At 40.5% G+C, this 53,165-nt stretch overlaps 1 protein-coding gene across 3 annotated transcripts; it reads right to left on the reverse strand.

Annotated features, from left to right (window-relative positions):
• Positions 1–288: 288 nt before the first annotated feature.
• On the reverse strand, positions 289–48,744 carry ST8SIA6 (ST8 alpha-N-acetyl-neuraminide alpha-2,8-sialyltransferase 6). Of its 3 annotated transcripts, none has more exons than XM_052803522.1 (9): positions 48,394–48,744; positions 48,025–48,120; positions 38,423–38,521; positions 32,771–32,857; positions 20,656–20,800; positions 18,254–18,366; positions 16,942–17,034; positions 13,509–13,981; positions 289–10,375 (listed from the first exon to the last, which is right to left on the reverse strand). In XM_052803522.1, the coding sequence occupies exons 1-8, from the start codon at positions 48,486–48,488 to the stop codon at positions 13,513–13,515; spliced, it is 1,197 nt and encodes a 398-aa protein (XP_052659482.1). In that variant the 5' UTR covers positions 48,489–48,744; the 3' UTR covers positions 289–10,375; positions 13,509–13,512. The 3 variants fall into 3 exon arrangements, with proteins under 3 accessions (XP_052659482.1, XP_052659471.1, XP_052659492.1); XM_052803511.1 differs by having other exon boundaries at positions 289–8,067; positions 48,394–48,742; XM_052803532.1 differs by lacking the exon at positions 38,423–38,521 and having other exon boundaries at positions 289–8,067.
• Between the last annotated feature and the right edge of the window lie 4,421 nt (positions 48,745–53,165).

Below are 53,165 nucleotides of genomic sequence, written 5' to 3' on the forward strand. Positions count from 1 at the left end.
TAACTGTGTTGCCATACAAGAAGAGGAAAGACTGAAATTATGTGAAGGTCTTATTTAAGCAATATGTATTTATACATGCACCAATGCCCCAACCCCCCCCATACCTGTTTTTAAGCACAGCTTGCTTTTTTCCTTGTACAGTTTTAAGGAACTGTCCATATTTCTACCGGCAGTTGCTAAAGCTACTGTAGAGAAATCAGACTAATGCATTTTGTATGCTGCTGTGCCTCAGAAGACATATTTTTGAGTGTTAAGTCTCAGGAATTCAAAAAAGAAAAAAAATCACAATTATGCCTAATAAGTCTTTATTTCCAAACAGAAACTGCAAAAATATTCTATTACAGAACAGGTAACAAGTGCAGAATTCTAAGTATGCGTTATAACAGTGAAACTGTTGCCTCCTTGACAAAAAAAATCATTAGGCACTTAAAACATGAAAACAAAGTACAAATTAAATCAGCCATAACAGATGACTCAACAATACAAATTCATCTTGGTTTTCTGTAATAAAAGCACACACACGGCTGAGGGGCTTTCTGTGCCTCCTCCTAAATCCTGCACAGGGACACTTCTAAGTTACGCTGCACACATTCTACTCAGACAATATCAAGTTCACATCTGAAAACATACGTTCAGCACTGAGAGAATTTGAGAGAACCTTTTTGGAAACAGCAGTAGCAGAGCCTACACTAGCAGCTTCACACAGAGCTTGGCGCATGTGGAGGAGCACAATTATACCAGCTCCAAGGGGGGATAAGCTCTGCTTTGACAATTGCATTGAAAAGAATGGAACCAAAATGAATGAAAACAATACACATTTTAAGAGACAATGAAACCTCTGGGTAAAAGCTATCATGGAAACTTTATGGAATCACATTATGACACATGGAACAGTCTCTGAAAAGAAAAAACATGCATTTGCCATCCCTTAGGAGCAGCCTTGTGTAGAACCTCTCCACCTATCTCCTCACTTGCAGATCTTGAAATAAATCAGAAGCAGAGGTGGCCTCTTAGACCCACCTTAAAAAGGTAAATCTAAGCAGCAAGTGTCTAAATGACTAATGAAAATACCTTCTAGAAATCAGTCAGATACCCTTAAAAATGATTTTGCATTGTATCACTGGTTTTTTAGGTGACATTATGTAACTTGCACCGCAGTTTACTCTCATAGCATAAAATATAATTAATATTTTAAATAATTTTTATTAGATACTTAAAGAAAAGAATATTAAGAATATTAACATAAAGAATACATATGAAGCTACTATATAAAATGTGCATATAAAACATGCAGAAATGTCAGCTGATACACTTCAATTTCACAAGAATTTAAGAATGGGTTTGTACCATAAGCACTAACAATAAATACACCAAGAAGGAGGTGTTTTTAGGGAATCATCTCACAACTGCGCCAAGAGCTCAGAAGCCTAACAGGTTGTTGAACTACAGACTTGCTGTGAAGAATCTCGTCTTGTCAGGGACTAAAGTGAATAGTGAGGAATTTAAAACCAGCAATATTGTCCTAGACTAGACTCTCCTGTCACAACCATTAGCATGATTCACTCTGATGGCCTTGCTATGATACCACGAATTCATGGTAGGATCATTAAATATTTCCATCATGCAATTGTCTGAGTTTTCTCCCTCACTGGAGAAAAGAGGGATGAAAAAAAGACAAGATACAACAGTACTAGGTGCAGCAACAAATGCCAATGTATTGCTGAAGCTACTCCAGGATTTAGCAAAAGACAGATTTGACTGTTTATTTGATGGCAACATGAGGATGCCACTGCTTCTTGTATTTAACAGCCAGACTGTTTTCATGCTTAAACCAGTATTTGCCAACACCTGCCACCAAAGGGCAGCTATTGCTCACACACAGAGGGACGTGAGCTCAGTTATCACACATCACAGTACTAAGTTTACTCCTTGGTCTACGGCAAACCCAAACTGATGTACTCCCATTGTGTTAAGCTCTTGTCATATTGCTTGAATTTGCTTGACACTGAGAGCGCACTGACAGGCTGCTACCCCAGCTGGACTAGTGCACCGTAACCCAGTAACCCGGGGTCGTTCCCCTGGTGAGCCAGCGTTCCCAGAACAGGAAGGTATTCTGAAATGCAACTTTATGAAAGGAGACCACTAAATAACAGCAACAGTTCCTTTGTTTAGTGGCATGCTCCAGATCGTTTCATGCTCTACTTGACCATTATGATAATTTAGAGCCAATTAAGAAATACTTTATGAAAATCTGAACAAAGCTTAATAAAAATAAATCTGCCCACTCATTGTGCACTGTAGCTGAAAGGCCCAAATGATTTCTACAGAATACCCCGAGAGATCAGCAGCCTTTGAAATTTGGCTGTCCAGAAACTCAGAGAAGGATGATGTTCCTGCCTAAAATGACAGAATTCAAAATCAAGAGAGCCAGGCTTTATATGGTAAAAACATCCCTTTGTCACTGTTCTCGGCTAGCAGACCTACAGATGAGATACATCAGCTGAAGTACCACAAGATGAAGGATTACCTGGCTGTGAATATTTCAAACTAAGATATATTTAACAAACAAGCTCATGTGTAAGAAGTCTACTGCTTCAGAGCATGCAACGAGTGGCTATCAGCTGTTTGAATTAAAGCTGTTTCAGAATAAAGCACTCCATAGAATATTCCTTGGGCTTGATCTCACACAGACTCCTGCACACAAGTGGACGTGTGCTTTGTAGACCCAAAAGTTCGTGGAGGAGCTACTGCACGGAAGTTCAGGATCTCACTCTGCAGATTTGTCACATGACAGCGAGCGACAGGACAGAGAAAGATCTCCAGCTCAAATGTTTTTTAAATCTAGGTTGCCATGTCAGGCTGTAGCTCCACCACAGAGTCTGTGCAGGCTCAAGATCTAAGTGATCAATTAACCCAGACCAATTAACTGATCCAGATATCTGCACTGGATAAAATCAAATAATACATAACAACAGGAATATTTTGCTAGGAATTTGGGAGCCCACAGAAGGTGCTAGGTCACCTAGATCATTTAGTTTCTTTTCCTGAATCACACAGGACAGAGAATTTCGTCTTGACTCAAGCACGGCAATACATCAGACATCTCACTACTGTACAAAGGAAAGAGAACCAAAGTGAGACTAACTGGTCTCAAAACCGCCAGACCTTGCACAGCTCTGTTCTCTGCAGATGCTGTTTGAAGTGCTGGGATTAGCAGAGACTGAAAGCATAGGTGTGCTGAATAATGAGCAAGTTTATGCAAGCTTACTGTCAGTGAACTGAGAAAATAGTATTTACAGTCAAAGCTTTTTTTTAGTTATCATTTCTGAACCTGCTGGTGGTGAACAGCTTGTTAAAATGACTGTAATGGGGAAGAGAGAAGGGGGAGCAATAATCAACCAGTGTAGGTACCTAGAGTCCTTAGTGTAGATACCTAGAGTCCTTAAGCACCTTCTGTCACCACAGGGAGAGACGGGCTCCTGCCCACCAGAGCAGCTGCTGTGCTGCAATCCCCCCTTGCAGGAGCCCGTCTCTCCCCTCTGGCCACGGAGGCCCCCAGAGATGTGACCTTCCTGAGGTGACCGAGGTTTCAGGGGACCACTGGGCCTGTCCAACAGCCAACATGTAACAGATGGCCCCCATTGTGTCCTTACAGTCCCACCTGCATGGTCTCACCCCCTCCTTTGCTTTGACTCTGAAATTCCTCTGGCTCTGTTGGCATGAACCAGTTTTCTCTTTTTGTTGCCATGCTAGGTTTTTGCGGGCTTAGTGTGTCAAAACAGCTCAGTGTAGGATCAGACAGGAGACAGAGATGGCATGAAGGAAGGGGTGCAGCACAAGAACGAGGACTGGACTGCATAGCCAGCCATTACAGCTTAAGTCACTGTGGAGCTACAGCCCAAATTTAGCACCTCCATTTAGGCAATGTAAATATCCCACCATGCTGACTTCCTTGCGATGTAAACCAAGCCATTTAAAATATGTTTTACTATGCTGCAAGCATAGCAGTGTTTGATTCATAGCCATACAAACTCCCTAACAGACACTAAACAGGACTACATAAGGCCCCGCAGGGGGAAGAGAAATAACCAACTCAAGGCAGCACTGGATCCTAAAGGAAGATGTAACATTAAAGATTCAGAGGAGAAAAAGGAATAAAAGCAGCCAAGCAGGCTTTAATCTAATGATGATGTGAAGCAGTCATGTGCAAGGACGCTGTCAGCCTCTGCAAAGGTACAGTGCAACTATTAGCACGTTGTCAGTGTTTCTATCTTTAGAAAACTATTTAATCTCAATATTCATTCCACAGCATGTGACAGCATTGGAGGCCCACAAACCCTAAAAATGATTATTTCTCATGTGAAGTAGAGGGAATGAAAGGCCCTTCCTAACCTTTGGTCAAGAATCCGTCATAAAAACTGCACTTGGCTTAGTCTTGCCAAAGTGTCATAAACATCTCCAGCCAGGTACAAAATCCATTTATTCATCATAAACCTGGCACAGATGTAAAATAAACAAGAAATCACAGGTGTAAAATAAATAAGAAATCACAGATGTAAAATAAATGAGAAATAATTTATTCAGCTACCTGAGAAAACATCCACTCCCACAGTGAGTGTACTTCAGCAAGTCTTGATCAATCTGACTGTATCCTAGAAATGCTGCTATTAACTTGCCCAGCCTGTAAACAAATTAACACTACCTAGCCACCAAGCACACAGCAGCAGTAGCTATAATAAAGCCGAGTACAAGGTCTGTGCTTCTGTGGAGTGAAGTGGATGCAACTAACATCTCATAGTAACTTCATGTCTGGAGCAAGGCCTGAGAAAGCTACGTTAAAAACAGGTTCTTAATCTAAAGTCTAATAGGGTATATTTTTATTCTATGAGGAGTTAAGAGTATTTGTAGATAGGAAAGGTTAACAATTCCTCCATGTATTTCTTGTCAGTCCTGTGCTCCACACAAATCACTGTCAGCTTTGAGACCATAGAGGATCAGGTATCCAGGCCAATGGCAAGTGTAAACTTCACTGAAACAGCGCTAAAAAGTCAAAGTGTGTGTCCATGCTACAGAGCTTTCTGTTTGCTCTCATTTGTGTGTGCTACCTCACTGTCCTTCAGTTAAGACCTCTTTTCATTAAGGAAACTAGAATAGGTTTCTTCTTTTCGGCTAAACTGCTCTTAAAATGCATTCCAATAACCTTTCCAGTTATTAACACGTGTGTTATAAATAACATGGCTGCACAGAAATAGTCCAGACACACAGTAACTTCAGCTCTTTATGGTGTGTCATGGTACACTGTATATACATTTATTCACTGAGATAATACAATACTGTGCTAACAAACACTTTTGAAAAACGTTGCTTCTCCACTGCAAGTAAATTTCATTTTCTCCTCTCCACATCTTCTACGTACACACAACCAGGTTTTGCCACTTCACTCATGCTGAGTAGTTCATTTAATTTAATCTGAGCAATGAATGATACCCTTTGCATCATCTTTACATACACACAAAACACTTGCAATTGATCTGGATACAATGCAAGATCCTCTCAATCTCCAAAAGACGTATGAATTTTTCCAAGTCAAACCATGTAGCTGCTACACAGCCAAGATCATCTCATTGCACTAAACTAGACTGGAATAAGTTACAGTCCTTGCTTGAACACAGGTGTGTCTTTGTCTCTCTGGATGAAATATGATGTGGTTCTCCTCAACCTAGGCTGTTTGCATCACCCAAAGGACAACTACATCACTTTGCACAGCTTCCAGCTACAAACACTCAGGGACAGTCTACGTGAGTGATTTATGGCATAGGAGGAGCTCTTTTGGGAGCAAATTTGTCTTTGATCTATAACTAGGGTCTTGCAGTAGGCAACCATCCATAACACTTGTAACACGGATGCAGGGTCTTGCAGCAGCCAGCTCTCTGCACATGAGCAGCAGATGCCTGTGGCCAGAAACTGGCACAATTTCACTGCTGGTGAAGACAAAATGTGGACGTGTGGTGCTGGAACCACAGCAGATCACAGTAAATCAAACCCGTGTGCTCGCCTCTTTCAGTCACCAGCTGGGAACACAGATGTACCCATCGACTCAATTCTGATGACTTTGTTTCTGTTAAAAGTCCTACTGATATTCAGAGGTCCACTTGTGTATTAGTGGTGTCATTCAATGCCCCAAAGCACTATCTATTTTTTAAAAACTTTATTTTCAAAAATTGACTTTATTGCTGATATGTGCAGCCAGGATTTATGGACGCTTCTGCTTGGGTAGGAGTAGTATTGGATTCTGATACCATTATCTTGGAAATGGATCAAGTTGCTGAATGTGTCTCAACTAACAGACCTGGAACCATAACGATTGATTCTAATACTTTCAGGATTATTTATGTGATTATAAAACTGCTGCAAGGTAAGCCTTCAAATATTACAACAATATAGAAATGCTCTTATGAAGTATCAGTTTAAAAGTTTTTTTGAACCTTATTTTATAAGGTTCAATTCATTTAAGTAGGATTTTTTTTGCACATATAATCCTCAATGAGTGGAATATTGAATGCTCTTTAAATCAGTTGTTTGGGCATTTAATGCTACAGTGGCAAAAGGAGTTTTAGTAAACAAAATACTCGATACTATCTGACTGTGAGAAGGACACTCTATCTTTGAACCGATCATTCAATAGACTCTCAAAAAAGCCACTGAAACTCTTCTTTTAACAGAAACTGGTTATTACAAAATTTGTTTTGTTTGGTTTTGTTTGGTTTGGTTTTTTCCTTTCAGTAAAACATAAAAGCAATAACTTACAAGCAGCCATAGCTAGGGCAACAACTGCTTGTCATAGCTCCTGTAAATGTTAATGTGATTCTTTTCATTGGGCTGATATTTCACTTTCTCTTGTTGCAGGATGTTGCTCCACAGGTATTCCTGGACCATACGGAAACTGAAAGCACAAGAACTGCATGGGTTTTAAATTAAGTGACTGTAGGTTCTTTTCTCATATATCCTGATATAGGAGAAGAGCTTGAGGTTGATGTAAGAAGAACATTCTTCTTAATAATGCTTAGTGTAGTTTCCTTATCTGTAGTCACATATTGATATGAGAGATGTTAGGTGAAAAAGAAATAGAAGAAATGATAGGTTTGGTACCTATCATTTTTCTAATGAATGGCCCATCTCGTACGTCAGCCGAGATACAGAGCTGGGATTGCAGGAATGTCTGCAAAGTCATGCCCTACCAGAACTCTAGGGATTGCAGCATGGAACCTAGTTTATTGTCCTCATTTGGAGCTGAAAAGGGCCTTAGACAGGGACACAAGCAAGAAGAGGGGTTTAAAAACAATTATACAGCTCTGGTCCTTCAAACGCTTGTTCACAAAATTAACATCATTCACATGAGTGATCCCATTAAATCCACAACATTATCTATTGCCCACAAAATAAAAGCCCATTAAATCCACAGCATTATCTATTGCCCACAAAATGAAAGCCCATAAACCACTTGACTATCTCTAACCTGAGGGATTTTTTCATCTGTGCACCCTGGGACAAACTAAGAATGACATAGCTCTGAATTAATTACTCCTCTGCAACTCTTCTCATCACCTTTCTCATGTAGACAAATGCTAGTGTTTACAGGATCAAGTTCTCAATTGAAAATGTTCACTGCCAACTCATGCAGCTACCATACAGAGACTATTGCCTGTATCACGTGATATTAACAAAACGAGAGAACTTATGTAAAAATAGTTTAACAATACTTTAAGAAGCAAAACATGATGAATGTGCATATTGCCACCATCCTGAGATTGTGCTTTGCTACAATTAAACCAGTAGTCAGGAGTTTCATAATTTCCCAAATAAATGTTATTTTGTATTTAAAAAAATGATTGCTCAAAATTCAGAAATGTAGCAGTCACTGTGTGAAAAAATCACTTTCTTTTCTCCCCAAGTGTAAAATACTTCTCTATTGTAATAATGCAGTTTAATGGTCACAAAATCACATCAGATCAAATCCAACACCGAACTGCTGAGATACACACAAATTGTCTCCTTAGGATCATTGCCCTGGAATTAAAACAATAAAATATGTTATTGGTATTTCTTGTATGGTAGGAAAACTGCTTGTTCTATTCAAAATAAGCCAATAGCTTAGTCTTCTGTGTATGCATTTCACCTTCTGCATCTGTTTTTTCATCCTTATTTCAGACTGGGAGTCTGTGACATTTATTATACAGCATCACAGGCTCACAAAATTCTCCTGGGTAAGCTAAACTGCTTGTGCCTGATCTAGCTCGAGCATCTGCTCTTTCTAAAGGAGGACTCCTTCATTTGAATACCCCCAGAAGTTCTCACACTTACCCCACCTGCACCACCCTCTTCAGGCTTCCTAAGCTTACCAAGGCTGGGTGTAACCAGTATCTTCTGCTAATCTGAATATGGATATGTTCTAAATTATATTATCTTACTCATATTTTGAAATAGCTAGAGATTGAAACTATTCTGTTTCTTCAACAGGCTAGTTCTGCTGTGGAAAAACAAAACAAAACCAAACAAAACCCTTCGAGATCTGTAAATACTTTTTCATTTGATTTGAAATCTAACATAAATTCTAATTTGATTTAGTCTATATTTTTCTATTCTGGTGGGTTTTAACTAAACCAGAAGCAACTTATCTCCACTTGTTTCATTACTGACATTATTCTTAACACTAAAACTTAGTTAGTGGCTGAACACATGAGCAAAGTGTGTGCTTAAAGCTATATGGCATGGGTACTAAAGCAGAAGACCTTTCTTTCAATTGTTGTATACATCTAATAATTTCACACTGCGTAATATTTGCCCAAGTCAAGGATAGGCTGAAATTTGGCTGCCTGACAGGAATCCAGAGGTGTCCTTATTTTCAAAATGTGGTATCATTTTTCTCAAGGTAATTAAAAGTGAAATGTGGGGCAGTTCATATTTCTCCAGCTACATCGAGACGCCAAAAGCATAAAAGAATTTCAGCAGAATTTAAGCTCATGTTGGTATCCTACTGTTATAAATAGGTTATTTATAACAATTGTATTTATAAATAGGTTATTTTTAACAGTATTTATCACTTATTTGGATTGCAGCAACTTTCAAGGTTAAAAAAAAGATCACACACTGACAGAGTTTGGAACAAAATGGTTCTCTGATGTTAATTCCTGAGCAAGTAAGCAGGCAGCCCCCTGCTTTACAGGATGCTGCCCTACTAGCTCCACCTTGAGTGGAGGGCTACACTGCTGCTGTCTCTGTCAGAAATAGATGGCTTTTAATCATCTGGTTGGAATTAAAAAGCCCAGACCCAATATTTACTTTCCAGGTAAGATACACTCACCCAGTCGAAGTTTCAGCAGTTCTTACTCCCTAACCACCAGCACACCTCTGCTCAACCTGTCCTCCTTCAGTCCTTCTGCTCGGACAATTAAACACTACTCTCTTCCCCAGGCTCAGGGAGTCTCAGTTTCATTCTTTCTTTCTATGTTATTTTCTGTTGACTAACTCCTCTGAGCAGCTGCTTGACATTACTGTGCTGTATATCAAAGCAACACATACTCACCTTCCCTGCTGTTTCTTTCTAGCAAATGTAAAACCTGAGGGATTCTTGGTCAGACAAAATTTGCATTTTAACCGGGCTTCTGGGCAATGAAAGTTTTGCCAGCCTGATTAATTTATCATCTGACAATTTTTCTAATCAGATTTTTCTGTCTATTTTTAAATATGGATCAGGCCATTTCCCCTCCTTGAACCTATGTTTACTTGAAGCTAATGACATGCCCTTCAGGCTTATCAGGTTAAACCAATGAACAAACAAGACTTCCTTCAGCTGCAGGGCCATAGCAAAAATGATTTGGTAATTTAATACAAAATAATAAAGATCATTATTTTAATTGCATTTCAAGATTTTGCTGATGTCTCATTTTCCATTTTACCATCTGTGATAGGTATGCATCTACTTTAGCAAAGACATGTACATGTCTGTTGAGCATAATCATAAAGGTGCAGGAGCGGATATTAAGGCAGATGGAGTTTCCCACATCGTTCAGCACAAGCTCTACAGGGCTCTCATATCTGACAATTCTCTCTACCCAATAAGAAAAGTTCACCTTTACAATGGCAAGGATAGTGTTTAGGAGCAATACTGCCAAAATGATTCATTGGGATGCAGTTATGCTCTCCCCATACTGTTCCAGAACCTGCTACCTGCTTGCAATATAGGTGCTTGCAGAAGAGCAGCTTCCTTCACTTCTTATTTACAGCAGCAACATTTTGTGTCCCAGTAATCTGTGAGGGAAGTTCTGCCCGAGACTTCTGTGGGCACCCAGTGGTGTAAGGAACCTTCAGCTACACACTAACAGGAAAGACCGCGGAGCAGGGAGAAGAACATAAAAGGGAAATTAAAAAGAGAAAGGAGATTGTTCAATTTTTAGAAAAGGTCATTTTCAGTGAAATATACTTATTATAGAATTTCAATTATCTCTAATAGTTGATAATAGTAGTAGAATGGTAGCTCATAGTGAAAGCATTCAATTTCTTTAGTTTTAAAGGGCTAACTTTTCTCTTTGTAAATGTAAGTGTAAATTAGGGCAGCACAACTTATCTTTCTCGTTGTTTTTTTCTTTACAGCTTACTTTGCTAATTTGGCCACAGAAGTGCTTTTCAGTCTGTCAAGCATGGACAGCATTAATTAGAATCATAGAATCATAGAATCATTTCGGTTGGAAAAGACCTTCAAGATCATTGAGTCCAACCATTAACTATGCCCCCTAAACCATGCCCTGGAGTACCCTGTCCACTCGCTTTTTGAGTATCTCCAGGGATGGTGACTTAACCACTTCCCTGGGCAGCCCATTCCAATGTTTGACAACCCTCTCAGTAAAAAAATTTTTCCTACTATCTAACCTAAATCTCCCTTGCCTCAACTTGAGGCCATTTCCTCTTGTCCTATCTCCAGCCACCTGACAGAAGAGACCAACACCCACCTCACTACAACCCCCTTTCAGGTAGTTGTAGAGAGTGATAAGGTCTCCCCTCAGCCTCCTCTTTTCTAGACTGAACAACCCCAGATCCCTCAGCCACTCCTCATAAGACTTGTGCTCAAGGCCCCTCACCAACTTGGTTGCTCTCCTCTGGACATGCTCTGGCAGCTCAATGTCTTAATTAACCCATACAGATGCTTAAACATTTTTTGTGGCTTCTATCTGGTTCTTTCTAGATTAAATATTCATAAAGAGCTGCCTTTCATTTTCTTAGCTGGTGTAGTTACTACAATTAAAATTACATGGTGTGTCTCTGGCGATTTATATTATAGGAAGAATAAATACAATTGAAACCGCAGGGTATAAACAGCTTAGCCACTAAGAAAAATACATTATGTATTTCTTAACCTTTCCAATATGCTGCAACTTTTTTCAAGCAAAAAAGCATATCTCAGCCACATGAAACTGCATACACATACACCTCCTCCTAGATCATCTCCTTCCATGGACTAGGAGAATGGATTAACTAGATGACTTCTAGGTCCCATCCTTGTCACATGTTTTATATTATTCTAATTTTATATGAAACCAGTTTATTTTTCTATTTCTTCAAATAAACTGATACTGAATAAAATTGTGCCTTCTTGGTACTAGCAATCTGCTAGTTTAAAACTTAGCAGTCTCTGACAATGAACCAACTGTGAATGTATCTTTGATAGCATGTTTTCTAAATACCATCAAAGGATATTTTCAAATACATTTCAGAACCTAGCCAGAAGAAAAGCCCTTAGCTTTTGAACTTAAAATTTCTGGCTTGAACAAGATGATGCTATTTTAATTTATTTAACTTGAATAATACAGTCGTAAGATTACACCAGTCCAATTAAAGCATATTGTATACAATGGTAGTTCTACTGTACATTTCACTTACTGTCATATTAACTTGAACCCCCTGGAAAAATAGAGTTCTGTGAAAGGCAAATCCAACAACAGTATTGTGACCTGGGGAATTTCTGAATTAGCTTAAAAGATGAAGAAGTATTTATACAAATTGGTCTTACTTTGTCAACAGGGCAAATCAAGATTGAAAACATGCAGACAAATCTTTTCAAAGTCATCTGTAATCTGTATGTGGTAAATTGGCTCAAGGTCAGAGGCCAGACTCTGTGCTGCATTTCTCTGAGGCAATACACAGAAGGTAGAGGTCCAAGGGGGATGGGACAGTTCGAAAGGACAGAGCAAAGGGAATGACACTTCATCCTATATTTGTAACTCCCAGATTCTGAGCTGCCTCAAGGTAAAATCCTCAGCAAGATCTGCTATAGTGTATGGCAGCTTCCTCACTGCTGTCCACAAGCTGTTCCGCAGCCCAGGGCTGCGAAAGCATGCTGCTCTAAACTTCTTTACCTAACAAGAGGGAACAAGGGCGCATACGCATGCTACTCCTTCATGGGGCAATCTTAATCCTTACTTTGGCCTCTGTATATATCTTGAAAGGCTGTGCCAGGATTAGGTGGCTTCTCTTTGTCCTGGTTTCAGCTGGGATAGAGTTGATTTTTTTTCCAGTAGCTGGTATAGTGTTATGTTCTGGATTCAGTATGAGAATAACATTGATAACACACTGATGTTTTCAGTTGTTGCTAAGTAGTGTTTAGACTGAGTCAAGGATTTTTCAGCTTCTCATGCCCAGCCAGCAAGAAGGCTGGAGGGGCACAATAAGTTGGGAGGGGACACAGCCAGGGCAGCTGACCCAAACTGGCCAAGGCGATATTCCATACCATGTGATGTCATGCCCAGTATATAAACTGGTGGGAGTGGGGGTGGGGGGGGATTGCTGCTCGGGAGCTAACTGGGCATCGGTCAGTGAGTAGTGAGCAATTGCACTGTGCATCACTTGTTTTGTATATTCCAATCCTTTTATTATTATTATTGTCATTTTATTATTGTTATTATCATTATTATTTTCTTCCTTTCTGTTCTATTAAACTGTTCTTATCTCAACCCACGAGTTTTACTTTTTTTTCTCTCGATTCTCTCCCCCATCCCATTGGGTGCGGGGGAAGTGAGTGAGCAGCTGCGTGGTGCTTAGCTGCTGGCTGAGGTTAAACCATGACACTCTTGTAGATCATAGTATGTGACTGCCCTTAATAAAGCAATTCACAAAGGAGGCTGGTTCGTGGGAATTTATACCAAACCAAACATAGGTTGGTGGAGACACATATCTGAGATAAGGAGGCACTACTGATTGACTGTGAATTATGATGATAATATGTATTTAGCTATGCTTCCCATCTAAAGTTCACAATTAGAAAACATTTCTCAACCCTGTGGTACATATTTATTCAGGAAACTCCAACCTTTCACTTATTTATGAACACAACTTCATTGAGTGTAAGATAGAAATGTCTCTCTAAGGAAGAACAGACCCACACTGTTCACAAAACAAGTCTTCCCTTGACACATTACTTGAATAAAGACATTTTATGTGGTAAGAATGTGACCTACCTTTTTAGTCTGATTCACATTTACCAAACTGCAACTTCAAAATGCCTTTGCCATGAAGCTGAAGGATCTGGTTGTATTCTTTGGGCATTGCATGGAAACCTGGTTTAGGCAGCTGGTTGTCGTAATAGTGGTGGCTAATTGGCATCTTCTCTGTGGATTTTGAGAAAGGCCAGAAGCCATAGAGCTTCACATTCTCACACAGCTCAAGAGCAGCACTAGTGATCATAAAACCAGATGATAACCGGTAGGCTTTCACACCCTTAGTTCTCCAGAACTGGGCAAGACTTTTCAGATAAGTGGGGTGAAAAAATATTGCCCTTTGGGTTGCTTTGAACTCTTGCAGAGTGTGATATACTTTAAAAGAAGTGGCTGTGTTGCTTCTAAAGGAAAATGCTGGCAATAAAAGAAAAGCATCTCCATAGACTGCAATGTTCTCCAGAAATTCTGTTTTCTTTTCATTTAGTTTGTTGTATCTGCAAAGTACATTTTAGGAAAAGAGTGAATGGAATGTACTATTGATATAAATATTACAGACCAAACCAGCACAACTGCACTTGCATATATGAATTATGAACTCTGCTGTATCAGTTCAGCCTGTCTACATTGCAAATTTATACCAACCTGTTATATGTTGTCACATGTGCAGTTATGAAAATCTGGCTTTATTGTATAATAAGAACACACTTCATAGGATTGAACTGGCAACACGGGAGCTACTGAATTCACTGCTAATGAGACCAGGACCTGTTTACAGAATTGATCGATTCAAGAAATTTCAAAGGAGAATGCAAAAAAAAAATTCCTATTTATACTTTCTCTGCTTAAAAATACATGCACTATGGTATGTACTGCATGTGTTTGTGAAATGTGTTTCTTACGTCAATAGGTATACAATAACCTCTCTTCAAAATCTGGGTGTCTGCTCTGTGTGGAAATACAGGTATGCATGCGAGCAGTCTTGGAGTGTTAAAGATTAGTGTGTGCTCAAGTTTTGCAGGGTCTTAGTGGCTTTTGATATGCTTTTAAAATAGATGAAAATATAGGCATGTCTATCTATCTCCTTCGACTACAAAGGGAACACATGGAGATCTGTAAAGACTTAGAGATCTAACTTCACAAATGAAGAGGATTTATCCTCATATGCTTTGGTTCTCCAACAGCCAGCAAAGACACTTAGCTCTCACCATTGGATAATTCCATGCTCCCAAATATTGAAAAGTGAACTTCCAGAGTTATCCAAGAAGTGATACAAGACACAAGAGGGTCACTCAACTTGTTTCCTCTATAGAACTGAGTTGTCTGAATCACCTGAACATATGGTGCTCACACCCCCTTTGGGATTCAAAGCACTGAATCCTCTTTTGTAGGTAGTTGTCTACCTGAGCAGTGTATTTTCACCTTTTAAAGGCTACCAGAGCCCACTTTTCACAAATGGCTCCAGCAGAAACTGGAAAACTTGGTTTCATTTCTCTTCACAACTTGAGTAGGTTCAAACCCTCTTCTCATGCAGCACTTCAAGACAGAGGACAGCAGCCACCGCCATTTCCATTCAAAACCCTCATGGAGAAGTTATCAGTTACTTCTTGCACAACTGAACTCATGCAAGGAGTGATACACCCCTTCTCAGCCTGAAGGGGTTTAAGCTTACAGCTTCTGCTACCCAGAAAAGTACTATTACCACCAGACTCTGAAACAAAATGAATGAGAGAGACTCAGCCCCTCCTATTGACCTTGGGCCCCTGTGCATGCAAGAGTCACACAGCCAAAAAAAGCAAGAAATGCCTGAGTCTATGTCTAGGAAGCGTGGCTGAAGGGTGAACTTCTGGCCTCTACTCCAAGAATCTTCTCTTTTTCTACTCAGTGTAAAGTACATAAAAAGCCTTCAGGACAGAATTCAGATCTTCTTCTTCCTTAGCTGGAAACCTGAACAACTCAACTTCATCTTGTTTTCCTTTCCAGCTCTGCCACTGTAAGGTGCAGTGTAGCCCAGCTCCATTAGGAAACATAAGAACTGTGCTTCTTTCTTCCAAGAGAGTTCACCTACATTATACACCCTGACTGACACAGTTCAAAAGCTGATTAACCTTAACAATAATAACATTGGACTAACCCAGTACCCAAACACAGAATTAGAAATTAAAGTGAATAAAGTCAGAATAAAGTCTTCTGAGAGAAGAAACAAACTTAGTTCTGCTAAATGGTGCCGAATTGCTTCCTGCTACTCCTTCAAAAGCATTTACAGTGTTCTCTGAATATTTAAATAATTAATTTTTTAAATTCCTAAAGTCTTCTCATAATCTCATTTTGTCCTCACACAGGTTTAGCTCCTATTTCCTTCAGTGTAACTCCTATTAACCCTAGTGTGGTTTAATTTGGCTAAAAAATGAGTGCAGCTGTGGCAGAACACTTTGATCAAGCCCAGACAAATTGTGCATCAGGTCAGGAGTCACCAATAATGCTGAGTCACCAGAGAGTTTTCCTTCCTCATATTCTTGTGCAACCCCACTAACATCAATGAGCTAAATCTATTTTTGGGAAAGCAATAATTCATCTTCATTTAAGTCAAAAAGGGCTGGGTAAGCATAGAGGTAGTTAGTACTCACTGCAAAAAATCAAGTTCTATCCTTGAATCAATGACAAATGCCTGTTAGTCATTTCTATGCTCACTGTACTTTTTCCTTCTTCCTTTAAAGGAAAAACAAACAAAAAAAAGCTTTGCCTGGTGTTGTCTATTTGACAAATACAGATATGACAGACAATAAGATACAGTAAGATCAGTAAGCAGTAAATAACATATCACAGCAGTCCTTTTCATAGATAAGCTGCAGCTTCAGCCTGCTGAAGATGTCAGATTAGTCAGCCTGGCCTTATTTGATTTTCTTTTTATCAAGCAGATGAAAAAAAAAACTTTGCTGAGAAAAAAGTGTGTGAGCAGCTTTCGTATGGTTTGAGAAAACGGATTACAGAAATTGGGCCTCCATTCAGGAAATAGCCTTCATCAGAACAGCCTCTAAGCACATTACTTAAGAACATGTGCTTACAGTCCTACTGATAGAGTCGGACACACATTTCCAAGCTTTCCTGATTTATGATTACAATTCCTTTCCTATGCTGGGGTCATGAGGGTCATGGGGGGAAAAGAAGAGGCTTGGGCTTGCAATCATCAATTTTACTCTGTCATAAATTGTGGCCTGGTGCCAACCAAGGCACTTGCTAATCTGGGTATTGCTGACTCCTTTCTGCTACAAAAAAGGCCAGGTTTAACAGATTTCTGTTTAGGCTGGTACGTATTTTACATGGGAACTAAGGCTTAATGAAGTAATCTGCATGCACTGCTCTCTGTGCTGGTATCCCAATGGATTTCCAACAAAATCTAAATCATGTCAAACAATTATACAATATAGCACAAAAACAGATTTGCAGTAGTACTTACTTCTGAGCTATGATACTCGGATTAACAGTCACAAGGTTTGTTTTATTGCCAACATCTTTGCTAATGCTTCCCGTGGTTGGAGGGAGGTTACACCTGTAATTGAGAAACATTTACTTAAACAGATGCGCACCAGAAATGCTTTACGGTTATTATTTGCGAATTCCTCTCCTGTGTAATAACACTTTCACGTAAGCTCCCAGGGATATCTAAGCACTTTACAAAAATTAAATAAGGCTTACAGCACTTCTAGTAAAAATATTTAATCTACTGTACAGATGGTTAAAATAGGGCACAGAGAGCTCATTTTCATAAACCATCTCACAAATCAGGAGCAAAGTTAAAATCCCCGAAGGAGGTATGAATACCCTATGTTAGCCACTAGGAAATATTGCTCCTCCTGCCTAAACAATGCATTTCTTCTGAAAGCCTTCTATTATGTCTTCTAACAACAATGGCATAAAGAAAGGTAAAGAAAGCATTTTTTAAAACTCGGTCACTTAGTAAATTTGGCATCTCAGTATGTCGATTTCCCATTTTTATTAAGATATCTAACTGGAAAGACTTTGGTTTGGTTTGGTTTTTTTTTTTTAATTTGAAAAGCCCAAATATTAGTCAAAAGTAGGAAAGCAAGCAAAATCCAGCAGATTGTGTGATTGGACATCACTGAGAGAAGAACCTTCACTCTGTTACTCTGCTCCCTTGCAGGAACTACAAAGTGTGAGACATGTACTCAGAGAGTGGGCCAAATTACACTCTGAGTATGCCTGGTTTTCTCCACAATCTGTAGAGGGAGCTGAAAAAAACTACTTAAATTAGATGCCTAATTTTTTAGATGGCTAACAGAAAACAGAAGGTGAGACAAATATCAGGGCAGTTAAATAACTGCATTAGTGAGCCAACCTAAGGCTAAGTAAATCCTTTGTTAAACCAGAGGTAAAGGTAAACATGTGACATTTAATACCAGTCTTTCTTATTTCAATTTCAGGGTTTTCTTTATTCTCTTCTGATTAAAAAAAAAAGAAAAGAAAAAAAAAGTTCCCTCTCCTAAAGGATCTTAAATGAACAGAAATTTCAGGTTCTCAGATAATCATGTTTCACATCACTGGCAAGGTATCTTTGCAATCATAGATCATACATGTATCCATATAGTCCTCTGTACTTAGGAAGTAGTGTTCTGAAATCTACAAAGCAGAAAGAGTATCCTTAGAGAGGCAGAAATAAAGAATTGTCAAGATCCTTCCTCATTGCTACAAACTGGCATTGGCATGCTTCCAAGCCTGCCAAGTTTTCGGTAAGGCGAAGCAGCTCTTACCTAAACACAAAGTCAGAATGATCGATTTCAGCTCCACAACTGGAATTTTTCAGAATGCCTCCATTTCCAACCACAGCACAGGTCTTGAAGGGATAGACTGAAAGAGGAGAGGACTGCAAACAAATAAAAAGATGCAGCCAATGCCTTATAAATCTTTTGATTGTTTCTTCACATCTTTAGTCATTTGACCTTGCAGGTTTAATCCGGTAAATCCCAGTGAAAGCATTCACCATTTAGCAGACAGGGTTGCCAGGCCTGGACAGCCAAAAGCCAAAAATAGGCACCAACAGACTGAGAGCTGCTACTTCTGTCATCAGTACTTTGAGGGAATAACACTGGATTGTTAAAACTGGATGAATATCTTTTAAATACACTTAACACAAAAATTACCTAGTAGTGGACTGAATCCTTGACAAGCTAAGGAACTAACTTGTACTGAAGATAATTTAAATTTACCCAGTTTCCTTTGCACTGTAACAGACTCGGGGTTGTCACATAGTCATTGACTTTGTCAGCTAATAGAAGGTAACTTTGGAAATGCTCATTACTTTGTCATCGCACAATTACATTTGATGTAAAATAATGAATTTAGGTGAAGATATTGTAAAGGATAATCAAGTGCCCTGGCTTAACTCACGGTGAATGTGACGACTCACTGAAGAGGTTACTGTTTCTGGCTGTTCACCCTCTGTGCTCCTCTTCTTGTTAGAGGTTGCTGTCTTGCAGTGGCAAAGCTGAATGGGAGCTAAGTGCATCCACTTGTGAACCAGCACAGATCACAGCCTAGCAAATTAATGTAAATTGTTGGCTATTTCAGTTGACATTAATATAGTTGGCTGTAATCCCAGGGTCTCAGAAACATCTCATACATCTCATTCACCCTCTCCTGCTGTGGGAGCACTGACATTCAACAGAGAGGCCAACAGCTGGGCTACTTTGACTGCAGAAACTGAACCCACTAGTAAAACTGAGTCGAAACTTGCTTACACAAAGCGTTATCCTTCCTCCTTCTCTCATCAGCTTGCCCAAAGAGAAGCAGGAAGGGACCCTGTTATGAACAAGGCAAAAAGTGTGGGGAAAGTGGCAGACATCACGTTGCCTGGCAATACATTACAAAACAACATGTTCAAATATTTTGTTCAATTCTGAAAAGACAGTAGGAGAACACAAAAGCCAGACAACTCTGGCTAACTTAGCAAGTATATGTGCACATAAAATATACTACTTTTTGCTTTCATTCGGTTTAAATTTGGAACCACTGTAACCTCTATTGCAATGAAGTTTTTAGTGATTCACAGCAGCATTAGAAAGGACAAGACTCATGGTGGCTGGGATCTCACAAATCAAGAATGCCAGAGATGGGTAAGAGGGCTCCCATGTGCTCTTATTTTCGAGAAATTAAGTACACTTCTGTGCCCCTCTTTGTCTGGTCTCCAGAGCTTCTATGTCTATTTTAAGTCCTGAGCTACAAAATCTGATTCCTTTGCTCAACCTGTGTTTCTGGCTGCAAAGGCCCCAACCCAGTGGGCAACAAAACTGGTGAAACGGCTGGAAAGAATGCCCTGTGAGGAGTGCATACGGACTTCAGGCTTGTCTAGTTTGGAGAAAAGGAGGCTGAGGAGCAGCCTCATTACTCTCTACAGCTTCCTGAGGAGGGGAAGTGGAGAGGGAGGTGCTGATCCCTTCTTGCTGGTATCCAGTGATAGGATGCATGGGAATGGTTCAAAGCTGCACCAGGGGAGGTTTAGACTGGACATTAGGAAGCATTTCTTTACTGGCAGGGTGGTCAAACACTGGAACAGGCTTCCTAGAGAGGTGGTCAATGCCCCAAGCCTGTCAGTGTTTAAGAGGCATTTGGACAATCCCTTTAATAACATGCTTTAACTTGGTCAGCTCTGAATTGGTCAGTCAGTTGGACTAGATGATAATTGTAGGTCCCTTCCAACTGAAATATTCTATTCCATTCTATTCCTACTCCACTCTATATCAGGTTTACCACCAAAATAGCTTTCATAAGTTATATGCCCAAGCCTGCACCAGAAATGGCATGGGAATACGAAGGAACATGAAATGCTGTTCAGACTGAAATGCCTCTGAAAATGGGAATGGGAAAAGCAAGGCAAACGTTCTCAGAGTATTCACTCCTGAATTCAGCTGGCTGCAAAGCCAGGCTGCAACTTGTGTTCTGTAGCAACTCTACCTACAAACTGATCTATGATACCCTGTCCATGCCTCCACCACTGCAGAGGAAGGCTAAAAAAAAGGTCTTACAAGGTGGATGAAGAAGTGCATACAGAGGGTGAAGGGTTTCTTCCAGAGGAATCAAACAAAGCAGCTCTATGACTAACCCAAAATATATATGATACTGCAATTATAATAACAGGTAACGATATGGTTCTTACCACAGGCAGCATCTTAAAAATGTCCTCTGTAATGAGGATGGTCTTTTTACTGTCCACTTCGTAACTCATGTTACTTCCCAGTGGGCTGTTGTTTTGAGAAGCAATAAAATTGTGAACTGCATCACAGCAGGAAGCTAATTCTGACCTGCAAAAAACCCAAACAAAACCTGCTCAAAGACAGGCAAATAAGTAGAAAAGCAGTGGTAGAGAACTAGATGAATGAAAACCAGTTCTAATTAACTAAGCAACAAAAGGCTATATGAACCCTCTATAATATCATTTCTCTTGACTTGCTTTGCAGAGCAAGTCCATTTTCACAGCAAATGTTCAGAAACTAATCAGACCGAGAACTCCTTTTCTTACCCTGTTTTCTTCTCTTGGTCTCCCTTTTCCATCCAGAAAAAGTTGTAATCAGTCTTCTCCTTATTATTAGTTGCTAAGATTATTATAGAAACACTGAGAGACTTCAGTCCCCAAAGAATTAACAATGTGATTTCAATCAACGTAGCACGAGTGATTGTAAGAAACTAAAAGGCTGAAGAAAGAAAGAACCAAGGAGGTGAACGGAATGGTGATGGGAAGTACTGGCTATAGTACTTAGTGAACAGCTAGATGATTACAAGCCAATTAATTAATAACTCATTTCTGCAACTGTTCAGCACAGTCTTCCTGTGCACAGTATCACAGATGTTAAATAAATTACATCACAACTTACAAATAAAGACGGGTATCTTTGTGGTAGAGACAGATAGCCTAGCTGCTCCCTGAAATACCTAGCAGAAGACCTTAAATAGATAAGAGTGCAAGGGATTCACTCAAACTTTATGTAGGAGTGAAGGCTGTTGCCCATCTTACAATTGCTGTTACCTCCAAACTTCTAAAAATATTATGTGTGCAAACACCCTATATTATTAACAGTGAAATGCAATGAAGAGCCTCATCAGACCATTTAAAATCAGACCCGAAACACTGTAATTCATTTTGCTTTAGGGAACAATGTTCTCTCTGCTGCCACTGGATCCCATTTTCAGACTGTAAGGCTGAAATATTCATGGCCAGACATTATCTATCAATCGTTAGGACATAGCTATCTGATTAGGTGAGATACTAAGAGAACTACTAACCATTTAGAGAAGAAAATTCATTGATAACAGAATTGCCTGGAATTTTGAAGAAGATAACACAGCAGGGAAAAGATAGTAATTCCTGTCCTAACACTGCAGGGAAATTGTGAAGAAAAAAAGTATTTACAGTTAAAGCCAGAGGAACAGAAAAGGTTTTTTTCATACTTTTTCAGTGAGAGAGGTAAACCAAACCATTGGAACTAGTTAAAACAATACAGGCCAAATTCTGGCTGAAAGTAAGCTGACTTTAATAGGGTAAGACACATGTAAGAGAAGTTGCTTCATTCGACTTTATCAACAATGTACACAGAGCAAATATTCTAATAATAATATAATTTTATTTCTGATGGAGATGAGGCAGTCTAGTACATGGAAGAACCCAAGGATTATGTTTCCTGGAAGACAGGGAAGAGAATGAACACTTCTCACTTCTCTTGAAATAATGGTCAAAAAGGCAGGGGGGGGGGAGGTTGGGAAAGTTTGTTTGATTCATACATAAAATACCAAAGGAAAGAGTACCATTTCAATTGTCAGATGGCTTACTGGTATATATTAACCTCTTTTGAATACTGAGCTCTGAAACTCCTCAAAGACAAAGCTTCCAGATGTGTGAGGAACACTGGGAATGACTGAGTGCTGGGATGGCACAGATCTGAAATAATCTTATTAGGAGAGTTACCAGGAAATATTAATGGGAAATATTACTCCTGAGGGAGGAAACAGTCAGGTTCAGATTTCCACAAGCCATATTCAGCTCTACTCCCTGAACACAGTGATTCCCACTGCCTTGCTTGAAGCCTTAAGGGGCGGGGGGGGGGGGGGGGGGCGCGGTCTGTGATCAATGAAAACCACTAGGTACAAGGGTGGGGATGGAACTGAGACTATGCTCTTGTGGGTCAGGAGGTGCACACGTGGTAAAAACAATTGCTCTGGGCATATAGTGTCCTATTTTAAACATATGGAAAAATACTAATGGAACAATGAGGCAGGAGACTCAGACGATTTAAGTCTGGGAACACTGGATGTTACTGAACCACTCTTTACTAGAGTCCACTTGCTTTTCTTTCTTGTACGCTTTTTCCTATAACCAGCTCTTTCTAACCTTAATATGGACTGCAGTAATAAGAGGATTCAGATACAACGTCAGGCCCTGAGGGCACCACCAAGCCTCAGTACCCCTGCCCAGCCCCCCGGGGCCACCTCCGTCCTGCCCATAGCCCAGGACCCCATTTCAGCCCCACAGAGCTGTCAGTCCCTGCCCCAGCAACACTGCAGCAGGGCTGGTCTCCAGCTGTGCCTATCCCATCCCCAGGGAGGTGCCCAATGCCCGGGACTAGGGCTGCCCCACTCCTGGCTGGGGCCTGCTCTGCTGGCCAGGTTATTGTGCTTGGACCCCACTCCCTGTCCCTTAGGGAGCAGCAGTCCCTCACTGCTCCCTGCCAATCACATGGAGATAAGGAATCACAAAACCCGTAATTTTGATTTCCTTGAATTTTTTCTTAAAGTGCAGTGAAGCAGGCCTAAACTTTATCTCTGTCAACGACAGGACGTTCAGAGGAGAAGGAACAATGTCAGAATATTCTTGCCCAGCTTTAGTAAAACAGCTGTTTTGTGTGTGATGGCTACCAGCACCTGAAAAAGCAAACTGATGATAGATAACATTCATTAATACAGGTGACGTAAAAAGCATTTTTGCTTTTTATTACTCATTCCACAAGAATGAGTGCTTCAATAAAAGCAGAAACAGTCTGGAAGAAAAACAGGTATCAGAATTAATAAGAAAGTAATAGTTTAAATTAATATTATGGATCCACTGAGGAAGTAGAACAGAGCCAGGCTAGTTCAGAAACGCAGTGAGAACAAGAGAATACATATTGATTAATGATATATATTCTTATGTTACCTAAGAGCATATGTGCTAAAAATTTGGAGGTAACAATAGAAACCTCTTACTTAGATCAAATCATGACACAGAATCCCACTGTGCCCAAGCATCCATGTACAGAGCTCCAGCGGGAATGCATGTAACCTGCAGACAGCAATACCCACTGGCAATATATTTAGTGATTTGTTCATATAGGATTTTATACAAGCTGTAACACATGGTACCTCTACAACTGACAGCAAACAACGAGGAAGGGGTAGAGACTGGGCAGTTCAATTGTCATCATAGTATTAATGTCATATGTGGTCTCTGTCATGAGGTAATGACACTCTAAAGAGCATGTACTTCATGAGATTAAGACATGTACCGTACAAGCCAATTCTTTTAACAAGTGCTATACATAAGGTGTCGCAAAGCCAAGACAACATTTTAACTCATGTATCATGCCACCTGGAGAGAGAGAAATTGTTTAAACCCACCTTACAAAGAAGTTCCTAACTAGATGGTGGGATAAGAGACAAGAGTCAGAATCTTAACAGCACCAAACAGTACTACCTTAAAGCCAAACTCTGCATTTTCTTTGGAAGGGTGGAAAGTGAACCACATTGTCTGTTCTGACCAGGGGAAAATGCTGAGATATGGGGGCAGCTCTTGGAAGACGGAATGTTGCTCTACAGGCTGAGCATCCACCTCAGATACATGTAAGAACATGGATGTAGCTTACGGTAAGAAGGTTTAAGTTCCACTTGTTATCAGAGCTGCTAGAGTTGGGGGTTGCCCTAGAACAAAATGTTTTTATGATCCAGTCACAGCATTAGAAGTCCAGAGTGAAGGAACCTGGAGTCAAAGTACCCAAGTTTTGTAGGGCTCTAGATTTGGAAAGTACCTCCTCTAGAGTACAGGTTGTTACTGCCAGTTTCTTATTTGGAGGAAGCCCTCTCCCCAACATTTCTCCTGCAAGCAGCTGGAAGCGGAGTGAGACCTAAGAGCTATTTTTAAATCCTGAGGCGTAACATCAACCAGAGATATTTCTTGTGCCGAGATAAGCAGAAAGGGAGTTGATTGCATTATCTGGAAATGTCACTTGTAACAAGTAAGGAACAAAATCAGTACCTTGAAAAAGACTACACCATTAGGACTGGTAATACATACCTCATAAAACGGAATAAGTACAGTCATGATAGTCTTAATCGATAACCTAACCGGAATGGTGTGCTGCATTTGTCTAATATGAACAAAACTTCACAGACAACACAGAGTCATTGTTGCACTGGAGAACGTTTTTTGTTGCTCAGCAGATGCTGTTGCTGAATTTTGTCCTTTGTGGACCAAGGATGCTGAGCCCATTTTTGTATTGAGGTCAGCTGGGATGGAATTCTGAGCCCACATGGCATCCAGATAATTTCTTCAGGTTTGTGGCTGCTGAGAACTTAAGAAAATCTTGGTTTCTGAAGCAAGTTATCAAAGTATTGAGACAAGCCAAAGTAATAATGGTGTTTCCAACTTCTATGCAGTTAGTCCCCACTGAACTGTGGGCAGTAATAGAGGACTACTGCCTTGCTTGTACATGTTTCTGAACTCCATCTGCATAATGCAAACACTTAACATGGATAGTATACTATATTTTGTGAAAGTCAGTAAGTACCTGCAGGATCTAAGTAAACTGATGTAGTCTCTTTGCAGCTCCTGTATTAGCTCTGTAGCCAAGAAGCTAAGCCTGAACTATTGTATCCCTTCTAGCAGCAAAATTAATTAGCTCAGTTTGGTTCTGCACTAATATGAATATATTCATTTTAGCTGGTTCAGCACTTGCGTACAGGCTGCACGTGCCTGCTGACAAGACACAGTGTGCACACATCCTGAAAAGACTGCAAATGTCTCAACATCTTCATTCTAACAACTCCATTTGAACCAGCCATAAGAGCTAAAGCAGTCAACAGTTAGTCAAGGGCAAGCAGAGTTTCTCAGCTGGTCCAAAAGCTGGCACTTTTGCTGTGTGGAATGGGAAGAATCTATAATAAGGGTGAAATTTGTCTTTATGCAAAGAGCTTCTGCAGAGTTTAAAAACTCCCCACTCCTCCAAACTACTGATACAAGCACCAAGAAGACCTTTCATTCATCCTCCTGCAGTAAATAGGATGGTTCTTATTCAGAACACCTTCCTTCATTACAAATGCTTAGCTAAAGTAATTTTATTTAAATGTTATATTTAAAAATATTTTATTCAGATATATGTCTGGTGTGAAAAGGCACTTGCTTCTGCACCAAAACTTTACACAGCCTCATACTTTGGGACACAGGAAAGAGAGTATACCACTGAATTGTCTGCTGCAGCCTAGAGCTGGACCACTGTGGTTAACTGGACCACACAGTTAACCGTGATCCTCAAGGGGTTGCAGTACCCCCAGGGGGACATGAGCCTGCAGAATCTGACAAAACTGTGTGAACTTAATTGGATTTCTTTTGTGTAGACTACACTTCAGTGTGATGCCAGTGCCTGTAGACCTGGGGCCAGAGGGCATTCTTCATTGCTGAGGACAGTGAAATATTTCACTGTCATTATACATTGGACTAAATTGAGGTGGGAGGAGGGGAAAAGTGGATGGGGATGGACGCTGCAGAAGTATCAAAATATGCAAAACATTGTTCTAAATAGTAGATACTCAACTGTCTTCTAAGGCCACAGTGGGGAGAGTGAGGAAAATCATCTTAATTTGCACTAAAGAACGCTTAAGTTCAGTATGAGGAAGCACTGAAACAGGTTGCCTAGGCAAGGTGCAGAATTTCAACAACTGGAGATTTTTAGTAGATACCTGGCCAAACTTCTTTCAGTAACAGCCTAAGTCCATTTGATTCTAAGTCACCTTTTACAAACATCTGTACAAGTGAATGTTTGTTTGCAGAATTAATATCATACCAGTCCTGTTATAAAGCACTTACACATTATCCACACCAGCAACGCTGACACAGACATATCTCTTTGTGGATCTTCAGTTACCCAATACACATAAACACCACATAAAAGAGATAACCAAACACAAAGTAAGACTAGCAAATATCTAAAGCTGTTACTCGTGTAAGCCTGATGCTAAGTGTATTTCACAGCACAGTTTGTAATATCATTTGAATAAAGGGCACAGTATTCCAAGTAACAAAAGTCTGTGGATTACTAATAACCAGAAAGTCTATGCTTGTCTAATAGCTTGTTTTAATAGTTCACCTAGCTTGGGTATTTGTAATCATTAGTTCATGTGAGCTACTGTATTGTACATGTGAGGACAACAAAGACTTTGAGGTTTCATATTGAAGAGACTGTCATGACAGTACAGAGAAGAACCCACAAAAAATTCGACTATATAAGAGCAAAATTTCAAGGGTGCAACTACAAAGAGTGAGACTACCTTTTATCTATGTCCACTGCTGTAATATTTTATAATGAACAAGCAATTATCTTATTGTACTGCACTGGGGGCTCTAGACAATGATATGGGTTTCTCCAGGCTCTTGTCAATCCCAGTCAATAGCATCCAAGTGCAATAAGGCATATTATGACATATTCCAATCATTTAGAAAAGAGTGGTTAAATCTGATATCTGAAACAGAACATGTTGAAGGGGAATGCTACACTGACCGCCCTTGAACTGTCTATAAATGAAGTAACATCATAAATTCTAAGACTATGAAAGCCAACAGGGTTGAATCTGAAATCAAGGCTGAATATGTAAAAAGTGTAATAAAATTTTCAAACCAAAGACTATTTAAAGAGTCCGCCATGAAGACATAATTAACTCAGTCTGATCCAAAATTAGGTTCCCCTTGTAGGAATCCTCCAACCTTTAGGAAACTATATAGTCTGTAGAGCAATTAAAAGATTCAACCATTTCTCCAAATTGTCACCAGTTACCATCTCTCCACCCTGCCTTTTTCTCTTCTGAAATAGAAATGTCTCTGAATATATACTACTGATTTTACATATGAGCTATTAAACCTATGCAGCAAATGTACTCTGAAATCACACTGTAATCTCAGAGTTCTGCGTATTTTCTTGTATACCAGAATGGAAGATTTCAGCGAGTACAGTGGAATTATTGACCTGTTTAGTGTTAGGAAAGCTATTGATTATGTGGCGGTGTGAGCTTACGTAAGCATAAATTGACCTTGCAGGGTATTTTATTTGTGTTTCAACTGTGGTTCATTACAGCACATAGATGTGTTAAACAATACTGTTATATATGTTAGAGTGTAGCACACTACAAATTAATCTCTTCAAGAAGGAGTGTGATTTTATAATCTGCAGGAACGTTTTAACACACACTTTTCAGAAGAGATATTAAAATGGGAAAAGGGTAATAGAGGTCGAGTGGAATAAAAAGCAGGAGGGGAAATTACAGGACTAGGAAAATGGGTTGATCTTTTAACTATTCTTTTCAAGACCCAGGGTTCTTTTTTTTAAAGTAGTAATGTTTTCTTTTAAAAAAAAGTTTAAAATATTTTGGTGGGGTGGAGCAGTGTGCCAGCTAAACTGCAGTGTAACGTTAGGGGGTTTAAAACTGTATTTTACAGCTAGGAATTTCCTTCTTCCTTCATCATCAGATGCAAATAAGATTTTTCAGGAATGGTATTTCCATGGGTAGGGGGCCCAGTATCTACAGCTCACATAGGGCTATTCCAGTGTGATACCACTCCTGAAGAACTGTTGCATTGCTTTGCCAGGCTCCAAGCTCAGCAAGATAGCCCAGAAATACAATGCTCAGAGGCTTCTCTGAAACACAGCATCTGCTCAGCCTTTCTCCATATCCTTCCCCCCCTCCCCCCAGTCATTTTGAGGGCTCTTTTAGCTATTTGTTAGCTTCCAGCAAAAACAGGAGTTGCAACTATTTGGAAAACCTGCAGATTATTTGCCATCATGGGTATATAGCCCAAATGAGAATAAATCAAGCTTAAAAGTCTGTAGAGCAAAGAGATGTGGAGGTGTAAAAAACAATTACAGCTTGCACCCAATTGGGCTCTGTAATTTGTTGCACTAATGAAACATTTCTTTTAAGTGGAAAACCTTTGAAGAATACTAATATAATAATTAATATTCAGGTTACCTAGGGAACCTGAGACTCTACTGACTGTAGCTAGAAGAGCCTTTGCTGAGGAAGCTACCCAGCACAGCTTTTTTCTGGAGCTTTAAGAATGATGCTTCCAGGCAGCTACGAGATTACTTCCCCTCCCTTTCCAGGTTTCTACCAATCCTCTCTTATAACCAAGAAATCTGAGGACTTGCTTTGTCTAAAACAAGTTAGAGCTGATGTAAATCTGAAAAGTGAAGGTGGGCTTAGAAACAAAGGGATAATGTGGAGATGCTAGATGATTGTAGAGCCATAAAGAACAAGAGAAATAAAAAAAGAACAAGAGAAGCACAGCTGAATTTCATAAAGGAAAGATCTGAATAAAAAAAAACTTGGTTTACTATATGTCAGTAGCAGTAAACATTGGAGAAGACTTTCCCTAAATCACTGTTAGTAGGATGCCGTTTACACCGCTTCTCGTATAGGTACATCCCCTTTGCTAGCTTCTGTTGTGAAGGTAGATAAAACCTCTTTAGCAATGGCTGATAAACACTACTGTGGGGCACAACAAATCTTAACTAGATTGCAAGAGTAATGAACCAAGTGCTTGCACTTGCTCCTCTGAGGGCAGCCTGAATCTCGCAGAGCTGATGTCAGCATTACAGGTACTGAAATAAGTGAAGGGCCAGGAGACTGGTTCCCCAACAGAGGCTGGACAAAAATCTGCCAGAGAAGAGTGACTGTAGATATGGGAGGTATTAAAGAGAACATCATGGCTTGTACTTGCCTCATGATTCTTCTTGATTTTGAGAAACACATGGGTAAACATCACGTAGCTGTCAAGAACCTCTGACCACTGCCAGACAGCAATCTAGCCAAGCGCATGGGAGCCTGCAAAGCAGAGCAGCTTTAGAGGAAGCCATCTGGAAAAGGAAAAGGGCAGTTCTCTGACAACAAATGGACACAGTTTGCACAGCTGCATGGCAAAGCTGAGCTAGGTAGTAGAGGGCCAGCCTGGAATCCTGCATTCTGCTTTTTGTACAATGGGTTGGCAAAAATACTGTGGTTTGTGCCATGCATGGCTGTCAGCTGTAACCCTTTTGCCAAATACAAAGACAAGTATTACTTTCCTGCATTGCACTTCTAATTCATATTCTTTTATTTGGACTGGATCTGCTGGGAGTGCAGCTTACAAAGAGAATTGATGTGTACTCATTGGCACACAGCGCTGTCTTCTAGGAACATAAGAGTTACTGGCTCAGATCCCATATTCCTTTACTCCACTACCAGTATGATGGTAGCCAACAGCAAAAGCTGCAAAGGAAAACACAAGAAAGCTTCTCTGAAAAATTCACTACCCCATGGGAAGCTACTTTTGAACCTTATTAATTAGAGGTTAGTTTATGCCCTGAAGCATAAGACATTAAATCCCTTATAAATATGCATGCCTGTTCTTCAGAACTTAAGGATAATAAAGAGATGTCATACAATTGACACCACACCTGAAAAGCATGTTAAGTGTTCACCCCATTTAACAGATGGGCAAACAGGGAAAGAAGTCAAGCAGCTTCTCTGCAGTCTAGTCAGCAGGCAGACTTCTGGTGGCACTGGCAGGTGAATAATATGACACAGGCAGCTTCAAGCTCTCGTCCTGAAGGTGGCTAGCTGTATTACCCAATTCCTGCTGCACAGCCCATCTGAGATTAATTTCCTCTTCTGCAAAATGGGTGTGTTTATCTACCTACTTAATGAGATTTTTAGAGCTGAATAATATTTGTATTACACAATTATTATGCATTACTGACACTAGGCAAAGTTAGAAAAAGGAAGAGATGTACTGCCAAGGGATTATTAATTCATTTATTTCACCGCATTTCTAGAAGCTTTGTCCCCATAGAGCTCTGTCAATGCATCATTTCTCAGCTAGAGTGTCCTTGCAAAGCTAGTTCCAAGCTCTTGTGCTTAAGTCTGATAAATAAGTTTGGGAGTGTTGTAAGCATGGACTGTATGCAGATTTAGTCAGTAAATTTTACACTGAATTTGTTTTTCCCTTCTTTTAATCTTTTTTTTTTAAAGCCTCTATTGACCAACTGCTAAGAGCCTTGAAAGTCTCCAGTATGGTCTGGGAGCAAGGACAACTGTAAAATTTTAATATCATATTTCCATAGAACAACAGAGAGAAGAGGAGTTGGAGAGAATGGAAAAAGAAAGAAAAGACTTATGCAAAAGCTCACATCTTTTGTAAAATAATCATCTGCCATGCCCTAAACCAAAGTACCAGTCCTTGGTCATATCAATAGAATTTTTGGATGATATCAAAGCAGATCAGATTTCATAGGGACAGAAGAATAGACAGTACTGTCATCAGAATTGCAGCATGGGTTGTGTACATATGAACTAGCTAATACTCTAGCTAGTTTGAATATTAAAAAGCAATGAAACCATAACAGTGCAGCCCTTGAATGTCGATTAAGTAACAAGAGTTTATCCAGCCTGTGCTGAACCATGGCTTTCAAAGGATTTTTTTCACTTGGTATTTGAGCTAAGTTAAAGCTAGTAAGTTCACCTCAATGTACATACAGTCCACATTTTCTAGGTGGCTTAGTGCACCCCACAGTTTCCACTTTTGAATACTTCCAGTCTGATCATTGGTTGTATAACAAACCTCGGCTACTTATGACCCACACTCCTTGCTGGAAGGCAAAGACAGCAAGAGGAACAGTCGGAATCTTGTACTTAAAGTCCAACAGTCTCATATGATGAGATAGATGGTGTCTTGTTTGATTCCCATAGGCCTAGAAGATGTAGAAGAAGCTGGCCCAGTAGAAGGGAGATTGCAGAAGCAACAAATGAAGCTGGAACAAGGAGCAGTTACTCTGCCACTGACTCATATACTTAGCACAGCAGAAGAAGGGGCAAATTGCTGATAAGTGGTGGCTGGTCCATTCGGAAGGAAGAGAATTTTAAAATAAGGTTGGAAAACAAAAAGCCTAAATGTAGCAGGGTGATGAGCAGATGAGAGCAGCTTTACCTCTTGTAGACTCTGTATAAGACATCTGCCTGTTCTGAAACAGAATGGGCTGCTTCTACAGCTCCTTATCATGCTCTGGTATCTCTGTGCACAGCTAAAGCCTACCTCAGTTAATTGAAAGTTTTTTAAACCTTAACTCTATGTATTCTACCCCAGCTTTGGGAAAAACCATTAGTCAGTTATGATACACAGCAAACACAGCAATGTTGCACAAAAAGCTTTACCTTCCCCACCCCCCAACTACTTCTTCCAAGGGTATCATGCTGAGCATGTAGATATGAAGTTTTCAATGCTAGTTAACTCCAAAGAGTTGGAAGGTATGTCAGTTTATTTATTTTTAATGATTATGAGAGAATCTTTAATTCTGATCCATGTAATAATGTAATTCAAGACAGTATTTTCCCCCAGAGAAAATAGGGTTGGCACAGTGAAGCTGTTCTCTAAAACCAGCATGATGCATTTCCAAATGAGAGTGGAAGCTTTTCAGGGATCACTGTCCCTACTGAGCATGTACTTATGTGCCATCCTGAACAAGGACAGATGTAATCACGTGCTTACACGCTCAGGGGCCATGACATGCAGCGTCAAACCTAATGAGTGCCTTGGGCACTTCTGTAACAGAAGCAATAGACTTGGGGTAAGAAATACACTGCTTCATTACACAGTCTTTTATGAGTGCCAGATCAGATGGACAAAATCACATTACTGATTTTTTTTTTTTTTAATACTGTAGGTTTTGCATCAGGAATATTTTAATCCATTCTACTTAAGTTAGTTAACTATTCATTATAGTAGATACAGGTGAAATTACTTCATTTGTGTAGTTCTTTTATCAGTTTGCGCAGTTGAATTCAAATAAACAGGAGTCCCAGCATCAAAAGATTAATAGAAATGTATAGCTATGAATGCAGTCTAAAAGTAATACAAAATTATCTTTTCAAAAGGGAAGATTTAAACTTATGGCTTGTTAGACAAATTGAGGGTAAACAGTTTTTCCAAATAAGACAATGAAAATTACCTGAACTTTGTAGATTCTTCTGGTCTCCTTATCCAGGTGCAGTTCTGCAGTTTTGTGACTATGTGAAGATAATAATCTTCTGAATATCTAAAAAAGGCAACAACATCAAACACTAGAATATATATGTATGTATATTTAGAAACAGTCCCTAAAACATTCAAATGATGCATGTGTTAATAATAATGTGCATGGTGCATATATAATAGATTGCTTTTAGAACTCCATGACCTATTTTATTTTTGTAATTTGTAACAGTACTATCCTCATTTAATTAGCATGACCTATTAAACATCTCTTCCTAATAGTGATGTCCTAATGAACTTTTCTTTTCAGAAACTTTCAAAAGTACACTGGTTTCAAACTTAAATATTTGACCATAAATACCCTGAAGTTACGAGAAATCACCTCAAGTGCAAAAGTCCAAAATAATACAAAAAACCTCTTGTATTTGGTGTTTTAAACTACAAAAATGTTTTGAAATGTGACGCTTGCAAGCCAAGAGGAAACATTACACTTCTTAGGCCTTTTCTTTCAATTACCTTATAGAGTCCCCAAAGCTCAGTTCAATCATCTAAGACCACAGACCAATATTTACAGATGTAAGTTTTCCTTCAAATTATCTCTTAAATAAAACAATCTGTTGTTTTACATCAACTAGCACTTTGGTTACATTGGCACATGTAACCAAAGAGCTTTCTGCTCCTTTTAAACCCTTTCAAGAGATTTAAATTTGTCCATATGTGAAATACTTCAGAACATGGAAGTCAAAAGAACGGAGACATTTCTTCCCTTATAGGTTCAATGTTAATACTTCTCCCATTTGTGCTTGGATCCTAATATGGGCTTTTAAAAAACACTAACTCTGACTTATGAGGAGGGCTGGGGGAATGGGAAGAAGAGATTATATGGATGCCATGACTACAAACTCATGTCTCCAGAAAAGATCTACCTTGTATTATTTCAGCAAAAATGGCTTAGCATTGGCCCAAAAACAAATGATCATGAGTTTATTTTAGCTGGAACTTAGAAGTGTGTATTTTGAACAGTTTTATAAGAGTTGGGATGGCAAGAAATGTCTCTTGTTTTTAAATGGAGCATGAGAATTGATAAAAAGGAATATAAAAAAGGCTGTGGCAGCTTGCAGCAGCAGACGTCAACAAGCCAAAAGCTTCTTTCTCTCTCTGTATTCAACATGCTTTTAGTACCATAGCTTTATGGTAAACATTTGAAAAAACAGATCCCACTTTTTGTTTGCTTCATAAAAGTACTGCAACTGCTAAAGTTAACTTGTTTATCTATCCCTGAGTAAAATCATGTCCCATTTCCACGTGGAAAAAGAAATGAAACTTTTAAGACGAATATTGCATTAGAACTAGTCTTTGGCTCAAGTTTGCACTTGTGACAACATATACAATCTTAATTCTCCAGACTTAGCAAACTCTTAGAGGAACTAGATGATTGTGACTAAACTGATTTTACTGAGCCCTTGCACAATTCAAGAGAGCAGGAATGAATGGGCAGAAGTGGGAGAAGAGCGAAAGTAGTTTCATTGCAGCTGTAGCTGATCTGACCTGGTGCAGTACCTTCTTCCTCCTTCCAGTCCAACTCCAAATTTGTCCTCTCCCTTGTGACACTGCTGGTACTTACCTGACTTCTGCTTTGTTTTTCCCAGCTTTTGCACTTATCAAATGCCTTCATAGGCCACTTTAATTTACTGCCATGGCAAAAAAATAACCCAGAAGGAAAAAAATAAGCATATGCATTTTCTTCTTCTTTAGTGTGTTAAACTAGATCAGGAAAGATTCCAACAAATGCCACAGCCAGTATAAGCAAGGAGTGATGGAAGCAGAGAAACTGGGAACAAGGCCTTCTTATTTTGGCAGCTACCTGCTGGTATGTTGTATTAGCAGCCTTGGAACTGCAGCCAGAGAAAAAGGAACTACTTCCTTGCTGAAGCTGCTACCTAAATTGGCTCATCATGGGGTCAGACAAGTGTCAGTACCAGCACAGGGCAGGACAGGGAGTGCGTGTAAAGGGAGGATGGGATAGAAGCACAGGACCGAAACAGCCTATGCTGATGTTGAATCACTCATCTAGTTTTACTCCTTAAGGCTAAACAATAAATAACCCTTAGATGCTGGGACTTATGGAAAAAACTCCAAAAATTAACAGGATAACAGGGCATGAAGAGTTACTTAGGCTATCTTTATCCAGGAGAAAAAATACAGAAAAAGCAAATTCTAGCCTAAAGACATTGAAAAGATGAAGATCAGAGTCAGAAATGAAAAGAAAAATTACCATCAGCTCAGAAAGAAATTGCATAGACTGACAAATTATTAGCAAGTTACAGGGAAACATTTGGTAAGGAGAAAAATTGAAGCATCATCCATTAATGCTAGTTCTGAGGCCCCATGAGAAACACGGGCACTCACTGTCAGAAACTGTGAGGACCTTCTTATACAGGTAACAGAAGCTGCACTTAGGGTAAAAACACCAATTACAATGCAAGAACATTGCTGCCTTTCCACTGCTGTCTACTGGATGGAATCACTCTTGCTCAGAGGTGTCTAAGCTCACCAGGTCACCCAGAAAACCACCACTTACAGGTCTTTACAAGTTAGAACAACACCTCTGCTTGCCCTATGCATCCAGTTTTGCTCCTCTTGTGACTTACAAAGACACTATGGACTGTCAGAACTCATCTTTGCCAGCGCTGGCACTGCACCGCAAGCGGTGGAGACATCCCAGCAGCATGTCCTGGGGGACAGGAGCTCCCGGCTGCGGCAGCTCTGCAAGGCAGCTGCCATATCTGCTTGCACCGATACACGGCTTCCATGAAACAAACTCTACTTGAATACAGACAATATTCCCACAGATTAATTTTTTTAAAGACTCAAAGTGAAGCTCTGGGATTTGCTGCAGCTGGGTTTACAGCCCAGAAAGCTTTGTTTTCCTCTCAAAAAGCCTATTTTAGCATTTCCTGGTTTAAATAAGCCTTGGGGACTCACTCCTCCAATGGAATCAGTCCAGAAGGCCATCAGAATATCATTTCATGGCTTTCCTGTAACCCAGACAGTCCTCTTCTCCACTGTTCTGTTTTAAAGAGCTGGGACAATATATATATTTCCACTGGCACCCAGGAGCTTACAGCACATATTCACTGATCCTAAAAGGGTTTTATTATTAAGATAAAAAAGCTCAGCTAAATTAACTATAAAAATACACGGACAAGACAATAATTACAGTGCTGAGAATAGTGAATGAAACATGTTTTGTCCTGTTTTTGTCTGCCACCTGCACCACAACCATTATAATAACATGCTGTTGTAGGAAACTGACTTATACTGCATGAGCCTTGCTGACAAATAACACGTGGAAGGTGTCATTTTTTGCCTATAGTACTTGTCAGGTACGCAGTGACCTTCTACATTAACTGCAGTGGCTAAGGTGGAATTATTACGCACAGTTGAGGCATTGACAAAGTATAAGTATCTTCTAATTTTTGGCACATATCTAAAGGACAACAGCAAGGACAGAAGTGTTGAGATAGTAGGGAGACAACAGGTAAAATGTCAGAACAGAGAGACAGATGAAGGCCCACTAGTTACTTGCTAAAACTAAACACCTACTTGAAAAAAAGCTATTTGAATTAGAAGGAAAATCGGGCAGCAGGAGTGAAAAAAGGAGATATTCCTACCTGGCAGCTTATGTTCAAGAAAGAAACAAATGAAAAGAAAAATAATGGCAGGAAATGCAAGAGAAAAGGATGATCCCTTTTGCCTTTGGACACTTTAATACTACCAAAACAACTATCGGTTTTTAAAGCCCTCAGGAGAGTGTGCATAGGACTTGCTCTAGAATAAAAATGGAAAAATGCCAGCAAAACTCAGCATTTCAGACTCTTTATCAGCACCAGCACATACCTGCTATAATAATTACATCCCACTTACATAGAATTTTTTACTATCAAATAATTTGACAAGCTTTAAACTAGTAATTTTTTTCCCTTTCTGCCAACTTAAGAGGGAAGAGTGTCCAGAATGTCCCCAAAAGCCTAGAACTGCAATATAAAGCATTTATATACCATGTCTCCGGGTCACACTTTCAAAAAGCAACAAAGATCCCTGCAGCTCCTCTCAGTGAAGGGCAATGAGTTGCAATATTCATGGCATAAAGCAATCCCTTGCTCCTTTGTTCCAAGCATCAGTTTCTCCTCCTACCTGCCCAATTCATCTTATGTCTCATTAAATGGTGCAGCTCCTTTCTCTTTAGCCACAGAATAAAGGTCTCGCACTTCCTAAAGTTTCTCCTACAAGCTCAGCTCCAAAACATTCTAGATATGAAAAGCATGTCTGTGTTACTGCAGCCTGCACAGCTTCGTAACACACAGGATAAAGAACAGCATTTATGTTGCCATAACTGGATTTTGGAGGCAATGACTTGTTGTCCTTCTCTTGGTGTTAATCACTCAATTTTTCAGTCAACTGTATTCTTTGACCTCTGTTTGCCAGTCTCTGTTTCAGCTCTCACTAGCTGCGCATCAGTAACATAGTGGTCTACCACCTTTGAAAAGAGTAAAACTTCAATGATAGTGTTGCTGATGAGGTGGAATATTGGTGGGGGAAGAAGTTATAGAGGAGAAAAAAAAGAAAGAATTAAAAGAGTAAAGACAGAATGCTGGGAACATGGTGACTTAAAAACAGATGAAAGATCTTAAAACTCAATGAGAAAGCGAGGAGGGGGCAGAAAAGACAGGAGACCTTTCAAAATCATGATTTAACATTGTTTCTGTGTTAAGGAAAAATTTGACTTCTCCAGTCCTTTAAATGGGGAAAGGCACATAATTATTTTTAGTGGAGTTTTGTTTCTCATTCCATTTCTTCTCTTCACAAATGGGGGGGGGGAGCTTCCAATTTTAAAGACACCATGGCACATAATTTTAAGCTGGAACTTGGTCCTAATGGGAAGCCTTTCTTATTTACAATGTTTTATTTATTGGTGCATCCATATAGGCAAAATGTTACATGTCAAAAGCAACAGGCTGCTTCTCCCATTTTCACTTTAGAAAGTGGCAAGGAATTTGAGCAGGGCTGATAACAAAGATTCTTTTTCCATGTCAGGAAAAGGCAGAACAGCAAGTTGAAACCCAAAATTAATTTGGGGTGTTTTTTCAATATATCTAAAATTGAATTATTAGTTTCCTGCGAACTAGTTATTATAATGAGTGCAATTAATTAGCAAGTTTTTATACTAGTACATTTCCATACTTACTCTAGTGAATATGCTGAAAAGAATCCATTAACTGAGGTTGCTCATAGCAGGAGTTTTCAACAATCAGGAAAAAGACACTCAAGAATGAAATTATACCTCAGAGATTCTGTTCAACTTTTTTGTGAATATCTTGGAATAAAATGTTGCTAACTGGCAAGGAGAAATCTTGTTGACTTATATTGTGAAAATAAAAAAAATAAAATCCAACCTCAAATAAATCTAATTCATGTGAAAAACAAAATGCAGGCAAACATTGGTTGAACAATTTCATTTTCCTGTTGTATAGCTCCACATTAATATAATTGAGAATTATGTAAAAGAGGACAATCTTTTACCCTTCTATTTAAAACAAACAAAGCAGAAAGCACAGCAAACACCTACCTTTTCTTCTTGATAGATGATGACAAAATGTTGTCCTGAATTGCCTTACATTTTGAAGCCTGTTCAAACTGGTAAATTCCATTTTTATTAACAGTTGTTCTGTTAGGGGCGGGGGGGGGGAGAGAGAAAGCAACAAACTTTAAAAGAGAGAACATATTCTGACAATGCCGTCTCATTTACTTTGCTATGACGATAAGATTAATAACTGTTGATTTAGCTGAAAACATTACCAAAGAAATCTTATTGACTTCTATTGTGAAGCTCTTGTATAAAAGGGGAGTTTGCTGCTTGTGTCTATAAAATATTTGATTCTTTAAAGTAATCCTATTTCGTAGTCTGAATTTTATTTTCTGCTTTACACTGTAATCAGAAAATGTAATTAAAAAAAAGAAATTAAATGGGAAGCCTCTTGAACATTAAGTTTTGAAGATATTTAAAATATTCACCAGTGAAATATTTAGCAAATGTGATTTGCTAAAGTTGTTGATGAAGTGCAATATTCAGAGCCAATATAATATGTACAGGAAACACCACAGGTGAAATGGATCTTTCTACTTGGACCTTAACTTATTGACTTGAGCTTAATACTTCCTCCCTTGTTTATTCTTTATTTACACAGTGAGAATAAATATTTGTAAAAGGAACCAAGGCAAGTGCCAGACAGTGATCATTAATTCCTGTTGTCTTATCTTCACCAAGCTCCTGTGTGGTCCTCTTGCTCTGGCAGTCCCAGTAGAAGATTGAGCTGTAAATTAGTAAATGACTGAGATACCAAGGTCTTATTCCATTCACCTCAGGTCACCCTGTCTCTAGGTTCAATCTCATACAATCACCCTCTTCCATCATCAACCTTCTGCTGTGCATACTGTCATTTACCATGAAGGTTTTTTTCTCCAGCATTTTTATTTTCCTTGCTCCTCAATATCTTCCCCTCTCCCCCCTGCCCTGTTCCTTTTGGGTTCTTTCCACTGGTTCACTGCTTCTGGAGCACTTGGACACTGCAACCTACTTGTCCAAACCAGAACTGGAAATACAGAAGACATAGATGCTGTGTCATTCACCCCTGGGTGTGAGCTGCAGCAGTGAACAGAACCCACGCTATTCTTAGAAACACAGAACAACTGAGCCATCTCTGTACAGAGGCACTCAAAGAGAAAGGGTCTTCCTGCTTTGTACACAATGCGCTCTGCTTCTGAACCATCATTCCTTTTACCAACAAGGACCAAAACTCCATTGCCTTCACCTGTTAAAACACGGAGACCACTTATCAACAAGATTTCTGACAAGCTGATTTTGAAGATCTTACTTGGAAAAGATGCCATTTCAAGTCATGGAATCACAGAGTGGCTGAGGTTGGAAGGCACCTCTGGAGGTCATCTGCTCCACCTCCTGCTCAAGCAGGGCCACCTACAGCCAGTTGCCCAGGACTGCGTTCAGATGGCTTTTGAATATCTCCAAGGGTGAAGACTCTACAACCTCCCTGGACAACCATCTAAGTGCTCAATCACCCTCACAGTGAAAAAGTGTTTCCTGATGTTCAGAGAAAACCTCCTGTGTTTCAGTTTGTGCCCATTGCCTCTGGTCCTGTCACTGGGCACCACTAAGAAGAACCGGGCTCCATCCTGGCTCCATCCTCTTTGCACCCTCCCTTCAGATATTGATAAGGTCTCCCCTGAGCCTTCTCTTCTTAAACAACTAAAACCTTAATTCAAATGAGAAGACGACTGACTGAAGAAGAAAGAGCAGAATAAATGCTTGTTTATTTTGCCACTGAACTGACTGGCATGTTCATAGCTATGACAGGAGGAAAAGGAACAAAGCGCCTTTCCTTCTCTTTCCATTGCCCATGAATTTTCTAGTTAATCAGTCACTGCATAGGAGCAACTCACCCAGGATGTAGGCTGCAGAGGACAGAGATCAGCTCTCTCTCCTTTCCACCATCAGGAACTTCTTCCCAGTATACACTTAGTGCCCCTAAGGAAGTATGCAGTCTGCATGCCCCTGGTTGAGGGCAATGGCAAGACAACACAACATAAACCTCTGTCCTTTCAGTTCTGCGGTGACAGTAGTAACAGCTGGCACTACCTACTGAGAGGTCCTTGGCTGATTTTGCATACAGCTCCTTACCAAATTCTTTTTCAAGGAGCAACATACAAATGTGAGCGCGGGCAGCTCTCGGAGCACACAGTTCAGAGCAAATACCTCAGCAGATCTTACACAGTAAGTGCCAGCAAATATTCTGCCTGCAACATTTACACACACAGGTTTGTGGCAGCTTGGTCTGAATGGTTTTGTCTACACTGAAGAACCAGGTGGGCCCTTTCACAAAAGAACCCAACATCAGTTCCCAAACAAATTTAGTTAGCACTAAATCATGTTTCCTCTCTCTTGCTTCTTTAACTCAGTAAGCTCAAATAATTCTTCTGCAGCTGCAGCTTAAAGTAAGAGAAATGGCTACAGGCACAGCTTAGCTGCATAAACAGCACCTTAAAAAAAGACCTATTGATATCATCCATGTTACTGCTTCAAATAAGTCTTCCATTACAACTAAAAATCAAGATGCTGGATGCTGATTTGAGAAGCGGCCCCAGCCCTTCTGAGCCACAGAGGAGAACTTCTTTAACACATGAAGCCTGCCAGGAAGACCAAGTCAGGGCAGGCGGTTAGGTTTGATCAGCTCGCTGCAAGGTGCGTTTGCAGGCGTTGTTGGGGAACCAACGTTCTTTCACAAGTAGGTTTCAGCTGTGTGCAGAGAATCATTACAAGGTCCTTACAGCTTCCTATTAACTTATGTCCTGAGATCAGCAGGGCAGTGAATAAATATTCTCTCAACCAAATACAAGCTTTACTCAACAGACTTTTAGTCTTTTTAAATTCATAGCACTAAGATCAACTGAAGCAAGTTGCCTCATTTTTTAATACGTAATTGCTTTTTATGCACACATTTTCAAGACCTGAAAAATTCAAAAAGGAAGAAGTCAGATAAAAAAAGAATGAGCAAAATAAATGCCTGTTCTATTTTGTCATTAAATCCTGACAATCACTTTTACAGCCATCAAGGGGAGAAAAAAGGAATAAGGAGTCTTTCCTTCCCTTTCCATGACACATGTAAAGATTGGGGAAAATGGCACAGCTGTGGGGAAAGCCAGACACAAATTTTAATCCAAATTCTTTATCTATATAATGCAGGCATAAGACAGATCACCAAAGTGCTTCTTCTGTGGCTTTTTCCACACAAAATTTACTCAATGCTCTTTATATGGTGCAAAAAGATACAAAAATAAAACAAGACATGCAAAACAATGACTCGTTTTAGTAAACGTTAAATTTCTGAATTTCTGTTTCACTGTCAGAGAGGCCTCTGCTTCACATGAGTGAAAGATTTTTGCATTCAGATAAGAGGGGTGTGCAAGGGGCAGTCCAGACTTCTACTACATTATTCATTGCAGAGTTGTGCAGACATCAGACTCAGATTAGATTTCTCATCACTTAGGACAATTATGCTAGGCAACATTTATCACTAAAGGAATTTACCTGACCTAGTGGATGACAGTCTTCGTTCAATACTTAGAACTGCACTAGAACTCCTGCAATGAAATCGGATAACATGCCTAACAATGCAGATATCAGGCTACATTCAACTAAATTTGCAAACTCTTAAGCTAGATGAGAACTTGAAGTGGAAACCATGTTATGTCCTGTTGGCTTGAACTCATAAACCTGATGAAATAGGGAAATTTCTGCTGCATTTCCCTTAGGGTTGAGATGTTTCAAAACCAACCTCACTGGCCAAAATCTGAAAAACAGGTGTTTTTTTTAAATCATATACGAATGGCTTGAGGACCACATACTTCCTATGGTAATTCTAGGAACTCAGAAAGTACACCATCTGTACTTTAATAAATCCACAGTAGATTAAGACTATGTGCCGTATTTATCAGCACGGTGTTATTCTACATCTTGCTCTCAGGAAGACAGCAATTCCTTAAACTGTAAAATTCTTTAAAACAAGGATTGCACCCATCGTTAGAATAAGAAATAGAAAAAATATATGGGAAGTCCACAGTCCCTTTTCCTGCACCTGTAGCATTCAGTCCTGACACTATAGGGAGCCTTAGTGCAGGGAATCACCGGACAGACAGGTACCTCAGTTAACATGGGGTTCTGAGGGAGCAGTGATACAGGGAGGGAAAGAAAAGGGAAGCCCTTTAAAAACAAAACCAAACTCAACCTCAAACAGTTATCAGAGTAGGAAAATGGATGGACATAAGATGGATGAAAAAAGGATGGGGGGGAAGCAGATGGAAAAAAGAAATATAGTGCTGTGAATTATATTATAACATAAAGATATGCCCAGGACTGAAAGGTCAATCTTCCAGAATTCCCACAAAATCAGCTGGAAACAACTGAAAGAATGTGGGGTGAGGTTTTCAAAAAGGGTTAAGAACTGGACTGTCTGGCAGCACTGAAAGCAACGAGGATTTCACCCCTAAATTCAGCAAGAGTTAAGTCCACACAACATAAGGAAAAATCCCATTCATTGGCTTTATTCACTCAGTGCCCAGCAGAACTAGTTGTTGCACTTTTTCTACGGCTTCCTGCTCTTGTCTGCCTGAAGCAGCACAAGGACCTCTGAACCCTGTTCCAGCTGAGGATCTCCAGCTAAAAAGGGTAACTTCTGCATGCAAGACTGCACATTTATATCCTTCTACCAAAGTGACACTGAACAACACTATCCAGATTGTGAATACCTTCTGTCTTAATCTCTCCCTTGAAGAGACTAATTTATATTTGAATCTCATAGTCTATTAGTTGAATACTATTAAAAACCCGTAATCCATACTTCCCTAGGAAGGGTGCTCTTAAGTGCCATCTTTGACACTATTTCAAATGAATCAGATGATAAGAACATAGTGACAGTTTTAAGGTTCACAACACCTTGATTAATAAGGCAATACACAATTTAAATGCTTGGTGAAATGGACTATAAAAATGGCTTTATCAAACCATAGGAGTAAGGATTTGTCTTGTAACATTAATCACAGTAACTGTGAAAGAGACTGATCCTACTATACTTGTTCAAGTTCCCATGGAGGTTTTGCTTATCTAAGGAATGCTAAATCAGGTCTTTGAGACAAGCTGCATTTTGAAATTATTTGGAGGACCTTCCAGTGCAGGTATACGTAACATCAGATACTTTTTATTTATAAAATTCATAAACCACAAGACAGGTAACATGACAAGCAACATTCAGAGTCTCATGGTGGGTAAAGTGAAAAGAATAAGGTACTTACACTAAAATGATGTTACAATAGTACACGATAGACAGAATGACAGAGCAGTTTCACTTGAATCAAGTAAACAGGAAGAGGCTGGGAAACCTTTCACCACTGTCAGAACATAAATGTGTCCTGGCAGCAGCTTTCAACTGAACACCTATTCATTTAGACAGAACTAATACATGAGGCATGTGTTAGAAATGCGCTCCTAAAATATGTCTGCATGCATCACTTGGGAATGAAGGGAAAAAATACTGAGAGAGCAGTAAAATTAGTGAAGTGGCCACCAGTGCTGACTATCTAAACTGTAACAAATTATTTGTGCAATATACTAAGCTACTGTTTATGATTGTGGTAATAACCTGTCTCTTCTTCCCCTGCTGCCTGCCAGAATGCAGTATCTTGACAGAAGACAGAACGTACAGGTCTCTGTAGCACAGTTAATTAGGTATAGTTGTTTATTCCCCAGGCCTGCATAAAGATCTGCTACTGAGAGAGGAATTGGAGAAACCAACACTATGGAACACTGTATTAATACTAACTTGTTTACTCATAGCTCCTCAATCACTTCCTCTCACTGTTCAATTACCCCAACAGTCTCTACACTGTGCTTGCCTTGGACCTGCGAGGACAGAGAGTAAGATAGGGAAACAGTAAGTGAATGCCTCAACATTGGGAACACAAACAGAATTAACAGAGTAGTGGTGGTCAGTTCTTCAGGGTACTGCTGCCTTGTTATTACTTGTATATAAAGTATATATAAATAGTGCTCGAGAAAACTATTTTCACTTCCCTCGTAGGAGCTGGCATTCTTTATCTGCTATATATTCCTGGGCAGTACAAAAGGAGCTAGAATTTCTGCCCAAGCTTAACATTGCACACCCTGGGCCTCATAACAACGAAAAGACTACCTAGCTCCTCTTATTACGTCACCTTTGCCTGATAAGCACTAGCAGTACCGAACCCTCTATTTTGCTATTAATGCTGTGACTATACAAACATGCCAGCACCAACATGCAGAGGGAGGGAGGGAGGGCCAAGTGTCTAAAGTGCAAGACTACTTCTTTTGGTTGTACTCTTGGTTTAAGCAATTTTAAGCTGTACTTGCAGTTACAGCTTAAAAACTGAGAGGATGGTATGAGGCATAGGCATGAGGATTTGCCAGAGAAACATAGTATTGCAGTGTAAATGATTCCGGTTCCACGAATAAATTTGGGGACTACCAGAGAAATCTTACTAACAATGGCCTTTTTTTTTAAGTAAGAAACCCTACTAACAGGCACAGTAGGCTATGAAATAAACCCAAGACAAAAACTGGAAGTCACACTGTAGAGGCAGTCACATCTTTCGAGTTATGTAGTACTTAACAAGAAAAAGTGGCAAGAAGTGTCCTGTAAAAGACAAACTGCATCTTCAAGGTTATTTACTAAGACACAGATCTTCAGAGAACTTTAGGTGCCTGGTCACCATCTAATTAAACACTGCTGTGCATAATAGCTGCCTAAATATCTACGACAGTCTGAACCAATCCCCTGCTTTTCATCCTTTCATCCTTCAGTTTCATCCTTTTAAAAGAATTACTCAAAGTAAAAGAGCAGATTAGCTTTCAATATTGCGAGGCAACAGAATAATAGGGCCTTAGAGATTCTTCAGGAGATGTCTGGTTACAAATAAGCCTCCAACAGCAAAGTAAACCATGATAAGAAGAAAGATTAGCTTGCAATTCTGAAGATTGTCTAGCTTACTTATACTTAGAGTTCAAAAAGCATAGTGCCCAGTTTTTTTTCTTTTTCCTTTCCTGGATCCTCCCACCAAAGTTGGTGAGAAAAATCTTTGCTTTCCAGAAAAATGTGTGAAACTGATGAAGAGATCAGACTTGAACCTAACATCCATGCACATCCTCTTACTCTTATGCAGGAAAGGACATTGCTGTTAGCAACACAGCAATGCTATTCAAACTGTTAGGGTACTTCAGGAGAACCGTACTTCAGGAGAACCATACTTCAGGAAGTCTGCACCAATAGATTGTTCCTAGTTTTATGCATCAACATACTAACGTAGCCTAAAATTCACTAACCCCTGTACAATCTATTTTAATGAGGGACTGTTCTGTCCTTCTGCTATACTCATGGATACTGCAGCATAAACCCACTGCAAACTGGAATCTAATTCCTATTGACCAGACCATCCATCTCCATCACTGAGGGATTGGCTTGAATCTCCTGAATGAGTCCAGATGCTCTCTGGATCAAATCTCTCCAGCATGGCCCTCAGCCAGGCCCAGTCCAGCTGCTGCCTGGATCAAACCCCTCCAGCATGGCTCCCTGCCCAGTCCAGCTGCTCTCTGGATCAAGTAACAGCTCCTGGTCAGTCCAGCAGCCCTCTCTCCTTCCTCATATGCCAAACATGCACCACAAACTCCTGTCAGGCCAGCTTACTGAGCGTAGTCACTCAGGTGAGAAAGAACATCCTCTCTTAAATTCAGCCACCAAGCCATCCCTCCAAAGATGCTACGGTTATAGGAGCTAGAGTGAAATGAAACTTTCTTTGGTGAATAATTTACTTGTCACACTTTTGCAGTCACTTAGTCATGAAGAAATACAATTTCAGGTTGATCAAAACTAGCTCCAAATTGGTGCCAAAATCCTCCAAGTAGATTAAGGAAAAACATGTATTTAAAATCTCATGCTCACTTGCCTTATTACAGAGATTAAAAACTGACCCATACATGCCATGGATTTTCAGCCCTCTTTGGTATGTGCTACTTCCACTTTCTTTGCCCCAGTTGTGAGTATACTAACAGCAGATGGGAAGTAGCTAGACTTCTGTTCTCTGAAGTGCTCTCTGGCAGCATTTCTAGTCAATTTGACTCCATGTTTTAGCACACAGAGCCGAGTGGAAGGAGACTGCAGCTCAGAAACTAGCAGGGAAAAGGAAGAGTATGAGAAGACGGGGCAGGAGGGAACCAGAGACATAACACAAAACAGAGTGGAGAATGTACTGACAGTTACAAAACCAAAGCAGAACAGAGTACATACCGCAAAACCAATAAATTGTAAGGAGCGGAAAAGGAGGAAAAAAAGGCAGAAAGGGAAAAAATGAGCACAGGAAAGAGAAGCAGGCTAGAAGCATGTAACAGCAGTTAGATCTCTGCAAATGTTCCTGTTCATTTTGTTTCACTCTAATTTTGAAAGATGTTATAAACTTACAGCTTGTGAAAGTTCTAAATTTTGAGACAGGGAGCACAAGGTTCTCTCATCGGAAACATGTAAGAAACCTACTGTTAGGGTACACCGCAATGGTTACTATGACTAACGTCACTTGCATTCACTTAGGAAAAGCATATGTTGTTTCAACCTCAAATTCAGTTAGATTGGGTGAGATGGCAGCCTCAGTAAGGTTAACTGCATTGTCACCATGGACTTCAATATAACCAGGACATCACAGTTCCCATTAAAGACCAAATTCCCAAGTTCTAATTTTTATCATGTGTTTTGAACCATAATATATATTAACATGTAATCATCATTGGAACTGCAATGTTAATGAGGCCATATAACATAAAAGAGAATAGCAAAAATATTTGCAAACTACTTCTTACATAGTAGTATCTCATGTGTGGATTACACCACCCTCTTCTGCACTGTTAGTTTTCCTACAGTGTGTGAAGGCTCAAGAGCATGAAAACACAGTCATTAATACTGAAGCCTGCACATAAGACACGACTTGTTTCACAGCTGATTTTACCAACTATTTTCATATTAAACTTCACAGTATAAAAAAACAGGCTGTAAAGCAAAGATCTACACTGATCTAGAAGATCAAAACACTGGATCAAGCAAAAGGGCTCCCACGAAGTAAGATGCTACACAACATGAAAAAGGCTTCATATGTCTCGCCTTCATCCTATGGATTTTAAAGGAGAAATCTGTATTTTTAACTAAATACACATTACAAAAACGGTAATAATACAACCCAGCTCCAGCTCCACCCTCCTGGAAAGAAGAATAAAAGATACCTGGAACATGCCATTCAGCAAGGACTTTATGCATCGTACATTAACAAAACTGCTATACACAACATTTTATTGGGCTCAAAACTAACAGCAGCGTGACAGCTGTCACTAAGAGGGCCTATGAACAAACAATTTATTACAGATAAAGTGAATTTTCATTTTCTCCATCTAGTGAGTCTCCAACGCTCTCTTTGATTAAGCTGCCAAAACAAAAGGAAGAATGAATGGGAGTGAAGGCAAATTTCTGCTTCTGTAGACCCTTCCACACGGACCCACACGACCCGTCCGCGAAGGCGGGCAGCCCGTACCTGTTCTCGGTCTGAGGAAGAGACGTTAGGGGGGACCTGAGGGCTCGCACCACTTTCGGCGTGACAGTAGCTACTCCCGCGTCCTCCTCCCAGTCCCTGGCAAGCAAGACGGGAAAACAAAGTTGTCAGAACCAGCGGTTAAGCATCACCAGGCGTGAGCGGCGCCGGTCTCGTCCCCTCGAATCGTTCGCACGCCGCGAACAACGGAGCCGAGCCCAGCCTGCGCCGGGGGGCCGCCGCGCCCCTCTCCCGGCGGAGGGCGGCGGGGGGCTCGCCACGTCCCGCTCCTGCTTCCCCAGCCGGCTCCAGGCACTCCCGCCCCGCAGCCCCACCGCAGCGGGCGAGGCCCCCCCCCCCCGGCCGCCCTACCTGGCGCGGAGGGGCTGCTGGCCGCCCAGGCGCAGGAGGCAGCCGCCGAGCAGCAGGCTGCCCAGCGCCGCGGCCAAGGCGACGACAGCCCGCATGGTGCGCTCGGTAGCGGCGCCCACCGCAGCTACGGCCGCCCCATAGTATTTAAGGGAGGCTGCGGGGAGGGGGAGGCGGCCATGGCAGCCACAGGGGCTCTCCGCTCCGCCCCTCGCCCGCAACCCTGCGCCGCCGCCATCAGCCCCCCCTCCCACCGCGGCCGCTGCTCGGGGCCCTGCCCGCCGGGGCGGCAGGGGCTGGTCGCCGGCGCGGCCGCGCTGAGGGGCCGGGCTTCCCGCCAAACTTTCCCCTCAGGCGAGCGGCGCGGCGCTCCCCGGGCAGGTTCCCGGTGGCGGGGAACGGCTCGGTAGGGGGCTGCCGCCTCGGTTTTCCCGCTCGCTGCCGGGGCGGCGGTGCCGGGGGAGGGGGGGAGGCTCGGCTCAGTGAGCTGCCGCGGCCTGAGGGCAGGACCCGGGCGGCCTTTGCTAACGGCCGCTCGGGGCCATCCTCGGTAGCGAAGGCGGCGGGGCGGTTACCTTGCGGCGCGGGGGAGTTAAAATACTGTCGGAACTTTAATTGGGAGGGGCGGCTGCGGTGCCGGAGAGCGGGTGGAGGCGGGATCGGTGTGCGGGGGTCACCCGGCAAGGAGGTGGCTGGGGAGGCCCGGATAGCCAGCCCTGCGCCGTGGCTGGTGCAGTGAGGTCGCTTTAATAGCTCTTTATCTTATTTATAAATAACATTCAATGTGGTCTTTGTTTTGTTTTTATAAAATGTATTTGCACTGGTTTTGGAACAGAAGCGCTTCTGTAGTAAGTTTGCATCTTTTTACCTAATTGTGCACTTGGTGGTGTTTTCACAAGGCCAGGCATTGCTATGAGAAACCTAGTGAGGTGACAAGGTGCCATTAGTTAGGCCCCCTTTCTTAAGAGAGTGGGTAGTAGAGCTGCTGTTACCTTACAGCAGTCTTTCGGTCGTGAGCCAGCTGACACCTCACTCTTGCAGATTCTTCCCTATCCTTCTTGTTTTCTGTATCTGCAAGCGTTCCCGTAAGCCTTTGAGCTGCTTTTCTTATGTTCTCAAACAATGGCTGCAAAGCCTTAGAATAAGAGCTCTGCTGCAGCTATATAAATAAAGTAACAAGGGACTTGATAGTGTGACTGGTAGATTTGACAATGAGAAGCAGCATGCCTATGGTCCAGCAGAGGAACAGTACAGCACCAGCTGTGATGGGGTGTGCCAGGAAGTATCTAATTATTTTTTTTAGGGCATTTGTTAGCTCACTGGCAAGCAGTGCTGTGGGTGCTGGTGAGAGGGAGCTAGAAGCAGTTGCAGGCTGCTGTCGCTGAGGGGTAGCAGGTATCGGACTGGCTCAGTGCACAGTCCCCCTGTGAGCACAGCTCAGTTGTCCTCTTGGCTTTGAAGTACTTAGTCATAATAGAGAAACAAAGCCAGTGTTAAGACTTCTGAAGTCCGGAAGAAGTTTGCTGTTTTGAGGTTGTCATGAATCATAAATGTCTTGAACATGAAGGTGTTTCACCACCATTTCTAAAAAAAACTTGCTTCAGCTTCAGGCCTATCCTATAAATCCAGCTGACATTGTGTATGAACATGTAGGGGCCAACAGTCACATTTTTCAAGGTACATATATGTTCACTGTTTAGCACATACTAAAAATTTCAATCCCACTGTTACCTCTGTAAAACTTGAATGCTCCTTCTGATGTTAGTGGATATTATCAACTATTTCATAATGTCCATTAAATATTCTATGTAAAACAATAAATCTTTCATTTTAGAAAGTCTAGTGGTATTCTGTTTCAGCTCTGAATGAGAGATGACTAAGAATTACAGTCCAGGAAACTATGTGGGTTTTTTCCCTCACTGCTATTTGCCTCTGCAATACAGTTTTCCCATGAGTCCTGAAGTATCACTGTCGGCTAATCCATGGGAAATTTAGTGATGTCAGTGAGGACATCGTATTTCAAGTTAGAGGTCTGCTGCCAACACCAGTCTGTAATATCAGTAGAGATTTTTTCCCAGATCAGAAGGTTAATCTTTGTGTCATATTAAAGTTCTTGCAAAGAAAATGGGAGGATTATAAAGCATATCTGTTTAAATTAGATTTGGCACTTGGTGCCTGTTGTTTACCAACAACTTTACAAACACTTATTGATTGATTGTCACAATATCTCTAGGTGCTACTAGCCTTAATTTCCTGGCAGAGCAGCTTAGTAGAGAGTTTAAGTGACCTAACTAAAGGGTGAGATGAGAATCAATGGTAAATCAGGATTCAAATTTAGGAATGCTGGTTTCAAAGATCAAGTTTCTCTTGCGTCATGTTGCCATGTCAGAAGTGAAGGTGTCAGGTAACATAATGTAGAGGGTCAAAATGATAAATGCACAGGTACCAAAGATGCCACACAGGAAAGGACAAAGATTGAACAGTGTACACCGAGACTGTATCCCATCCTGTCCTCCTCCTGACAGCTGGAAGCTGCTGCATCTTGGCAGCATCCCCCAGCCTCTGATTCCCATTAACTTCTGAAGTCAGTGGGAACTGATAATTGCTGGCTTGCACAGAAGGAAGATTGCTAATCAGCCAGGTGGTGTCATGATGACTTTGTTGCTGAGTTCCTACAACCCTACTTAGCTGCTAATTTGGAAAAGTAAAATGTAGCCTTGGGTATCATCCGTGAATGGCTGCTGCCCCCCAGGTCGACAGGATTGCATCTCAAAAGGAGTCGGGTGGTGGTGCCTGTAGGGCTGCTGGTCACATGCAGCTAGCTTAGCCTTCTTATTTCCAGCAGCTAAATCATATTAAGAAGCAATTAATGTTCATTATATACTTTCCTAATGCTGCCTTCTCATCTAAGCAATGGCTGTCATAGGGATATTAGTTATTGCAAATAGGAGAGGAAATGACTGGTACAGTTAGGAAGAAGAGAAAGGTACTAAAGGTATTCAGTGGAACAGGAGTCCCATGTTGTGGCAAAGCATGAGAGTCCCCAGAGTGAGGTGTTGGTGTGAGACTACTATTTTGGTATTTCTAGTGTAGGCATCAATGTGAGTGCTTTTAGCAAAAAAAAATCCAACAAACCCACAGAAAGGAAATATGTGTTTCAAACTGGGAGAAAGCCATTGGTTCATTGAGTTTCACAACTTTTTCATTTATTTCCACCCACAGTTTTGGGCAACACGGTTTACATAATGATAAACAGCAAGAAGGGAGGTGCTGTCTGCCAGACTCCAGGACATCAAATTGTCCAGGTCATTTCACAAAAGAAAAATGGCAAAAACCAGTGGATTCCTTTACCCCATTAAAAAAAAAAAAAAAAAGTCAAATCCACCCCCAGTAATCACCTTGTGTGGCTGTTGCTGCTAGGCTTTTTCAGTTTTGCCTTAATGTTTTTCACTGTTTTTTCAGGATGGGATTTTGTGTCCTATAACTTACAAATTAAGCTTTATTAAAATAATAATATAATGACTAAATTCAGCCAGCAAACAGTCTGTTGAGGTCTACATAAAACTAGCTGAAGTATTAGGTGTTTAAAAGCAGTTAAGTCAGGACATATGGAGAAGTCTTCAAGATGCTGAGCATCTCATAAGATGTCACACAGTGGACTTGCCTCTTGTGCACAAACGATTTTTCACTGTTGTAAACTGGCTATGATTTTTATTTGTCAGAGTAGTGTATTGTGTGTGCTTCACCAGATTCCTCTCTTTAGTTCAACTGAGTAACCAGCTTTTCCTCTTTAGCAATCATGATCCTGCCCTGTGGCAGATAAACATTCATTGCCAAAAATGCATCTTGTAGCATAAGCAAACTTGAAGCTAGTTACTGAAAATCAGTGCTCTACTGCCGGCCACCATGCAAGGCTTCATCCAATTAAAGGCACCAGGGGCATTGAAATGCCCAGGATTGTAATGCAGTCCAGTGTTTATGCTCTTCTTAAAGAGGCTGATGGGGGGGAAGAGGATCTGAATTCTAGTTAGATACAAAGGAGGATTTCTGTGCAGAAGCACCCAAAACTTGCAAGTTGTTAACCTGAAGGGAGAGATTTTTTTTCCCCTGTTCTCTCTTCTTCCTAAATGCTCTCAGCATGAATTCTTAACATGATAGTATAAGAAAGGCCATACTGGGTCAGACTAGAACAGTGTGTTCTTCAGGCAGTGCCCAGTAGCAGACTGCTAGGGAACTGTGCAGCGATCCATCCCTAGGATCCTTTCTCAGCTTCCAGCAATCAACGGCTCAGAGAATTTCTGAACCTGAGCTATCTGTGTGTTTAGTCACCTCTCTGGGATTTTTCTTTCATAATTGTGTCTAATTGCTTTTTGAAACCATGTAAACTTTTGGCATCAACAGCAGCTCGTGTTAGTGATTTCCATCCAAGCTGAAATCCTTCCCAATTACAATTAGCCCAGGAAGAATTTGCGAAGAAAAGTCTCTGTTGTTATTTGGAAACTCTGATGGACATGAAGCGGTAGGTATTCTTTTGCAGAGAATTTTACTACACATTGGACAAATCAGCGCTGCTGTTAATACAAATTCACAGCATCCATTGCTAGAATTCAGAGTGAGTTATTACAGATCATACTGTGACTGCAAATTAAAAATAATGCATGATACTCAACCAAATCCTAATGGACCAATGGCACAATGTCAAATACATCAGGAGCAAAGACTTTTAATACTATTATTAAAACCCCAAGCAAACAAACAAAGCAAGTAAATCAGCA

Source organism: Harpia harpyja, chromosome 1 (genome assembly GCF_026419915.1).
Source record: "Harpia harpyja isolate bHarHar1 chromosome 1, bHarHar1 primary haplotype, whole genome shotgun sequence".
NCBI lineage: Eukaryota > Metazoa > Chordata > Aves > Accipitriformes > Accipitridae > Harpia > Harpia harpyja.

What these genes read in the sequence shown, in the direction of transcription:
- ST8SIA6 (XM_052803522.1), bottom strand. Translation starts at nt 48,488, where the DNA reads ATGCGGGCTGTCGTCGCCTTGGCCGCGGCGCTGGGCAGCCTGCTGCTC. An exon ending in CAGCAGCCCCTCCGCGCCAG is followed by an intron (nt 48,121 to 48,393) that starts GTAGGGCGGCCG and finishes CTTGCTTGCCAG; the next exon opens with GGACTGGGAGGAGGACGCGG. An exon ending in CTTCCTCAGACCGAGAACAG is followed by an intron (nt 38,522 to 48,024) that starts GTACGGGCTGCC and finishes CGCCCCTAACAG; the next exon opens with AACAACTGTTAATAAAAATG.